At 44.5% G+C, this 71,818-nt stretch overlaps 1 protein-coding gene across 2 annotated transcripts; it reads left to right on the plus strand.

Moving 5' to 3' along the window:
- Positions 1 to 1,344: 1,344 nt before the first annotated feature.
- Positions 1,345 to 31,636, plus strand: SLC34A2 (solute carrier family 34 member 2). Of its 2 annotated transcripts, none has more exons than XM_080797077.1 (13): positions 1,345 to 1,413; positions 16,510 to 16,624; positions 16,726 to 16,860; positions 17,872 to 18,000; positions 19,442 to 19,585; positions 20,859 to 20,970; positions 23,347 to 23,542; positions 24,309 to 24,404; positions 24,826 to 24,946; positions 26,253 to 26,420; positions 27,805 to 27,921; positions 28,016 to 28,140; positions 29,158 to 31,636. In XM_080797077.1, the coding sequence occupies exons 1-13, from the start codon at positions 1,387 to 1,389 to the stop codon at positions 29,782 to 29,784; spliced, it is 2,112 nt and encodes a 703-aa protein (XP_080653203.1). In that variant the 5' UTR covers positions 1,345 to 1,386; the 3' UTR covers positions 29,785 to 31,636. The 2 variants fall into 2 exon arrangements, with proteins under 2 accessions (XP_080653203.1, XP_080653202.1); XM_080797076.1 differs by lacking the exon at positions 1,345 to 1,413 and adding an exon at positions 6,758 to 6,891.
- The last annotated feature ends 40,182 nt before the right edge of the window (positions 31,637 to 71,818 follow it).

The following is a 71,818-nucleotide window of genomic DNA, read 5'->3' on the forward strand; positions in this document are numbered from 1 at the left end:
CTCCTCCAAAGGCAGCAACAATGGGCTAGAGGCGGGTAAACTGGGAGGCAGGGACTCTAGGAGAGGCTCGCTGGATTGCCAGGAAATTGATCTTTCATGAAGGAACCAGTGTGAGAGGACACTATTTTTATGGGCAAGAAATCTGAGTGTCTTTGGTTAGCTGGTAAGGTGTGGGGTGGGTAATAGGGTGGTTTAATGGGGGAAGAAGGAAGGAAGAGAAAGGACCGTCATCCTGGTAGAGGCCAGGCCTCCCCTTCACCTTGCCTCCACTGTCTTCCTTCTAGATTGTTACGTGCATGAGAGTTAGGTACCCAAAGAGCTAGAGTTTGTGTTATTTTAAATTTACCATGTGTTTTGGCAGCTTTTCAGGTAAGGTGAGAGGACATAGAACTGATAAAAATTCCAGTCCTCATCAACGGATGCAGACACATTTGGGGGAAGTTCTGGGGGTTACAGGTAGACTCTCCTATTTCCTACACATTTCACGAAATTAGGATGTGTGTATGCAAGCTCCTTATTTCCATACAGTCCAACTAGCCTACATCTGTGTAATTCTACAGTTACCAAGCCCTTTCCTGATACAATCTTAGCAAATTTTCATTGCAAGTTGGGGAAGGTACGTTGAAAAGTTTTCCCCATTTAATGGGTATGAAAATTCCCAACTCAGAAATAGGCGGCATCTCCTAATGGACGGATGGATAAAAAAATTTTTTTCCTAATTTTTAAATTAGTAGGTATCGTTAGTCCTATCCATAACAAGAAATGATTAGATTTTACCCTGTGATTATCCCTGTTAAGGTTGGTATATACCTTCCAATCTCTTTCTTCCTATAACTATCCTTTGTTTTCAGTGATAACCCATTGGCTCATGGCTGGCCTAACGAGGATTTTGTTATGTATGCATAAAGCAATAAATATATTTTTTGCCTATGTGACAGCATTATAATATATCAATGGGAGAAAGGTGGTTACACATTTATAAGTGGTTTCCAATTGTTTGCCACCATAAGCATTACCTTTTAGGAATACCTAAAAAATACTTCTGGAGGAGGGTCATGAGACCATCTAGGAATAAAGCAGAAAAGAGACCAATTTTAAACACCACTGTCACTGACAGTATCATCTGAGATAATATGCACTGCCCCCCATTTCGTCTTTTCCCCCAAGCCCCTCCCACACTGGGTTCTAGAACTTTCCATTCCCCCCCCCCTTTTTTTTTTGGTAGTCACCTATGGTGGGAATGTGAGATGCCCTAATGGGCTGTGGGAGATCTCTCTGTGTGAGCTGGCACTCAGGAATCACTCACATCTCTTCCTTTGACATCTCTAACCAGGCCTGTGGGATCCAGACCCAACAGAGAGTGGAAAAGAGATTCGAACCTCCAGGATGGCGTTCAGGCTTAAGTTCCGAGCTGTGAGTTCTTCCTTAACTTCAGATTATTTTATTTTTTTAATTGTAATTAACCAAAAACTAACTTTAAGTAATGTGGTCAAATGTTATACATTTGAATTACTTTAAATCCCCTTGGTTTAAAATTTAAGTCAAGTGACATGTTTAGGGAGCCATTTGGATTCCCAATCCCAGTCCCTCAACCCAGGAAGGAGACATTTCTTTGGAGATCTAGTGTTGAAAAAAAGAGGCCCTATGATAATCTGTGAAGGAAACAGAACTGGAGTGACAATAACTGCAGGCAGGGGAAATGTTCAGTGAAAGTCTGACACATGAATGATGAGGGGGAGTGTCCATGTGAAAATTCAGAAAAGTGTTCTGGGCAGAGGGATGGCAAGAGCAAAGGCCCCGTGGTAGGAATAAATGACGGAAACAAAAGGAACCCCAGAATGGCAGGAAAGCCACATTTTTCTCTGCGCTGGACTCCTGGCCACCCCAAAGGCCGTGGGGCCCAGTGTGATGATCCGATCCCCACCGCTTACCCTGGGCCCTCTGTATGGTACTAATGTGTCAGTCTTACTCCCTTATCGTTTGTCCTTGTAAAATGGGATTTTAGTGTCGGTGGCCTCAGTGCTTTAGAATCTAGCTGGGTACTACGTAGTAACATGTTTTCTGATTAGCTAAAGTGGTGTTAAGCCTGGGCAGTAAAAAGATGCACAGAAATAGACCCATTAGACCTTTCAGGCTCACTCCCTCTTGCTTTACACAGTTTTAATGACCATTAATTAAATGGATAAATGAATGATGTGAGCTGTTTTCTTAATCCACAACAGGTTAGAAATAGCAATATAATGATGGCTTCTGATAATGATAATGCAGGCAGTTCCTGCTACGTATACTTAGAGAGACAACTCAGACCTAACTGCTAATACCGTGCAAACAACAAGGACTAAAAAAAATCACCAAAACCCTCCCCAGACACATGCACACACACACGCACGCATGCACACACAGGAAAAATTGAAAGCTTAGTTGTCTGGGCCTGTTTCAGGTAGAAAAACAGCTCTGAGGTGCTTCAGAAATAAAGAGATGGTCACTAGGTTTTGCAAAAGGAGGTCATCGGGAGGCTCTTGGAGTCCAGTTGGTGCTGGCAAAGTCCGTGTGTGTTCTGTTTTAAAAGTGGATCACATAACTGGTTAAACATCTGGGACAGAAGCAGCTATCCTTCTAAGTGTCAGCGATGCGGACGATCATAGTAAATACTTCAGCGACATGGACAGTCAGTGGCTCAAACCTCCGTTCAAAGGATTTCAAAGTCCCTGATAGAACCCAGAGCTCGTTCTCTTCCCTGCACCCCTCCCCAGGACCACCAGGGGTTTTTGTGTGTGTGTGTTTTTAAGCTTTTTAATTGTGAGATATTCACAGGAAAGGAAAAAAACATAGGATTAGTACAGCTCAAGGATTTATCACAAAGCAAATGACCACAATCCATTGTCAACGCCTCAGAAATTCCAGCATCCTCCCTCAGTCTTACCCCCTCCTTCCCAACACAGTGACCCTCACGTGACTTCTATGGTAAGTCCTTGCTTTTTTCCTTAGTTATACCAGTTAAGAATGCATTCCTGAGCACTAAGATTTACGTTTGGGCCGGTTCCGGGAGTTTCATACACGCAGAATGCAGCAGTATGAACCCTTACGTCTGGTTTCTCTAACTTAAGCGGCCACCTTTGTGAGAACACCTATCCATTTTCTTCCACGTAACAAGTGGTTCATTTTCATCCTGGGTTATCTGGCCACTTTTGATGTCCCAAATGGCAATTTCCTAATAGTATTACATTGTAGGTACATTTTTTGGTTAATATTCCATCCTATTAATGGAGGTGGGCTTCTGGGCTGTTTCATGCACTGTGCTGCTGAGGACAAATTTGGGTGACTTTGTCTTTTGGGGAACATATGTGTCCATGTCTCTTGGGCATATGTCTGGGATGGGAGGTGTAGACACTGGGTTTAAATCTAATCGTGGTTTAATTCTCCTGTTTCCTTCAGTTGTGATACAGAGCACCTTTAATGTGTTTATGAATTATCCTCATTTGTGAAGGGCCTGTTCCAGTCCCTGGAACATTTTTTAAATTAGATTTTTTTTTCTTGATATCTGAACACTCTTTACATATTCTGAAATAAGCTCTTGGTCAGTTCTATGTGCTCTAGACCTCTCCCTCTGCTCTGGTTGGCCTTTTCACGGTCATAAAAATATCTTTTCCTTTATGGTTAATGCATCTTGTACACTATTTAAGAAGTCTTTCCCCCACCCCGAGTTCATGAGTATTTGTTGATGTTGTTTTCTAGAAGTCCCAATTATTTTGGCTTTTACATTTAGATAAATGCTTGGGTGTGTAGGGTGTCCGGTAGAGGGTCAGGTCTGATCTGTTGCTGTTTGGGTCCGCATTTATCCTGGGTCATCTTCACCCTGCTGCTCTGCGGAGATATGGCTGCAAATCTAATGTCCCTATGTGTTCCCAAACTCTCTATGCTTTCTGCTCATACCTGTTCTTTGGGCAACCAAACAACCCTATAAGGAAAAGGAGATAGGAAATTAGTGAAAATGCTTGCTGGTTAATGTGGGTGGAATTGGTAACTGGGTTAGGATTTGAACTCTGTCAACTAGGAGCAGTCCTGCCACATGGGGGAGAGTTATTTCCGCTTCTCTGGGGCCCTGTTTCCCAGCCTCAATACCTCGCTCCTCCTATGAGAAGGACTAATGACTTCATATATGTACAGTATTCAGAACAGGACTTGGGTAAGTGCTGAGTGCAGAACAGTCACAATCTTTAGTCAGCAAGGTAAAAACTCCTGTCAAGCCAAACCCTAGCCTGAACGGATAGATCAAAGTCGTGCCGTGTAGTATGCTATTCGGACATCTTTACAGCAAGAAATATCAGTAGGTTTGATCTCAAGGTGCTGCCCAGGCCCCAGAGTGCGTCTCGCATCTTACTTTCCTGAACTGGAAAGTTCTGAATTCTGAAGCACCTCTGCCTGGAGGCTCCGCAAGGATTGTGGGCCTCTATTATTAGCCCAGAGTTTTGTAGCCTCGGGTAAGACTCTGGGTGGGCCTCTATCTTGCATTGATACATTTAATCCAATCAGTGTTACCTTACCCGGCAGCAGCAGGCACAGAAAGCACTGAATCAAAGTACTTTTCGAAGTTTGTGTGTAAATAGGGACCATGCAAAGTATGCGTCGGTTCTTCTTAAGCACGATACTGAGTTGTATCTGAGGTGGGATGAAAATGCGAAAATACCCCATAGCAAACTGTGCTCCCCTAAAGGGAGGGATTCAGGAGTGACATACACACAGCATCTAGATTTCTTCTAGACTTTATGGAAAAATAGGAAAACGACAATCCCGAACTAGAATGAAGTAGATATCATCCCTCATCGATTACCAGGATGCATACACACGAAAAGAAAGCCTCCTGATTGAAACAGCATTTTGCCTTTTCAATTAGAATAGAAAAGGGAAAGCTTTCCCTTTCCAGTGTTGTTTTTTTTTTTCTTTTAATTTTATCTATTCTCTCCTCGTTGGGAGTGACAGAAAGGCAGTATGACCGTGCTTAGCCCTGTGCCCCCAAAGCAAAGCCCACCGTTACTGGTCGCGGGAGGCTTGTCGGGAAGGATGTCCAAGATCGCCCCCGAGAGCCCCTGAGATGGTGTCTGCAGCCTGCCTGGCCAGGGCTGGAGGGGGAGCTGAGCTCAGTGAAGACAGGCCAATGGACTGCCATTGCCAGGAGACTCTGCTTTGGAAGTCACCCGGAGAAGACTTGCTGGTTGGTCACTGCCTCCAAGGACTAGCTTTGAAGTCTGGCACCCACTAGCAAAACCATTATCCCTCTAATAAGAACAGCCCCAGGGCTGATTTGATTTCTCTGCCCACTCTCCAAGCACTGAGTCCTGACCCTGGACTGATGTGCCTAGCTAGCGTCTGAGGCTGCAATGAAGTAACCTCACTCCTGAGGTTCCCAATGAGACTAATCAAAGCTTCCCACTCAGTCTTCTAATACCGGAGGTTCCTAGTGAAAACTACACTAGTTAATATGTACTGAGTGCTTCTCGTGCTCATTGGGGACTATGCTATGTGCTATAAATATTTTAGCTGATTTTATTCTGTTTGGGACATTATTCCCATTCTACACAGCAGTACATGAAGTCAGGGAGAGCAAAGGGTAGAACCGGAAACTGGGCTTAGGCACTTTGACCAACCACAGTTGGTAAATAACCACCGACTTCTCAACCCCGGGGACAGTCCTGGGACAGTCCTGCTCGGTGGGTTCTAGGAAGTACCACTGCTGATTTCCTCCTCCCGAGGGAGGAGAGGGCTCTTGGTTTGGGGATTAAACCCATGGGTCCTTCCACTCTTCCCTGTGCGCAGCAGGGCTACTGGTAAACTGAGCCTCACTTACGTTCACTGTAAAACCAGGATAATGTGGCCGAGGGAAGGGCCCTGGGTTTTGCAATAAGATCGAGGTTTAATCTCTGCTTAGCAAACCTGAGTAATGCTGTGCCATGCCCCCTAACCCTTCCACTAGAAGCCTCCACTAGAAAGGAAGCTACTGTCCCTCCTGAGAAGGGGTTTGTGTGATCATCGGGGGTCAGCCCTCACGTAACTGGGTAGCTCTTAGGGTAAGTGCCATGATAGGCTCTCCCTGGGACAGGTCCTCTCACAGCCAGACAAAGCTGTGGGGCCACATGGGGAGTACACAAGGCAGAAGAGGGTGAAATTAGGGACATGGGTTGCCAAAGCCCAGATGAACTGGCAGGGGCACCCGTCTAGAGCTAAGATCAGCCCCTCTCCCCTTGCTCAGCCTGGCTAATCCAGCCCAGCCCCGTGGCAGATTCAGGGCTCCAGCTGGCCAAGTGTCTTAACTGCAGAGTCCAGGCTAGGAGGGCAGAAAGCACCCCAAAGACTGATAAGGCCGAACAATCCTGGCTTTGTTTTGGAAGGATTTGTCCCTGAGTTTCCAGTTGGCTTTTATCTGTGTCTCAACGTCTCTGACCTCTTCAGCCTCACAGGAGCTAAACTAGAAGATTCAGGGTCTTGTGTTGCAGAGAGCAGGGGTCGGGGTGGGATTGTGGGGCCGCGGCCGGCGGTGGAGGGAGCCCGGCGAGCCCCCACTTGCTGGGCTGTGCGGCCCGCGCTGGGGGCGGGGGCCGGGGGGCAGGGCGCGCGGGACAAGCGCTGCCTTCAGGACGCGGGCAGAGTGAGGTTCTCCCGCAGCCTGGGCGCCTGGCTTTCCTCCGAAGCGGGCGAGGTCACGATGGGCTCATTAAGCCGGCAGGTAGGCAGTGCCCCGGCGGCGGCAGGCGGTCCTGGAATGTGCGAGGGGCGTGATGACAGCCGCTGCCGCCGGCCTCTTTGCGCAACACCTTCGCTATATATACTCGGGCCGCCGCGGCTGAGCTCCGCCTGGGTGCCTCCTTCGGTCCATTACCTGCGCACGGAGCGCTGGTGAGTACCTGCCGGCCCAGGGCGCTTCCTTCTCCCTCCTTGCCCCGGAAAGAACCTTCATTTACGCTTCCCACACTTGATTCTTTCAGATGGCCCTCGATGTTCACCCCTCCAGGAACTTGGCTGGTTTGGGGCTGAAGACAAAATAATGCACCTTCCCTAAATTATCAGATTCTATTTGTGTTCTCAGTGTGACTGCTTTTGCTGTTACAACTCCCACGAGGACGCTGTTAGTGCCGACCCTGTTATTAGTCAACCACGGGTGTGTGTGGGGGTGTCTAAAATTATACACATTCTGGAATTCGTGGCTTGGGGAGGGAGGAAATGGGGGAATGGAAGGGGCCACATAGGAATCAGGATGGCAGGGCTCTCTCTTTTTGGTCATTTACTAGAAGTGTGACCTAAAGCAGGTGGCTATGAACCCCTGGGCCTCAGTGTCCCCCTCTTTGTGAGAAGGGGAAGGGAACCCTCTCCCAGCCTTTCCTGCGCTGAAAATTCTAGGTTTGTGTGGCTGTCCAGTAATGCCATTCCCACCAGTGTGACTTCCATGTGTCACAATTCTTGTTTTTGGAGTTACTGATCTAAAGTGACTGCAGGATACAGTCTAGGTTGCTGGTCCCATCAGGGCAGGCCGGCATTCGCACAGGGTTGGTCTTTTCAGCTTGTGTTGGGAGAACAGAGCCCACAGTTTTTCAGTGTTTGCAAAGTCAGAGGATACCAGGTGAGCAGTCTGGGGGGATGGCTTTCAAGGAAATATGCACAGGTGTGGTTGGCTTGGGAGGGCACCCAGCATCTCTAGGCCAGAAACAGGTGGCACATGGAACGGAATTAATTCAGTCTTCAGATTCCCGGAGGTAGGAGTGTTAGAATCAACTCATTTTCCTTAGGGAGGTGGCAACTTTCTCAAACAATAATTGATTTCATGGAGGCGGCTTGTAGATTTCATCACTCAGAATCCCCTCTCCCTCCCTGTTTCTAGTCACAAGCAATTTCTGGGTTAGCTCTGCTTGCTTGGGACCTGTTTGTCTTCGTCTTGCCCCCATTCCTGAGCTGGAGTTCTCGAAGTTGTTCAGGGTTGGGTATTGAAAAAGTTGTGCCTCAGAGGAGCAACCATTATTTGAGGTTGTTAAGAGTGTTTGAATCTCTCTGCTCCTGCCAGCCAACCTGCTGATAATGATCTCTATTTTTGTAATTTTGGGAACTGGTGGCAGGAAGATCATGCTTGTACAAGGTTTGGATGTTTAACAAATTGCCCCTTCCAAAATCCACCCCAAATCATTCAACCACCTCATGAAAACAAGTCCCTGGTGGTGGGAGGATGGACGTCTGGATTATAGCTGTTAGGCACTAAGCCGACATAAAAATAGCCTGGATTCAGTTTAATGAAGAAAACAGCTTCTTGGGATCAGTGATTTGGAATAAACTTTTAACACCATTTTCAGCCACCTTCCTCCCTGCCTGCCCTCTTCCTCTCCCCTCACCTCCAATGTAGGGACTGCGGAATGGCAGTATCAACAGGAAGTAGTCAGGACATCCCACTGAATTCAGAAATGCCCCAGAGTGCAAAAAGAGGGCTGCAGACAGATTGTAATATGTTTAAAGTGGTTTCGGTCATTAGGGCTTTTAACCTCCACCCCCAACACAATGCACAGGAACTGGTATAGTTAAAAGTGAATGGCAGGATTTATTTTAAAAGTTCATAAAAGTACATTGAAACTGCATCCTGAGGGTGTAGTTTGGTAATATAGCCCAGGTTTAAAGAGATAGAATAAATGTATTTTTAAAACCCCATTTGTGCCTATAGTCAAAAGTCTAAACTAAAGCCATTCGTGAATGCAAAGCCCAGGCCGATTGCTTCCGTCTCCTGTGCCACGCACCTTCCCCCGCTACTACCACGCACCGCCCCCCGCAACTACCATGTCTTTGGGATTATTTTGCCTTGTGATGGCTGAAGGAAGCTGAAAAAAAAAAAAAGTAGTCATTGCCCTCTTGGGAATTTTTGAAGTCTAGGTCATTCTTTCAATGGCTGAAAGGATTTCTGAAGCGTATTGAACATTAGACTCAGACTACCTGAGTTTGAATTGTTCCTGAGGGTGTAGAGTCTGTAGAACATGAAGCAGTTAATTTCTTTGTGTCTTGGTTTTTCTTCCTAGGTAGCATTAGCATGAAAGTACAAATGCTTAGAAGTAAATTTGCAGAGGTGAAGTGCATGTGAGATGGGACGGGTTAGTTTGCATGGGGTGCTCCCTGCGGTGCTGGAGGCCACTACCTGGGAGGAGACAGTGGGCCTGTCTCCTCTCTCTGCAGGACACTGCCCTGCCTCTTCCCCCTCCCACTTGGGATGGTGGCTGCTGTTCTGAGTACAGGCGGCACCAGCACCAGTCCCGGTTGGGGAAGCTCAAACAATGTCTAGTGGAGGGGTTGGGTGACTGCCAGGTGCCCTACATTTTCCTCCTCCTCTGAGAAGTGTCCTCTCCTTGGCCTCCAGGAGTTCCTCTTGGCAGGCGGTACACATGTGGATGTGGAAAGTCAAGCCGAAAGGGTTATTCTGCAGAAGCCAGTGCAGTTGTAGGGATGAGTGGTGGGGAGCAAGAGAGTAAGTGTGTGCTCAGACCCACCAGCCTCGTGCCTAGGGGTTAAAACAAACAAACACAAAATCTTTATGGGTATTAGTACCAAACAGACAAAATGGATGACTTGATGCTTCTCTGCTTTTTCTGGCAGGTAGCAAGAGAGTGCTGGAGTGTGCCCTTGGGAAGGTAGGGAGGTAGGGCGAGGGAACAGCTAGATCAGAGGATACCCTGGGGAGAGAGACTTTGGGGGGGCTCAAAGGTGCCAAAGACCCCAGCGGCTGCTCAGAGCCCCTTCCTAGAGAAGCAGGTTCCAGACAGGCGGGTGTCTGGCACCCCACTGGGAGAGTGGCCTGAGATTCAGGTTGGGGCCTCGTTCCAGCTCATTCAGTTTTCCCGCTTAGCTGAGACTCTTAAAAAGGTTTGGCCTCTGCTGAATCCAGGTCTCCGTTAGGCTAGAAGCCTTTGTGGGAACAGCAGCCTGTCATTCCAGCTTTCTTGGCTGGCATCTCTAGCCCTCTAAAGGATTAAGCAGGAGGGACCCCTGCAAGGGGACGATACCGGCCAGCTCTCCTGCAAGTCCCTGGAGCCTGGAACTTGGTGGCACACGGCTTGGAGGGAGCCCAGAGGATTCCTGGTCCCTCTGTCTCAGCCCGTGGCTGAGAGGTCTTTGGAAGGGGGCCCCCTTTCGGGAACCGGCATTCCTGGGTTCCAGTCCTGACCCCATCTGCAGGTAGCCGTGGGACTTTTTAAATTTCTCCGTGCCTCAGTCTCTCTGTAAACTGGAAAGAACTTGGTTATTGTAAAATTTAATGAGGTCACGGATCACATAGGACACTCCCCCATCACAAAACAACGTTAGTGCCTTTCTCTTGTGCCTTAGGTTCCTTTATTGAACAGATATGAACAGAGGGTTCGCTGCTGTGCTGAGCACTGAGAAGACGAGCTTACGGTCTAGGGCCCAGTGGCGTTTGGCCTGTGCCTTGTCCAAGATGCAATTCATTCCACAGAGTTCTCCATTCTTACTCTGCAAGGCACTCTGCTCAGGGCCTCACGCAGGCCCATTAATCAGTCAATCCTGCAGCAGCTCAGGGAGGGAGATGAGATTGTCCGCATTTTGGAGATGTTGAAACTGAGGCTCAGAGAGGCTCAGGGTCCCACACCATGGCAGGACTCCGCAGACCAGGTCCTCACCCACTGTGGGGTGCTGTCTTGGTGCTGTGTGCCGGGCGCTATCCTGGCAGCAGACCTGGCAGCTCTGGGGGCCTGGAGGAGGGGGCCCTGAGCAGCCACCTCAGGGTCCATCACAGGCAGTTGGCTCCAGGGCCTCCCTTTTCCTCCAGAACCGTGGGGTCAGCCCGCACAAGAGCTGGGGTTTTGCTGCCCGGGAAGGTGAGGTGAGTGGACCCCGTGTGCCCACGCTGCTGAGAAGAGTGATTGCAGTAGGAAAGACAAGAGTTCTAAGAAGGAGGCGTGGAGACCTTCATAGAAGGTTTTTTTGCCTTCTGGTCATACTGGCAAAGAGTAAAACGAGGGCCTGGAGGTGAATGAGGCCAGCAAGGGCCTCCCAGAGTAAGTCGGTATTCGAGGCCCGTCAGCGGGTGGGAGCCCTTGCCGGGAGGTCCTGTTCCTCTCTGCTCCAGCGCAAGTGGGGGGTCTGCTTAACCCACTGTTCACCGCGCTCTAAGAGCCCTGGACGTTGGACTGGGCGAAGTGTCTGTTTCTGTATTTGCTAGATACTTGGTGACCACTCAGAAATCCAGTCCCTGAAAACACAATTTAAATGGGCGAATAATCACCCTTCTGACCTAAGTGGGGACGAGAGTTTCCCAAGTGGGGCTGCCGTGATGTTCAGGCCCCAGTTTCTTGGTGTGGGGCTTCCATCCAGCAGATCTCGTCCAACCCAGCTTATGGTGGGCGGTAAACTCCAGGCTCGATGTGTTTCCCAGTCAGGGACCTGGTGCCTCCCTTCAGCAAACCTGGAATGCGGACTCCTCCATTCCCAAATGTGAGCAGCACCACGATGTGTAGTCTACTGAGCACTGGGAGAAAAAGCGTTAACGTATGGGTCTTACCCTCAAAGCTAAACAGCAGTTGAGAAGGCTGTAGAGATGTGCAAAGAGATAGGAGTATGATTCTAGAGTGAATTAAGATTATAAAAGGAGAGGTTGTAGAAGGTCATAATAGGTTTTCAAATTTTTCCTTCAAGCTACCCTGGAGCAGAATAAGCCAAGTATATAGGAACCCCTAGCAGATCTGTGAGTAGTTCAGAGTCGCCCCTTGCAAGCTCAAAGCAATGCTTTGTATCCCGTCTTCTTAATTTTGAATTCAGAGAAGTCTTGTCCTCTATATTCCAATGTCCCTGATTATTTTACTGCAATAGCTGAAAACCACAGAAGGTTTAACAAGGTGTCAAACACTATTCTGAGAACTTTTAATACATAACACCCTTAAGCATAACAATCCTTCATCAGTCATGTTATCCTAATTTGACGTGGGGAAACAGAGAAGCAAAGGAACTAGTCCAAAGTCACACAGCAAATGGCATTGCTGAGACTTGAAACCAGGTAGCTGGGATGTGAAGTCTGAAGCTCTAGACCAGTTATTCTCAGTCCCCAGGGGACATTTGCCAATGTCTGGAGACCTTTTGGGTTGTCAGCTAAGGGGTATGTCGAGAATAGAGACCAGGAATGCTGCCTCTCCTACGGTAACACAAGACAGCTGGCACAGCAAAGCATCATCGGCCCCTAACGTCAGGAGCGCCGAGGCTGAGCACGGGCTCCATGTAAATATTCTGTGTCCAGTGTAAATCACCCATCAGGCATGCTCTTCAGCCCCACCACACCCCAGTTACGGGAGTAAAACCAGCGCTCCGGAAAAATACCTTTACATTATGGCCAAGGATACCGTAAATCAGGGCCCCAGCCTCACTGACTGTTTAAAAACTGTCCCTCCCCTGCCAGGTGACTTCGATCGAGTGGCGTAATCTCTCTTTGCGCTCCAGGTTTTCTTGTTGCACGTGGGGATGAGCATGACCCCTTTCTCGCATAAAGACTGCAGGAGATAATACGTGTCATGGCCCAGCACAGTGCCTGGCCCCTCACTGGAGCTTGTTAAACGGTAGTTGTTATTAGAAATCAATGACTCTGTGTGTGGCGGGGAGCCCTATGAGTCACACAGGCAGTGCTGCCTGGTACATGGGGGTGGTCAGAGGAGCCCGTGGGACTCAGGCGGGTGTGGAGGGAGGGCTTGGACTGAAAGAGGGGGGAGGGCCTTCAGAAGAGGGGTGCTCCCCAGGCAAGAGCGGAGGGTGGCACCCTACAGAGAGGACTCAGGGCCCCAAACTGAGGCCAGTGTGACCTGAGGAGGGGGTCATTTAGGGAGCAGTGGGCAGTAAAGAAATGGGGAGTCCCTGTGCAATCACAGCTGGGTGCTGGGAAAGTTAACCCCTGGGAGGCACTGGGGCCCAAACCAGTTAAACAGGCTGCTGTGTGTTGGTTGGCGCTGGGGCCCAGCCTGGTGAGGTGGCACCGGGAGCCGGAGACCACAAGCTGTGATGTTCCCAGCTCGAGTCAGCAGGTCCTGGTGCTGGCTGGGTGCGGGGGCTGGCAGAGACGACCTTGCAGTTCTGGAAGGCGTGATAGCAGGGATGGCAAACAGTAAAGCTAATGTTTGGGGTGATGGGGAAGTGCCGAAGGGGAAAGCTCCAAGGGGCCCCAAGGTGGCTGAAGTTTGATGCAGGTGAATGCTTTTGTGCCAAAAACTGGAGTGGCAGGTGCTTTGAGACCCAGTCCATGGAGCTGTTGCTTCCTCCCTGGGCTCTGTATGTGGAAGTGGGGTGCTGACTTCTGCCGCCTGAGCGTTGAGGCATCTTCCGATGAGCCTGGTAATGAGGCGTTAATCAGATACAGTGCACGTTTGGTGCCATGATAGCGTGACTCATCCCTTCCAGGAGCATTCCAGACGTGGAGCTGAGAGGCAGGACCAGCTCTGGAGTCAGACCCTCTCAAATTGTGCTTTGGACCTGGGCCAAGTGGCTCTACTCCTCTGAGTGCTTTGGTTCTCTCATCTGTAAAATGGGAATAACTCTAACCCCTCTCAGGGGCACTAGGAGGAGGAACCTTAACCACTTGATCAGACAGGTTACTGTCCCAAGCACTTTGCAGAAATTAACTCATTGAATCTGTCTAATAACCCAGTGGGTTATGAACTGTTATAAGCCCCATTCTGCATGGGGGAAACTGAGGCATGGAGCAGTCAAGTGACTGCCTTAGTATCCGGGGCAGAGCTGGCGTGGGATTCAGAACATCTGCGCTGTGTAAAGTACCCAGCCTAGCACCTGACTGAAATGAAGAGCCCCAAGATCCCTGTGTTGGGAGAGTCACAGAGGTAGACCCCCTAGCTACACTCCGCTAAGCATGGGGACCTGGCTCCGTCTTTTCTTACCTCTGTGCTATTTCAAACCTGAGCCAGTTCACCTGCAGAGTGGCCTTGAGCTGAGCTTAGAGCTCTCTCCGACCAGCCTTGATTCTCCTCCCCAGCCACCCAGCTCTCACCTCCCCTGCCAGGGCCCCAGCCTCATAGCTGCCTTCCAGCACACTCCAGGAAGCCCACTCCCTGCCCCCACCCTAGCAGGCCTTGAAAACAGCAAGGTTTGCCCCACCTTTGATGGTCAGCTGTAAGAAGGAATTTCATTGAGCCTGAGGGAGGAGTCGGACCTGTGGGAGGCACAGCAACTCCAGACGTTAGAAGCAATGTCTAGCCTAGAAACCAATTGAGTGGCCTGCAGAGAACGCCCCGCCCAGGAGCAGCTGCCAAAAAGGGCTCGGGATTCAAATTGACCCAAGCTCGCAGCTCTACACCCTGAGTCCTTGGATAAGTTACCTAGCCTCCCTGTCCCCCAGTTTCTTCATCTGTCTAATGGGAGAGCAATAACTCCCCGAATGGGTAGCTGCAAGGTTGAGCACAGCCAGGCTTGGTCAGTACAGGCTCTCTCGCCGGCCAGGCAGGTCCCAGCGTCCTATGTGGAAAGCACGTGAGGCCGGTTGTGTGCCAGGCCCTGTGCTGGATGCTCGTTAAGTTGAAATGAAAGGCCTAGTTGTGTATTCATGGAAGCCGATGCCTGCAAGACGTTCTTCCTTGTGATCATGGAAGAAGATGTCATGTCCTGCCGTTCGTGGGAAAAGTTGAAATTCCCTAGGCGGATGAAACCCCCTCCTGATGGGGACACCCCGAATCAGCTGAGGTCTTGGCTTTACCAGGGTGAAAAATAGTGCCACCACGGGTGTCCCGAACCATCGTACTTTGTGGGTCTGGGGTTGGGCTACATCTCTTAAGAGAATTTGATAATTCCATACAGAGGAAGAATAAGTCCCCCACAATCCCATCACCCACTCTGAATCCCGTGCAGCCGTCCCAGAGCCTATGAGAACATGCTGTGAGTAGGACAAAGAGGTACCTTTTATTCACAATTCAGCTAAAGCATTTTCCTGGGCTTTTTCTTTTTATCTTCTTCTGGCTCTTTATCACCTTTTCAGTGGCCTGCTGTTACGCCTCACGGATGGACTGTGGTTAATACAACAATTTCCCTGTTTTTACTTTCATCTCTTTGACAGTGTGGCAATGTCTTTTCCGTCTGCATCCCGTTCATTCGGTCAGTCCCCATTTATTGGGCCTTGCCAATGTGCCAGGCAGAGCTCCAGACCCCCAGGATACAATGAGGATCTAGACAAAGCCTCTATTTGAGGGGTAGAGCTTACATTTTGGTAGGCAGTAAGTAGATCCATTTAAGAAAAACAGGAAAGGAGTCAGACCCAGATTCTGGGAACATCTCTTCAAAGAAGTGATCAGAACAGGGAGGTATTTTGTATTTTCTGGGAGAAAATGTTCCTAGATTCTTAATTCCTAGAAGTGAAATGACTAGATTAGAGATGTATTTAAAAAGGTAAAGCGTTCTAGAGTGGTGCTCCTCTCACTGCCTCTTCTCTAGCATAGCATAGTATACCTAAGAAATAATATTCTGCTGATCTGATGGTCAAAACTTAACTCCCTGTTCCATTTTGCATATCTTGGGTTGTTAATGAGACCAAATTCTTATTTTGTAGTATTTTAGCCACCTGTACTTCCTCTTCTGTGAATTGTTTGTTCCAGTCCTTTGTCCTGCCCTTGTCTAACGTGTGTCAAAGAACAAGGACCACAAGGAGTGGACTTCCAAGTGTGTCAAGAGCCACACTTCCTGTCTGTGTAAGCAAGAAAGGCTTTGTTGAGAAAATGGGTTATGAGGAAGTCTCTATCAAAGGTTGGAAGGAATGTGGTTCTGACAAACGGTCATTAATCCAGCCGCATAACATAGTCCTAATTGCCTGCCTGATGCCAGGCACTTTCTAGGTATCGCCACCAATCTCGTAACCCTGCAAAGTATGAAGAACTATCCACATTTTATAGATGGGGAGACGTTTATGTCTTTATGCTCAGAGATATGAAAGGACATTCCTAAACACACACCCACTGATAAGTGGCACCACTGGGATTCAAACCAGCTCCGGCGGGTCATGCTGCTCACAGAAGACTCGGTGGTGGGTCAGCAGGTAGAACGTATATGAGGATCTACACATACATTATGTCCCCTGGATGAGGTCCAGCGCAGACCTGTAGTTTAAAAAGCAGATGAGGGGACCCATCGTAGGGCTTGAGGACTTGGTGTTGCATGAGTGGAAGATGGATAGGTTTGCATCCCTTTGCTGACTGAAGGAGAGTCAAGACAGATGCTGAGAGAGGGAAGTGAGAGAAACTGAAGCAAGTTCAGCTGACTTGAGGCTAGAATGGAAAAACTCTTAAGACGGGGTCTGATGTAGCGACAGCCGAGGTGAGCAGGTGAGGGAGACCCAGAGGTGGAAATAGGCGTTCAAGAGCCCACACTTGGAAGTTGTCTGAGCACGACACCCCTCATCTCTCCCGAATCTCTGCAGCCACTGGTTCTTCCTGACACAGCACCTGAGAGTGACACCTTTTAGTGGCTGCTTCTATAAGCTCTGTTTTCTGTCCACAGACCATGGCTCCTTGGCCCGAGCTGGAAAATGCCCAGCCCAACCCCAATAAATACCTGGAAGGGGTCACCAGTCAGCAGCCCATCACACCTGGGAAAGGCAAGGAGACCAACAAAAGTAAGTGTTGCCTGTCCTGCCCCAGCCTGGCCGCCTGTGAGGACCCCCGGAGACTCTGGTCTGACCCGTATTCTCATGGCTTCTGTTGCTTGTTTGGATAGATGACACCGGGAGCCCTGTGACCAAGATCGAACTTCTGCCATCCAATTCCACTGTGGCACTGATAGAGGAGCCCACCGAGGTGGCAGACCCCTGGGACCTGCCTGAGCTTCGGGACACCGGGATCAAGTGGTCAGGTAAAAGTAGGCAGGAGGGACTCCCACCAGTGAGGGTTGGGTTCACGGTCTCCACCGTATCGTCTCCTTTGTGTTGTCCTCTTTCTTGCCCTTGCTCTGATGCCCTTCAAAGGTCCTGGCTAGGGATACTACCTGGCAGTCTTGGAGGCTTCAAGTCCAAGCACAGTGTGAGGACTGGGGGGGCCTTTTGTTCTCCCTCATTCAGCGAGTGTCCCAGTGTTGGAACGCTAGGCACTGTGCTGCTCCCCATGATCTACTGTGGGCTGATTGGCTTCCGGGAGCTGTGCTTGGGATTGCAGCAGTGAACAGACAGGGTCCCTCACCGAGAGCTCCTAGATGGGGGGGGGGTCTCCCCACCTAAATGTGGGCATCAAGGAAGGCTTGCAGAAGATAGACTATACAACCAGCAAGGCTGGTATGCAGGCAAATGCTGCATTTCTTTCCCGGGTACAGGGTGTGGGGTCTGTATGCAGCTCAGACAGCTGGGAGAGAGGAGGTGAGGACCGCTGTAAGAAGGGGCAGAGAAAATAGCATCCAAGGACATAGCATTCCAGGATGTGTGCATGCCCCAACCCTCCCCGAGTGGAGCCTGTGCTTGCTACCTTGTGGCCACGTTCTAGAAAGTATCCTGTGCTGTTTTGAAGGTGCTTAGGAGAGCCATTATCTCTGATCCCACACTTAGCAGGTGCCAAGTGCCCTTAACTGCCCCACTCAGCAGCACTGGTTCAGCCGAGCATGGAGTCTGGCTTGCCTATCAGTGCCCCAGACCCCATAGGACCCCTCCTCTCCAAAGCTGATCCTTTAGAGACACCTCACCACAGGCTTCAACTAAATGGACTATAGTGGTCATTGCTTTGAAAACTGCAGTTATGGCTGTGTCCCATCTCTAGGTCTTGCTTATAGCCACCTGGAGGGAGGGGTGTAGAAGGGAGAAGGGGGGACCTCTGAGCTCACTGCCAAACTTCTGAGTTTCAGGCACTAACAGACTTCATCCCTTTTCCCTTACCCCAGAGAGAGACACCAAAGGGAAGATTCTCTGTGTCTTCCAAGGAATTGGGAAATTTATTTTGCTTCTGGGATTTCTCTACTTCTTCGTGTGCTCCTTGGATGTCCTCAGCAGTGCCTTCCAGCTGGTTGGAGGTACGGTTGGAAGGGACAAAGATCTAGGGTGAGGGGATTTTTGTGGTATGGGGTTCACATGGTTACAGTGCAGCAAGCCTTCTCCAGCTGCAGCCTCTCAGCCTGTTTTAGGGCAGGAAGTCACCTGCCATCTTCTGAAGTCATGCCCCTGTTTTACAAAAGAGAAAACTGATGTCTGTAAAGGGGCTGTGGCTGTTGGTGGACGTCGCTTAGGCCAGCAGCCAGGGCTGGAGCCAGTCCCAAGCTGTCGGCCTCCTGTGTTTGCCCACTGACCCTGGACAGGAAACTGTCTGACAGAGAGACTTATCTCAGGGATCCCTGCTGTCTTGGGCCTCCCACCTGAAGAGATCATTAGCTAGGAGTACTCTCAAGCTAAAGCAACTGTGGAAAATCAGGGCTGGGCCTTAGCTGGAGAAGAACAAGGGTCCCAGAGTTGGTGGATCTGTATCCTTGGCAGTTATCAAACCATCTTCCAGGACTGAGGGTGGCTGTGCAGTGTGAGGGGGACCCAGGAGTGAGATCGGCTTGGGCTTGGTCCCCTATGTTCCCCCAACAGGGGGTGACACCGGTAACCGGCACTTGGAATGCCACCTGGGGTCCTGCCCTTTCCTTCCCAAAGCTCTTTTCATTGACGAGGAACATCTGAGGCCGAAAGAGGTCATGCTGCCCAGACCTTCATTTCACAGCCTAGAGCTGGTATAGTGGGTTCCAAACTCAGATCCCAGTCACATGGAAGACCACGGATTTCTATACCCCATGGTGCCTTTTTGGGGAACTCATCTTTTTACCTGAGAGAACTGGGGAAGGGGGCACTTGTGGGGATGGATGAGGGGCAGACCAGCCTCCTGGATGCCACTGGCAAGTCACTGGTCCAAGGCAGCATCAGCAAGTCTGTTTACTCTCTGAGTACCTAACACGTGGCCTCCACCCTCTGGGCCTTGGTCTCCCACAAATGGGTTGGGGAATGCATTGGGGGTCTTGGGCATCTCAGGCTAGGCTGGGGGTAGAGAATGGGGGTTGGATAAGGTGGACAGAGAAGAATGAGAATATCCATTCCTGGGAGATAAATCTGAATGGGGAATTAGGGCATCAGGAAACTCACTGACACGCACTGGGCCAAGTAGAGTCGAGGCCATTGGTGACCAGAGAAGGCTGGAGGAGGGCTTGCTGTGGAAAGGAATGGTAGAAGTGTGGGAGGCTACGGGGTGAAGGGATATACTGGGTGGTGGGGGTATACTGGGAGCTCAGTCACAGAAGGGGAGACATGGTGCCAGGGCAGCACTGGGAAGAAGCCCATGGAAGTAAAGAGTCCGGAGGTACCAGCTGGGCTGGAGGCTGGCCTCGCCTTCCCACCCCCCACCCAGCCCACTGGCTGTGTCTAGAGACTACAGTATACCCAGTGCCCACCTAACATTTCAAACCGTGCACTTGTTTTCTTCAGGAAAGGTGGCTGGACAGTTCTTCAGTAATAACTCCATTATGTCCAACCCCGTGGCTGGGCTGGTGATTGGCGTGCTGGTGACTGTCCTGGTGCAGAGCTCCAGCACTTCCTCGTCCATCGTCGTCAGCATGGTGGCCTCCTCACGTGAGTCCAGGCACCTGTGGGCCCAGACGCACTGCAGGCATTTCCCTGTCCTGCTGGGGAGCCTGGAATTTGTTCTGAATACATCCAGGCCAGTCACTGGTGTCTTCCTTTCTTGCACAACTATGACGTGTCCTGCCTTATCCTGGGCAGCCTCCTGTTTCCATCCCTGTGGTTGGGTCTGAAAATATAGTCCCCGAGGCTTGAAGACTCAGCTCTGAATTCTCTGGAACTGTATTGTCCAGTCCAGCAGCCACTAGCCACACATGGCCATTTAATTTTATTTAAGCTTAAGTTACTTTAAATATAAAAATTAGTTGCTGGGTTGTACTAACCATGTTTTAGGGGCTCGATAGTCACGTGTGGCCAGTGGCTGCCATATCGGGCCATTTAGATGAGGAACATTTCCATCACTGCTCTGTGCTAAGAAAAAAGACATGTAATCCCATCACATGTTGGCTTGGGGACCACTGAGCTTGGGAAACCGGCATTCCAAACTTGAACCTGTTGATCCTTCTCTGGCTAAGCTGGGACAGAGTCTTGAGGGGGGGAGAGCAGTTTGAACCAGTTAATTTTCAGCCCAAACCAGCATTTTTAGCAAAATTAACTAGAACTTTTCTGGGATAAACCAGAAAAAAGTTATTCTTCAAAATAACTTTACCTTTGGGGCACCTGGGTGCCTCAGTTAAGCTTCTGACTCTTGATTTCAACTCAGGTCATGGTCTCAGGGGTGGGATTGAGCCCTGTGTTAGGCTCTGTGCTCAGTGCGGAGTCTGCTCCTCCCCTGGCTCATGCTATCTTTAAAATAAATATATAAAAATCTTAAAAATATATAGCTTTGCTTTCATATGTTAGAACATTGTGGTAGTGTACTAAATTGTCTTAATAAAAGAAATTTCCCATAGTAAATACACAAGTCCTTAAACATTGTTTCCTGTTCTCGCCTGAGCTGGCCTTGTACCTGTAATAGGGAGGATAGAGAAATTGAGAAAGGCACTTGTAAACTGGGCTCCACAGAAGGGCTTCTTTGTGGAGTCTGCGGAGTCCCTGAAATTATGTGCTGCAAATTTTTTTGGGTACACGTGCATATTTCTGTGAGCCATCCTAGCTTGCATCAGATTCGTAGCCTGGTGCTGACCCCAAAATCATTAGGAAAGGCTGCTTTGGCAATTACCAGCTTCACTGAGGTCAGCCTGCCTTGGGCCACATCGGGAATGTGGCCAGGCTGCCTTTCTAAGCTTGCTAACTCCCTAACCTTCTCTCTCCCGTTTTCCAGTGCTGAGTGTGCGTGCAGCCATCCCCATTATCATGGGGGCCAACATTGGGACCTCAATCACCAACACCATTGTGGCGCTCATGCAGGCGGGAGACCGGAATGAGTTCAGAAGGTAGGAGGCTCAGAATCAGCTTTTGCTGGGCCAGGTCCTCATAACTACCTTTAATCAGCCAATGCGAATATGCTGGTCATTGCTAGAGCTCCTAGAAGTAGCTGTAGTGGAGTGCAGCTGGGGGTTGGGAATCACATACTTACCAGCTGATGAAACTCAGCTCTGTGGTCGGCATCGCCAGGATCACTGGCTCTCACCTTTGTTGTCCAAAGGACTAAACCTAGTCCTACAGGTAAATGCTTAGCCAGGTACTTGGAAAGCATTCAAGAGCTCCCTAAAGGCAAGCCCTAGCTAGAAGCTTCCCTGCCGTGTGGTGTAGTTAAAACAAGGCCAGTTAGGATAGGATTTACTATCCCGCTGAGTCAGAAATAATTATAACCTCTTAAAGCTTCCTCTTTTGGCTGAGCTCAACCCCTGTCACCTTCCCTTTGTACTTTACCTGCATGCCAATAAAAGGCAAAATGTAGTTTTTATGGGTGCAGAAGATCGGAAAACGGGGCGGGTTGAAACAGGCAGAGGGTACCCCTTCCTTCCAAAAGGTTAATGGGAAAATGAAGCACATTCTCAGCCTGCCTTCTGACAGATGAGCTTTTTCCAGAAGTTCCTAAAACAGAAGTACTTTGTCTACGTGACGCAGTCTCCACACAGGTCGGGCAGACAGCAGTAAGCAGGCTGGCTGGGTCGTCAGCAGAGGTCATCCCTCATCAGCTGATGAACTGGCAGGTGGCAGAGGTCCCAGGAGCTGCTCATTTCTGCTCAGACATGGCTAACCTTCTTTGGTCCCTGATGAATGTCCCGAGGTTCGCAAGAACGGATACAACATTATCCAGGGCCGGCTGTTAATTTGATCTTCTCAAGAAACTGAATAGACTTCTTTGCCCCATTTCATTAATACAGAAACACAAAGAGGTTAAATAACTTCCCTAAGGGGCATGGCTGGGACTCAGTCTAGGTTTTCTTCCAGATTCTGGGCTCTTCACTGCTACATACGAAATATAAACTTGCCAAATATAAACATGATCTATGAAAGTGGCTGCACATAGGAATAAAATTGAACTAGCCCAGCCCTCGTTTGGATTATTTTAATAGATTGCTTTCAGTAATGTCTTTGGAGACATGCATCATTCTTTCCTGGTGGTTTGGAATACCTCGTGGGTTTTCAGAAAAGTAATGATTACATCCGACCCCTATAAGGCTCTTAAAACATTTTGCCAAACAACTAAGAAATATTTGCATCACTTTATGAAGATGTCTTAAATCACCTTCTCTTGGAAGAATAGGTTACTTTTTAAAAATATTAGCTGATATGGAAGGTAAAGATTTGTACTTACAAGTAAATAAATGTAAATAAATTTTACTACTAGTGAAGTTAAGCATTTCCCACACAGGTTTATTAGCTTCTGTCTGTTCAAGTCTTTTTTTTTTTTTTTTTTGGTTTGGGGTGGTTTTTTGCACATGCAGATGTGTATTTTGTTCTTAAAAAATTTTACTTACTTTTAGAGAGCATGAGTGGGGGGTGAGGGTGGGAAAAGGGCGGAGGGAGAGGGAGAGGGAGAAGAAGTCTCCCTGTCCAGATCCATGAGCTCTGTCCAATCCCAGGGGCCCGTCTGAGGGGCTTGATCTGATCCCAGGACCCTGGGATCATGACCTGATCTGAAGGCACATGTTCAACCAACTGAGCCACCCAGGGACCCCAACATGCAGATACTTTTTAAAGGAAAGCTTTTTTATTGAGGAAAAACATCTCACTTCTTAGTCTGAAGATAGGATGGAATTCAGGGGACCGTGCAAACCTTCTCAGATATAAATTGTGGTGTATATTGTGGTGTATAAAACAGGTGTATACCTGTTTTCTATACGGGCCATTGAAACGATTCATCAGAGTCTCAAGATTTTAACAAAGTTAAGAATTCAGTTGATGACTTTGGTCACCACCATACCACCGGCCCCCAGCTTTCCAAAGGAAGATTGTCTTCAATGGGCGTGATTCAGAAGTGGTCTGGATGAAGCATGGAGCTCCTTGTTATGGCCATAACCTGTCTAATTCCCTTCCCCCCACCCCCAGCAGAGAGAACTGAGTGCTATCTGGCTTGGTGGGGAAGCCTCTGCTGGGCAGTGGGAGTCCAGGGGTCTTGGACCCAGCACCCAGGCAGTGGTCATCTATTCCCCTATGCTTGCTAGCCCTCAGTTTCCTCATCTGCCAAATGGGGATATTGATATCAACCCCTTGGGAACTGCTGTGAGAATGTGAATATAGACAGAGAGGTGACCCCCCCCACCACCACTGGCAGATAATGCCATCCATGACCTGCCTAGACTGGTACCCACTTGCTTGTTAACTAATCCAAGTGTTGGCTTGGGGTGGGATTCTTATAGGGCTTTTGCGGGAGCTACTGTCCATGACTTCTTCAACTGGCTGTCCGTGTTGGTGCTCTTGCCCCTGGAGGCGGCAACCCATTACCTGGAGATCCTGACCGACCTGGTGGTGGAGACCTTTCACTTCAAGAATGGAGAAGATGCCCCAGCACTTCTGAAAGTCATCACAGACCCCTTCACCAAGCTCATAATCCAGGTAACCCAGCTTCCTTCAGAGGGAAAGGAAGGAACTAACTTCCTCCCTTCCCCCTAACTCCCCTCCTCTCCTAACTGGGCAGGGATAGTGGAGAAGGATGAAGGTCTATAAATGCCTCTGAAAAAGGCCATGGGAGGCGAGACTTTGGGGACACCGGGTATCGTGACTGGCCTTTTTGTTTTCCTTGACTTCCAACACGTGTCATCTTTATTGGGGTGGGTGCGTGTGACAAGCACTTCTCGAAACTCAAAAGACTCCATTGGACACTTGGGGCCATTTTAGTCCCCCTACTGACTTCAGCACCCATGGGCTCACAGGAAAAGTATTATCCTGCTCCTATCCCAAGAGAAAGGTTGCTGTCCTTCCCTTCCATCTCGCCCCTCTGCTCCCTAGGTCATTGAAATATTACTAAAATAAATTTTAAAAAGTTTTTTTGTGGTTGTTGCCTTGGAAAACGGGTCAGCTTTGACCTTGCCCCTTACCACCCTTACCTTCTGGGTTTTGCTGTCATCCAACGACCATCTATTGTGTGTTTCCCAGCTGCCAGCCCATTGTTGATACGATCATTCCTTTGTCCAGCACCTGCTGCCATCCAGGTGCGGTGCTCCATCCTGGGGGTGCAGATGGAGTGAGTCCTGACACGCTCCGGCAGGGGCTCTCAGTCGGGCTTATGTTGTTGAAGCCCCTTTAGTAGAACCTTCTCCATGTGGGTCCCTCCCCAGTGCTGAAAACTTGCTGACTGTCTCCCACCTGTTGCCTTCCTCAGCTGGATAAGAAGGTTATCAATGAAATCGCAATGAATGATGAAGCCGCCAAAAACAAGAGTTTGATCAAGATTTGGTGCAAAACTTTGACTAACGTGGTGAGTTTCTAAGAATATATTGCTGGGTGGGCAAACTCTTGGACCTGTACTTTAAACAAAAGTTTTAATTCAGTGTGGGCAAATGAGAGGTAGGAGGAAGTAAAAACTGGCCTGTGAGAATCCTTAAGGAAACGAGTTTTTGAATGCTGGATAGACAGACAATGCAGTAGGACAGACCAAGCCCATTCTGCCACACCCCGCACTGCAGATACATTATTCCTGGCTTGTAACTTTCACGTCTCCTGGCTTACCTTTGGCCACCTGTGTTCCCATTGATGGAGGGACCCGTGGAAACAGTGCATCACACGTAAAAACACACACTGACGTGTGTCTCCCTCCTACTTGCCACGTTGCCTGCTAGTCCCCATCAAAAGTGAGTAGTGTGGACTATACATACCATTTCTCAATGTTTGTCATTCAGACTCAAATGAATGTCACTGTCCCTTCGCCTGAGAACTGCACCTCGCCTTCCCTTTGTTGGTCGGATGGTTTGTACACCTGGACTATCAAGAATGTGACCTCCAAGGAGAACATTGCCAAGTGTGAGTGGGTGCTGGGGGCTGCTGACAGTGTTCTTTCTCTGTGTGAAGCCGAGTAAGTGAAGGCACACTAGGATTCACTGAACACCAGCATTATTCCAAGTCACAAACTATGCGCTTTCACAGCAGCGGGAACTAAGGCTCAAGGACAGGTCCAAGGTCCCACAGTAGGGGGCGGAACTAGGACTTGATGCCCAGTTCCTCTGATGGTCCCATAATGCACCAGAACTCAGCAATAGATTCCAGAGTCCTCCCTCAGGATGCATTGGTATCCCCTGTGCTCTAGGGAGGCACCCACCAGATTTGTAGGAGATGTGGGGCCCGCATGGAACAGAACAGATACATTGACCCTAAAGTTATGAGTCCCTGCTAACCAGTAGGCCCCGTTCACAAGACCCTGGAGCCAAAGCCCTGATCAAGGCAGTGAACCTACGTGATGCTCCAATTCTTTAAGAAGCTAGACTGTTGCCCCGGGAATGTTGGCCCAGACATCTTGAATTCTTTTTTTTTTTTTTTTAAGATTTATTTATTTATTTGACAGAGATCATAAGTAGGCAGAGAAGCGGGCAGAGAGAGAGAGAGGAGAAAGCAGGCTCCCTGCTGAGCAGAGAGCCCGATGCGGGGCTCAATCCCAGGACCCTGGGATCACAACCTGAGCCGAAGGCAGAAGTTTTAACCCACTGAGTCACCCAGGCGTCCTGACATCTTTAATTCTTATCATGTCTTATCTTCCCATGTGTGTGTCTCTGCTTCTCTTCCTCATCTCCCCACCATCCACATTCATTCTGAGCAGCAAATATTTTAAGTGTGGTTAACCTCACAGCATCCGTGAGTTCATCACCTCCCATGTTCTGGGTGCTAGCCATCCATCAGTAAAACCATATAATCATGGGGCCATGAAAAATGAGGGCTTCCAGTTAGCAATAGCTCCTACTCTGACTTGTCCACCCTAACCCACTTTGCTCCTCAGACTCTTCGTTGTAAGTATTCTCAGTTTCATGAGTAGAACGTTGTGTGGGAGTTAGAGGTAGAAGAATGGCCAGACTAGCTCTGTGGGTACAAGGATTTCACCTCATGTTCTGGCCTCACGAGGCTCCCACTGGCCTGAACAGAGCCTCAGGGTCACACCTCGCTGTAGAAGGCGGCTGGGAAGTGTGGTCTTTGTTCTGGGTTGCCATAGGTCAAGCTAACAATCAAGATTATGTTACTGTTGTACAGAAAGATGTTGGGGGAATGAATACCAACCTGTGGCCTTGGCAGGGGCAGGGGGAATGGCCCTTCTGACAAGGGCTTTCCATGGTCTTTTCAGGCCAGCACATCTTTGTGAATTCCAACCTTCCGGACCTTGTCGTTGGCACCATCCTGCTGTTAGTCTCCCTGCTGGTCCTCTGTGGCTGCCTGATCATGATCGTCAAGCTCCTGGGCTCTGTGCTCCGGGGACAGGTGGCTGTTGTCATCAAGAAGACTCTCAACACTGGTAGATACCCTCACCCCCACTCCTGCCAACTCTGGGCTCTCTAGGGCATGCCATCACTATGGCTACTCCTGGTGTGGGGAGACTCCTTTAGATTTTTATCTAGCAATGGCCTCTGCATGGAGTTTCTCTCTTGGATCTGATAAGCTGAAGAAGTTGAGATCCCATTTGCCCTTGAAATCTTCCTTGGTGTCTTGGGTAGAGTCTGGGGAAGTAGGCACTAGCTTTTGTCATGTTCAAAAGGTCCTGGGGAAGAGGGGGCTCAAATCCAGAGATCTGTGAGACAAGCCTTCCTTCCAGCAGGTTTTCCCATGCCCGGGGCTTTGGGGTTTGTCAGGAGCCCTTAGGAAAAGGGTAATAGTTGTCCACCCTGTTCCTCACTTCCCTTCAACTCCTGGGAAGCAAATGTGATTGTGGATAATACGTCAGCATCTCGAGGCAGCCAGTGCAGCCCCACTGGCCAGGAGAAGCTGCTGATGAGTATGGCATCCTGGCCGATGAGAGACTGCCAGGCCAAGGACATCACCTCCCCATGAAACCTCAGTGAAATGGGGCCAAGAATATCTGCCTCCCAGGGTTGTCCCAGGGTGGCCATGTGGCTGAGCTGGGTCACTCTGGGCACCTGCTGGGTGGGCAGGGTCTGATCCATATGGGCAGTCCTGAGAGCTCCGTATGTGGGACTTTGAGCTGCCTGTCCTGCCTCCATGCTCCTTCACAAAGATGGAGGATCTATGGCACTGGGAGACCAGGCCAGGCAGAAGAACAGAGGTCCCAGTGCTCCAAGTGCTTTGTGGTAGGAAGGTGGTTATTTGGGTGGCATGTTAGTTCTGCGACTGTAACAAATTATCCTAGGCTCAGTAGCTTGAACAGAAATGTATTTCTCAGAGTCCTGAGTCCTGGGAAGTCTGGCCTTGGTATCAGCATGGTCAGGTTCTGGTGAGGTCCCACTTCCTGATTTACAGATGGTTGCCTCCTCACTGTGTCCTCCCATGGCATGAGTAGAGAAAAAGCAAGATCTCTGTTCTATAAGGGCACTAACCTATTCATAGAACTCCACCCTCATGAACTAATTACCTCCCAAAGGCTCCACTTCCTGATACAATCACACTGGGAGTTAGGGTTTCAACTTAGGAATTTTGGGGTGTGCGTATTTGCCTTCATAACACACATATACATTCTTGGCTCTACCATCTGAATATGCAAGGCGAAAGGATTCTAAAAATCCCATTTGTTAATTTCCAGCCATGGCGTTGGGGAGGCTGCCATACAACCTGACCTTCTGGCCCAGCCCTTGTCCCCCCCCAGGTCCTCTGGAGGTGCCAGCTGGGCCCCCAATCCAGGCCTCCTTAGGAAACCTGTGACAGCTTTCTCTACCTCTGTCTCCTAGATTTTCCATTTCCCTTTGCCTGGGTGACTGGCTACCTGGCCATCCTTGTGGGGGCAGGCATGACCTTCGTCGTGCAGAGCAGCTCCGTGTTCACATCCGCTATGACCCCACTGATCGGTGAGTTTCTCCTTGGCTTCCCCCTCTTGATGCCATTTACTATCTCCCATCATCGCTGGAGGCTGATACTCTAGTTTCTGTATCTTCCCACCAGGTATTGGTGTGATCAGCATCGAGAGGGCATACCCGCTCACGCTGGGCTCCAACATCGGCACCACCACCACCGCCATTCTGGCTGCCTTGGCCAGCCCTGGCAATACCCTGAGGAGCTCACTGCAGGTTAGGAAAGGCTGTGCAGCCTGGGGGCTCTGGGGGAGCTAAGCACCATTTGTGGGCTTGCAAGCAGATGGTTTTGAACAAGAGACAAGTTTTTCTGTGTTCAAAACCATGAGACCGCTTCCATCCCTGGTGGTGGTTTAAACAGGTGGGGCGGCCACTACTTGGTAGCGGTGGGAAGAGTATTCAAGAGGCATAAACACCACTACCCATCTCCTTGCTCCCCTCTTGGGGAACTCTGCTTGGACACTGGGAGGTCACTTGTGCTCTGGGCTTATTAGAATGAGGGGGACCTGCTCGGATCAGCTCGATTACTTGGACAAGACGTTTGACATTGGCATTCTTTCTTGTCCTGCCTTTCCACACTAAGTGACCTTAGACAGGTGACCTGACCTTGGGCATCAGTTCCCGTCATCAGAAACCTGGGAGCCGTATCTCATTAGGATTATTCTAAGGATCTGATGAGACTCTGTTCGGACAGAAACCTGAGTGTAGAGTGTAAATTTGAGCCACCCACGTAACTGGAAATTTTCAGTAGCCACATTTTAAAAAACTATAACAGGGACATCAGTTTTAATAACGTATCTGATTTAACTCATTATCCTTTTAACATGTAATCAATTTAAAAGCTGGTGAGGTGTTTTACCTTCTTTTTCGGACTAAGTCTTGGAAACCAAGTGTGTGTTCTGGACTCGCAGCCCATCTCATGTGGGCTAGCCACGTGGTCATGTGCTCAGTGGCCACACACAGCTAGTGTTTAATGTATCGGACAGGTCCTAAGCCCCTCGTGTGATGCCTGGCACCTAATGAGCACATGGGGAAGGAGCAGAGTGTGGCCTCTGGAGCCAGGCTACTTGGGCAGAGAGCCTCTCTTCCTCCTCATCAGGCCCATTCTGAACTGTGCTCTGAAGACCAGGAAGACCCCTGCCTCTGCTCAGGACGCCTTGTAGACCACCCTTCCATCACCCCGACTCCCCCAGGCACCAGACCCACTCACCTGTCCCCTGTCTTGTGTTGTAGATCGCCCTGTGCCACTTCTTCTTCAACATCTCGGGCATCCTGCTATGGTACCCGATCCCCTTCACCCGCCTGCCCATCCGCCTGGCCAAGGGCCTGGGCATTGTCTCCGCCAAGTACCGCTGGTTTGCCGTCTTCTACCTGATTTTCTTCTTCTTCCTGACCCCGCTGGCCGTATTTGGCCTCTCGCTGGCCGGCTGGCCGGTGCTGGTGGGCGTGGGCGTGCCGATCATCTTTGTGATCCTCCTGGTGGTGGTCCTCACTCTCCTGCAGTCGCGCTGCCCGCGCATCTTGCCCAGAAAGCTCCAGAACTGGAACTTCCTGCCGCTGTGGATGCACTCGCTGAAGCCCTGGGACGACCTGATCTCGCTGTTCGCTGGCTGTTGCCAGAACCGCTGCTGCCTCTGCTGCCGGCTCTGCTGCCGTACGTGCTGCCTGCTGTGCGGCTGTCCCCCGTGCTGCCGCTGCAGCGGCTGCTGCCAGAACCTCGAGGAGGAGCCTGAGCTGCCCATCAAGGTCCCCGAGGCCTTTGATAACGTGGCCATGAGCCGGGAGGCCCCGGATGGGCCCCCACAGGCTCAGGGGGAGGCCGGGGGCACAAGAAGCACCGCTAGCAGCACCGCCTTGTAGGGGTGGCCCGGAGGCGCCCCCCCACCCCCAGCCCACCGGTCTCCGTGGGCCCTCCTCTGCCTGGCGGGGAGCTGTTCCTCCTCAGAAAGCTGTTCACATCAGCACCCCGCTTTCATGGCCCTTGGCCCGGTAGCCTGCACGGTGGCTCCTTCTTGGCGCCGACTCTCGAGCTTCCGCCTGCAAGACGTGCCCAGTGATCCTGAAAGACTGGGACAGAGAATGGCTCCAGATGATCACACTGCCCAGCCCTGCCCCGCTGGCTGGCTCCACAGGACCCGTTTTCAGACTCCAGCAGTCCTCTTCCAAAAAACACCCCGAGGGAGGGATTTATGGAGGGTCCTCCAAGACGCTCATGTTATGTGCGTATGTGATGGTGAGAACGCTCCACCATCTCTCTTATTTACCAAAGATTTGCTTCAGCCAAGAGCAGTTGCCCCCAGGAGTCCTTGCCCCAGACCAGACCCCTTGGGTGGGGAGGAGTGGGAATAGTGTAATTGTGTGGAGACTTGGTGAGGACCACAGGGTGGGCCTTTACCCTTTGCCAGAGCTCCCTAAGTCCCTTGTTGGGTGTCTTCACCTAGACAGGTGTGGCTCACCTAAGCTTCCCTGCTGTGTCCTTGCCCAGGTTTTTAGGGCAGGAGCTGCATCTGAGCTACCAAGAGGTTCAGGGTACACTTTGGCTCCCCTGTTGGCTCCATCTTTCTGAGAAGTGAATGGTCCAAGTCCTGATCTGGGCAATTGGGAGGATGAGAGCTAGGGAATGGGGAGCACTGGGGTAGAGATGGTTTATCTGGTACAAGAGCCTAGAGCTCTTCTTGACTTGGCTACTCTAAAAGCCAAATTGACCATCATGGCTAGAACCCAGTGCTACCCTCTTGATCAGATAAAATCGTCCTTGTTGAGTCTTTTGGAAGATCCCCTCCACTGCTGCCACTTTGAATCCCAGGAAAGACATAGGACAATTGTAGCTTGTCTGCCTGCTCACTCACTGTGCAGGATAGATGTCTGGGTCAGCTTTTTGGTGGGCAGCTTCCATTCATCCATCCAAGCCAGAAACTCTTCCAAACATTCTCTCGTGTTCCCATAGATAGGCAAGCTCCAATTTCCTGCCGTCTCTTCATGCCTGCGGAGATCCAACCTTTTTCTCAAAGGGCAGACAGCCCCCAGAACGGTGATCATCAAGCAGCATAGAGGTCCGTGTGTGGCTGTGGGTCCTAGGGCTGTGCTCCTCCTTGCTCCTGATGCCTTCTCTGTGCCTTCAAGAGTGGCCTGCTGTCTTTACACCTACTCCCTCCACCGCTTCTCACGCTGAACACTCCCAGTCTGCCCCCCGGAAAGGGAGGGAGCCTCAAAGAGGTCTGGGGAAGGGAGTTCAGTGCAGCTGCGCTCCCAAGACCCCTTTCTCCCCCATCCTGGCTTGTGTGTCACCTTAGCAGGTTGGGATGCCAAACTGAGCCGCCCTCTAACCCTTAACTCCTGTAGATACCAGTTCCCAAACAGAGCCATTTATACTCGTATATTTATAGTCGCACATCTGTACAGCATTTTTCGTAAGTTATATAGTAAGTAGTAGCGTGATTGTGTTTTGTAGTGCTCTCATTTGGAAATGAGGCCGGGTTCTACTATGAAATAGAAAGAAAGCACCTTTGTATATTTCATAATACCGCCTTTTCAATGTGCCTCTGTAGCTGCACCCAGGGCCACACACCCTGTAAATATGTACGTTAAGCCTGGGCAGGGCTGTGGCCCTCTTTGCACACTGATTGTTTTTTTTTTTTTTTAAATTGGATCCTTGTACCCATGTTGATTGTAATTTTTTTTTTTTTTTTTTACTGGTTGTGGGAAGGGAGAAATAAAAAAAGACAATCAAATCCAAAACACTGTATTGCTTTCCATTCCAGAGAAATAGGGGCTTCCTGGGTCTTTTTCCTAAAAACATGGGGTCTCTTCAATATCACGACCCACCTCTCCATCACCAGGGTCAGCTGCATCGTTTGTGGGCCCCCTGGTTCAGAAGCAGAGGGAAAGTACCATTATAGGCACTAAATATAAAAGCTCTCCTTCCTTCAGTGATCTCTCTCTTGACATAGGGCTTTTAAAGTGTTGTTGGATAGTGCTACTCCAAGATTTAAATTTAAATTATTAGCATATATGTTATGGTTCATTTTTTATATTATGCAATGTTCATTTTAAATGTAAACATGAGAGCTTCCAACTCACACATGGGATTGCTGAAATCACACAACTCCTTTTGTAGCTCATACATGTATCTTGTTCCTGCCAGAACCGCAGGTATGCTGCCTAAAACTCCACATTTTTATTTCTCCTCTTGATTTGTGCGTGTCCATCCATACCCTACCTTGCTGATGAGTAAGGACAATGAAAAGAAGCACCAGAGGCTGACCTTTCCTTCTATGTCATCATTCCAGCCTAGATGAGGGGCTAACAGAGAAGGAAACATGAGTGAGAAAGGGGTAAGATAGACTTCCTCAGTCATTTCTCTTGCGGTGCTTGAGGAAGGTGCTGGTTTGAATGGGAAGTGTATCCTCCTGTGACTGTCAGTATCCCGGGATACTCGGTTGCAGACTTAACACTTGTACTTGACTTGGAGTCTTGCTGCACTTAGGCTCGTTGTGGGTCTACTTGAATTCTGTGCTCAGGGGCATTGCCAATGGGCTGTATGAGTGGAGTGGCAAGGGACTGTGGGTATACAGATTGCCCATTATGCTCCCACACATGCTCCGTTGTCCCATTGGACTTCACTGACAAGCCTAAGTTAAAAGATTCGGATTTTCAGGATGCTGATGGCAGAGCATTTGAGGCAAAGATGAAGTCCCTCTTCACGCGAGGTCCTGTGAGACTGCAAGCTCAGGAAGATGGCCAAGCCCCCTCCCTCCATGCCAGTCAGTGCTAAGGAAGAGTCGACTGAAATAAATGTGTGTATAAGGAGGATACATCAGTAGAACCTCTCTAGAACAGTGGAAGCAGGTGCAGAGGGCTGAGTTGGCACTGTAGGGTAGTCATACGCTCAGGGTTGGGATTGCCTGGAGAGCTGGGTCCCACTCCTGGCTATGTCATTTATTAGCAGAACTGTTAACCTTCCTCAATGTCAATTTCCTCATCTGAACTACAGGACAGTAGTGCATGGCTCCTTAAGATAATGAAAACTAGGTAATAAATCTAACTATTCAGCCCAGGGTTGGTTTACTCTAAGTGTTTGGTATACAGTCATGCCTCAAGCCATAGGACACCTGACATGCCAAGTACTGGATGTACTTGTCCTTGCTTGTGTGCATTTTTCTTCTTTACATATTTCCATGGTAAAATGGCAAGTCAGAAGAGCTCTCAACCCAAGACCCAGTGGCCAGACTGACCTCGGATTCATTATCAGGACAACGTGGATGAGCAGCTTGTGATTCACTTCCAAATGGACTTGGACAATTGGAGGGTTGGGGTAAGAAGCAGCCGGGAGACAGGATGCAAACAGGCACTTAGCACTTTGGAAACTGTCCTCTGAGGGGAGGCTCCCTCTCTAATCCCAACCTAGGATGCAGAGGGAGGCATTGTTTTAAAAAGGTTTTGACATTATTTTTGTCAAGCCTGAAAATCTAATGGTTTATTATAGAGTTTACAAGTTGCTGTTGTCATTTGCCCCATCCCTCCTCATACTCCTGTCTGTTTTCCAGAAGCAAACTTTCCAACTCTTGGGCTGCTGTCTTCTGGTATTTTGCTCCATAATCATCATATGACCATCATGGGTTTTCCTTATGCATCTATTCACCTGATTTTTGGTAAATGAGGTTTATCTGACACATGTCCCCACTGCCACCAACTTCCTAAATCAGTAGTCAATATTTATATCATTATGAGTAATATGATTTAAATTATTATGTTGATGCAGAACATTCTTTCTTTAATTTTTTTCATCAGTGTTGTCATATAGCTATAAATATTTTTTCTCTAATTGCTCCACAAAATGTCTGACAACCTTTTGGTTTCTTTCTTTTCTTTCATTTTTTTTTCTTTTGTTTTTTAAACCCTTATCCTCTTAATCCCATATAGACTCATGTTATGTCTGCCTTTTGAGCAGCTGTCCATCATCTTGGGCTTTGCCACTCTGCTAGGATGGATACCGTATTTTTTTCAAGTTCCTATTTTATTTTGCTCTCCAGTTTGGTTGCATTACCTGAGAGCGTTTACAAAAGAAATGAAATTTTTGAGCCCAGACACATGTGGAAGTTTATCCACCCACCCCACCCCACCCCCCCCAGCCCAAAAAGCCCATCCCGAATTGCTGAGCAACTTATAAGCTAATAAAACGGTGGCCATTTCTAAGGCATGGAGTTCCGAGGTTGTTTGTTACACAGCATTGGATAGCTGATATGGAACCAAGTGTTCAAAGCACAGAATTTTACTTTAGTCTAATGTTTCTTATCACCTGTCCTGCCTATCGTGGCTTCTTGGGCTTAGTTCCTCGAGAAAATAAATCTCCCCTCACCTGGAGTGATTGGAGCAGATCTACAGGTCCAGCACGATGTTTTACTTTATTTTTAGTTTCAGCTTAACGTCCTTGGTGTGTGATATTAGCAGAAAAACATCATCCTCAGGTACTGGCTAATGGATGGCCTGTGAGTAGAGTGTGAATTATGCTGTCAGTTGGTAAAATTGTTCCTTCGTGTTTGGCTCAGTGTGGTTACATAGGATCCACACCGGGATCTGGGATCTGCTTCTGGGGTTGAGGTAGTGGTCCTACATTCTAGAGAAGGCTTCACTGGGGTCCTAGGGAATCAGTAAATAACAGCTCTTTCTTCTCTTCCAGAATTTGGAATCAATGAAAAATAAGACATAGAAGATGGACGGATAGAGATGAAAATATCTGTTTTACTACTAAGGGGGATGATTGTAAGATGTGGCTTATATATCTTCAGGGGTGGGAAAAAGCTTCTTAACATTCCGCTGTTGAATGAACCAATTTACTTCGCCAGTCACAGGCAAACATGAATGCTGCAGGCCTCCCCCATGGGGTAGAGCCCTGAGAGACCTACCACAGCTGATTGAAATAAAATGGGACACTGGGCGTTCCAAAGCTGAGCATGCTCCATCTTCCCCCAGACTTACTCATCAGATAACCGGGAGGCCCACACTGTGACTGCTGTGGACATTCCAGAGCACTTGAGGACCCCCACTAACACCACAGATAGGCCTGGGAGGCCACCTTCCACAACCAACAGCACTTGAGAGCCCTAGGTAGCTGTTTTCCATGCAGCACCTCATGGACTGGCACTAGAGCCTTAAAAAGACAGGAGTTTCTTATTCCCATTTAAATGAAGGAGATTCAGAAAACTGATGGTCCCAGGTGGTAGGATTCAAATAGAGCCCAGTGTCCTACCCGGTGAATCATGCTGCCTTGTTACTCACTGACCTCTTATTATTATAGGGCAGGTTCTAAATATATCAGAGTTGAAGTGTCAAGGCATTCTGGAAGAAGAAGCTTAGAAGAAAGGAGGTGGGACAGTCCAGGAATAAGGAATCAAGAGTATGGAACTCAAGATTATCCAATGTGACAGACATGTGCTGAATATCTGTCACTTCCTGTATCAGCCTCCCAAATCCAACTCCCTTGTCCTCACAGGTGCCCTGGTTTTTCCTCCTCACCACCCAGTGAAGAATGTGTGGGACACATCACAAATCAAAGCAAGCAAGTCACTCCCCAAACATTCAGGACAGAGGTGAAAAGAGCACCACAGTCTCACCACACATCACTTCAGAACCAGATGAGAACCTTGAGACTTGCTGGTGGAGGGAGAAAACTTTCATCTTTCTTCCCCCTGAAGTTTTAGTTCCAAGTACCCAAGAGGGAAGATTTACTCAGGGAACTGTTTGCATCCCTTGCCTTGATCTTACCTCTGGCCCCCACCATTCTGGCTGGAAACAGTAAGGGAATCTTGTTCCTTCCTTCTTCTTCCCATCACTTTCACTTTTCGCTCCTCAAGAAAAAAAGGAGATATTAAGAATCTAGATGTGGTGGAAAGAAGACATCTTTTTTTTTTTTTTTTTAAACAGAGCAGGAAGTTTAGGCAGGAACAGATGCAGCCAGTGGTAGGCCAGGCCGATGGCACGGAATGCTGGCTGTGACTATTACCTCCCTTTCCCCACCACTTCACATCTTTCTGTCTCAGCACCAATCCAAGATGGCCATGCTTCCTTCCTTACTCAAGTCTAGGGAGGTGGCTTCAGGGAACCCTCAGAGGGTGAGGTTGGAGTGCTCTGCAGCAACTGAGGACACGAGATGGTGCTACCCAACTTGTGTCTGAGAAAAAGGGGCTGGTGGCAGCAGAGAAAAAGGCTGTGTTTAAGAAACAACTGCACTCTGTTGGCCAGTTGAATGTTGTCCAAGATGGCTCACTCACACAGCTGCTGGCAGGGAGCTCAGCCAGGGCTGTCAACCAGGTGCCTTGATTCTCTTTCATGTGGTCTCTCCATGCAGCTTAGGCTTCACAGAACATGGTGACTGGATTAAAGAAGGGAGTGTACCAAGAGTGGGAAAGAAGCTGTGAGGCTCTGAAGGCCTCGCTTCAGAAGTTATACAAGATCCCTTCTGCCACATTCCATTGGTCAAAGCAAGCACAGCCCCAACTCAAGGGGAGAGGAGTGGACCCCAGCATTCCTTAGGAAGAACGGCGAAGAATCTGTAGCCACCTCTAACCACCACACTAAATTTGTGACTTAAATTGATCCTAACCTCACTAGAAGTGACTAGAAAAATTGTGAGTTTTTATGAGGAAGGCAAGAACTTCCCATTGAAAAAGATTTATTAGAGATCAGCAGGAAAAAAAATGAAGTTACGTTCTGATTATATATAAGTAGTTATATTTACTTTATTTTTCAGTTATGATTATAAAAATAACAAAATAACCTAGCATTGAAATACATAAAGCAATGTGCTGGAGATTTTTTTTGAAGATTTATTTATTCATTTGAGAGCGTGAGAGCACAAGCTGGAGGGGCAAAGGGAGAGGAAGAGAGAATCTTAAACAGACTCTAATGTATGGAGCCTGACTCAGGGTTCCATCTCACTATCCTGAGATCATGGCCTGAGCAGAAACCAAGAATCAGACAGATGCACTAACCACGCATCCTTGTACAGGAACATTTTTTTTTTTAAGATTTTGTTTATTCACTGGGTGGGGGAGGTTTATAAGCAGGGGAGGGTAGAGAAAGAAGGAGAGAGAGAATCTTAAGCAGAGTCCACACTAAGCAGGGAGCTCAACCTGAGGCTCTATCCCTCGACCCCAAGATCATTCCCGGAGCCGGGATCAAAAGTCAACATTTAACCGACTAAGCCACCCAGATGCCCCTGTACTGGAAATTTTGATAGAATTCATAAATGAAAAAATTTCATCTAAATTTTTAAAAATTTTATCTTTGTATTATGAAAAATTTCAAATATATTTAAAAAGTAAACTGAAAAGTGTCATGAATTCCTATGTACCTGTGGACCTAAGCTTCAGTAATTATCAACTCAGAGTCATTGTATTTTCACTTATACTCAAGCCTACTTTCTCCTTTCCCGTATTGGTGGGAAACCCTTTTCAAAGATCACATAATTTTATTCGTAAATATTTCAACATGTATTTGTAAAAAATAGGAATGTTTTAAAAAACACGAGGGATCAGTTTTCACAGACATATTATGATCATTTCACAATATGTACATTAACGAATCAGGAAGTTGCACAACTGAAACGAATTAATGTTATATGTCAACTACACCTCAATTAAAAATCAAAAAAATATGCAAATACCATTATCACATGTAAATAACATTAACAATTCCTCAAAAAGTAGTTGGGCATTTTAGTACAGCTTTATTTGGCAGATCTAGCAGGCAAAAATAGTAAGGACAGAGAGCTGCGCTGCCCAGCTCATCAGAGAGTAGTCACATGTGGCTGCTGAGCACTTGAAATGTGGCTAGTGGGACTGGGAAATTGAATTTTTAATTGTATTTAATTTTAATATAATTCTTAAAAAGGATACTTGATTCAGTATTGACAAATTTTTAAGACTACTGAGAACAACAGAGGCATGTGAATCTACCTTTTCAACTGTAGATTTTATGGAATCTAAATATAGATCAAGGATTCCTGATGACAATTTAGTGTCTGAATCTAGAAGTGCTATAAATGTAAAAGATACATTAATAGTAGACAAAAATGTAAAACATTTCATTAGTATATTTTATTTTTTTTTAAAAGATTTTATGTATTTGACAGAGAATGATCACAAGTAGGCAGAGAGGCAGGCAGAGAGAGAGGGGGAAGTAGGCTCCCTGCTGAGCAGAGAGCCCGATGTGGGGCTCGATCTCAGGACTCTGAGACCATGACCTGAGCTGAAAGCAGAGGCTTAACCTACTAAGCCACCCAGGCACCCTCATTAGTATATTTTATTTTGACTACTTATTGAAATGATAGTGTTTTAGATATAGGGTATTATATAAATATGCTAATTAAAATTAATTTCACCTATTTCTTTTTACTTTTCAACACGGCTACTAGAAAATTTTCAATCATGTTGTCTATAGTATATACAGATGGCATTGGGATAGAAAGAAAGTCTGAATGATGTAATCAAGAAAGTCAATTTAGTACATAAATATCATGTTCCCTTTTCTTATAAACATAACAGTTCTCTAGGACTTATAGATCACTTTGATACTGATTATATATTACTCAACAAAGAAAATTTCAGTAAATTCCCCAAAGCATGAATTATTCACAGCATCCTCTAACCAATATTAATAACACAACTACAATCAACAAAAAGACTCAACCCTATGAAAATACAGGGATTCTCTCCTAAAAACCTCTTCTGTCAAAAATGAAACCAAAATGTAACTGTTGGATATTTCAAACATAGCAGTAATTAGCATACTGCATAGCAATGCTGTAAGGCCTGACAAAGCTGTAATGAGAAGCAAATTCAAAGCAACAAATGCTTTTGCCATTAAATAAGCAAGAAGGAAAGTAACAGAATTAAGCAGTAAGTTTCAAAAGTTAGAAAGCAAAGTAGTCTGAAGGAAATCCAGAGAAAGGAAAGACAAAGGTAAAACAGAAAAAAATACACTAGTAATTTTGTAGAAGTAGACAGTCTTAGATCAAAAACAACAACAAAAACAAACTAGGTAATGTTTTGCTTATATAATAAAGGAAAAAATGTGGGAAAAATGCAAATACCCAATATTAGGTACATAAAAACAGCCCACATTTACTAAATATTTCCATGTTCTAGGCATTGCGCTAAGCACTCTACCTACCCTCCTTCCCCTCCTAGCATCCTTATAAAGTGCAAAATCCTATTATATCTATTTTTCATTTTTGCATTTCAGAAGCTAGTAACTTATCTAATCTCATCATAAGAGGAAGTAAGAAAATGGAGATTTGAATACAGGGCCTCTGAACCTGAGGTCTGGTCATTTTTTAATTTAATTTATTTTATTTTATTTTATTTTTTCTTTTTTAGGGAGAGAGAGAGACAGAGTGTAGAAGCAGGGGGAGAAGGGGCAGAGGCAGAGGGAGGGAGACTCTTAAGCAGGCTCCATGCCCAGCCCTGGGCTGGATCCATGACCTGAGATCATGACCTGAGTGAAAAGAAGAGTCAGACACTTAACCAACTGTACCACTGATGTGCCCCATGGTCCTGCCATTTTAAATCTCTACACTGTACTGAGTAATGAAAATTATAGACACAGAAATTTTTTAAATTATGTAAAACTCAGCAATACACTTGAAAACCCATATAAAACGTATGATTCTCCAGTAAAATGTGAAGTACCAAACTTGGATCAAGACATGGCTAATAGGGATGCCTGGATGGCTCAGTTGGTTGGGCATTTGCCTTCAGCTCAGGTCATGATCCCAGAATTCTGGGATGAAGCCCGGCATCAGGTTCCCTGCTCAGCAGAGAGCCTGCTTCCCCCTCTCCCTCTGCCTGCTGCTCTTTCTACTTGTGCTCTCTCTCTCTCTCTGTCAAAGAAATAAATAAAATCTTTAAAAAAAAAATCCGAAATGGATAATAATCTAAACAAAGCAATAACCATGAAAGAGAAGTTGATTGCCTTCACAAAAGATGATGGGCTAAGTGATTACAAGAGAAAACTCTTAAAAAGACATTGAAGGAGTAGATAATTCTCATGATAAAGAACTTGTTCTTGGACAAGGGACAGGGAAAACAATGGATTGCATCACAATTCAGTTTATGAGGCTAATTCAGAACAAAGTTAAAATAAAAAGTATAGATGATGTTCATTTATGTATAACGAAACAAAAATTTTAAATAAAATTCCAGCAAATAAACCCTGTATGCATGAAATGCCAAGTGATGTTATATTAGTCATATAATGATAGTTTAATATGAAAAATCTTCTCATAAAATTCATCAATACCTGTCTTCTTGACAGATATTTTTGAAAAATTTGATAAATTTCAATATCCATTTCTCACTTATTTTAATTTTTAAATTATTTTTAATTTATTTTTAAATAGTGAACTTTGATTTTAGACATATACTTTCTTTTTCTTGGTAAAGAACCTCTGTCTCAATGTCCAAAATCTAACTGGTATAAATAATAATCAATATCATAGGGGTGCCTGGGTGTCTCAGTGGGTTAAAGCCTCTGCCTTCAGCTCAGGTCATGATCTCAGGGTCCTGGGATCGAGCCCTGCATCGGCTTTCTGCTCAGCAGGGAGCCTGCTTCCTCCTCTCTCCCTCTCTGCCTGCCTCTCTGCCTACTTGTGATCTCTGTCTGTCAAATAAATAAATAAAATCTTTTTAAAAAATCGTAATTAAAAGGGGCACAGCAGGGGCACCTCAGGGGCTCAGTCCATTAAGCTTAAGCATCTGACTCTTGATTTTGGCCCAGGTCATGATCTCAGGGTCATGAGCTTGTGCCCAAGGTTGGGCACTGTGCTCATTGGGGAGTCTGCTTGAGATGCTCTCTCTCCTTCTGCCCCTCCCTCCCTACATGCTCTTTCCTGCACTCTCTGTCTCTAAAAGTAAATCTTTTAAAAAAACAACAAAAATAAAGTGACACAGCAAAGTCATGCCCATTAAAATCAGGAACAAAACAAAGATTCAGGTGTCACCACAACGATTTACCATTATTCCAGAAATTAAAGCCGTTCCTAAATAATGCAAGGGAAAAAAAAAAAACAACCCACTACAGTCATACCAATGCTGTTCATCCTCCAGGAATAAACCTCTCCAGGAAGAAATGTGAAAAGAGAAGGAATCAAAATTATATATATAATCTGATCTTTGCAACATTTTAGTGGAGACAGTGAGCAACTTTTTCAATACTTTCCTAAACCTTCAATTTAGCATAAGCTAAATTTTACGATCAGGAAAAGATCGGTAACAACCACAAAGGAAAAGACTCCCTAGGGAGCAAGAGAAGGAGGAGGAGCTGGGGTGAGTTTCAGTGGTAGGTGTGGGTCCTTAGGAAAGGGAATGGCTTGAAACCAAGGTGCACATCCCTCCACCCCTGGTGCCAAGGACTTCTTATGAAATCCTGCTTCCTGGACTACGTCTCTGTGCATCCAGAGACGAAGGTGACTGTCTCTTAGAACACTGCAGTCCAAATTCCTCAGTGAGTCAAGCAGCAACTTTCCAGCAACCAGAGGCTACAAAAGACAGCAGAGGCCAAGCATGGGGTGTGATAGTGTTTCTGTGACTGGTTAAAGTCCTCAGTCCCAGACAGCCTGACAGTGGGCTTTGGGGCCCAGGCGCAGCTTTTCTCAAGGACACATGGTCCCAGTCCAGGGTGAGCAGGAGTCTTTTCTGGCTAACTTTATTTTTTACTTCTGGTTTCCTGGCATCAACCTGGAGAGGGGAAAAAAAGAGATTGTGTCTGTGTTGTCTGTGTGCATACAAAAGTGTCTATATTCTCCAGACATTTCCTTTATTTATTTATTTATTTCTTTTTTAAACATATTCATTTATTTTTGAGAGAGAGCGCTCAGAGAGAGCAAGAGTATGAGGAGAGGAGGGGAAGGGACAAAAGGAAGGGGAGGGGTAGAGGGAGAGGGAGAGGGAGAGAGAGAATCCCAAGTGGACTCCCAGCTGAGCGCAGAGCAGGAGGCAGGACTCCATCGCAGGACCCAGGGATCACAACCCGAGCCAAAACCAAGAGTCTAATGCTTAAGGGACCGAGCCATCCAGGTGTCCCCAGACATTTCCTTTAAAACTTACCCTTTGGAGGTGCCTGTGTGGCTCAGTCAGTTAAAACGTCTACCTTTTCAGGACGCCTGGGTGGCTCAGTGGGTTAAAGCCTCTTCCTTCAGCTCAGGTCATGATCCCAGAGTCCTGGGATCGAGCCCCACGTCAGGCTCTCTGCTCAGCAGGGCCTGCTTCCTCCCCTCTCTCTCTACCTGACTCTCTGCCTACTTGTGATCTCTGTCTGTCAAATAAATAAATAAAATCTTAAAAAAAAAAAGTCTGCTTCTCCCTCTTCCTCTCCTCCCCCACCCAAATAAATAAGCAAAATCTTTTTATGAGAGAGCACCCACAAGTGGGGGGAGGGGCAGAGAGAGAAGCAGGCTCCCTGCTGAGCAGGGTGCCCAACATGGGGCTCTATCCCCGGATCCTGGGATCATGACCTGAGTGGAAAACAGACACTTAACTGGCTGAGCCACCCAGGTGCCCTAAATAAATAAAATCTTAACAAAACAAAACAAACAAAAACAACAAGTCCCCCTCTGAGGGTTGCTGGTGAGGAGGTAGGTGGGCTAGATGGGGGATGGGTATGAAGGAGGGAACCTACTGTGAGGAGCACTAGGTGTTACATGTAAGCAATGAATCAGTAAATCCTACTCCTGAAACTAATATTATACTCTATGTTAACTAACCAGAATTTAAGTAAATATTTGGGGAAAAAAACAAAACAAAACCCAAACCCAAAAATTCACCCCCCTTTGTCTGGGGTAACAGGAACACTGGTTTGCTCTGATTAACTCCTGCGGCTCTCTCTCGGAGTACTTGCCCCTGTGGGTGGTGATGGGTCACCTTCCTCAAGCACTAAGCTGTGCCTTCTGTCTCCTGCCCTTAGCTCCTGGTCCATACACGGCTACTTACTTATTCGATGTCACTTCACCCTTTCCTTCATGTCCCCAAAGCACCAAGACTAGCTGTTTAAAGTCACAGGCTTTCCTAAAACTTTGAAAATGTCATTGAGTGGGCACCGCAGGAAAGACGACTTTCCTCGAAACTCAGTCTGCGGGCCACCTGGGATCACCTGGCGTGCCTTCTTGTCCGGCTTTCTCCTTGGCCTACCTCTGTGGTAGGCAGCCAGCCGCTGCTTCTCAGATCTCAGCCCCTATTCCCGTCTCCCTCTCTCAAGGTCCAGGGACCTCCAAACTCCATCCCAGGTGTCTACAGAGGAAGCCCCCAGTCAAGGAATGGCAACAGGTAAGAAAGACCCTTTTAAACCCAGCTTGCCTGTCAAGGAACAGCCTCCCGCCCTTCCTCTCCTCTTCCTCCTCCTCCTTCTGTCTACCCACACAAATGTTAGTCATTTCTGGGTGGTAAGAAATATTGATAAAGAAAATTATATACAATTAGATATGTTATATATTTATTTATATTATATATTTAGGGGCGCCTGGGTGGCTCAGTGGGTTATAGCCTCTGCCTTCGGCTCAGGTCATGATCCCAGGGTCCTGGGATCGAGCCCCGCATTGGGCTCTCTGCTCAGCGGGGAGCCTGCTTCCCTTCTTCTCTCTCTCTTTCCCTGCCTCTCTGTCTACTTGTGATCTCTGTCAAATGAATAAATAAAATCTTTAAAAAAAAAGAAGTGTTTATATTATATATTTATAATCATGTAGACACATATAAGAATATATCAAAAGTATAAATACTTATCTATTTTTCCCTCCTCCCAATTGTTTGACCAAGAACTTACATTATATTGCCACAAGTAAGAAAATGTAATAAAGAAAAGAAAAACGCAAATGACCCTCAGGAAGTGTGTCAGTTGGGAAACTGGATTTGACCCACAGAGCGTCTGCTTCCTCAAGGACAAAGCTTCAGCTCTTAATATCTTATCTAAGTCCCAAGTGACTGTCAGTGCTTGTGGAGGACAGGATGTTCTTGTGACTTTGGCCCCCTGAGCTCTGAGCTGGAAAAGGAGAAAAGTGCTCAAGGTTAAAGATTCCCTGCCTAGGGTCTACAGAGGAGGACCTGATCAGTTTTCTCTTCCTCCTTTCTCTAACCCCTAAACTCCTGCCCCACCAGACTCCCAGCTCCCGGGCCTCTGTGGCATCAGGGGAGTTTGGTCCCTCTCTGATGCTCCTGGCTTGAAGGCGAGACTTTGATCCCAGTGCCCTCCCCTGGGAAGCAGAAAAGGGGATTAAAAAACCTTTCTCCAGAGTGAGTGAAAATGCTGGTGAGTGCCTTGCAAACCATGCACCAGGCTCTCGGGCAGTCAGTTCTTTGCACAGAACCTTAGTAAATTCTACTGTGTCGGGACAAGCCCTGGGCACAAGACGCACAGATGATAAAGGCATGTTCCTGTTTTCCAGGACCACCAGCCATGCAGAGAGGGAGACAGAGTCCAGGCAGGGGCTTTGCTAGGGCGGGAGGACCCAGTCCAGAAGGAGAGCCAACCCTATGCCCTTCTTGAGAGTGCGGTGACCAGAGGCAAGTTATTTAACCTCTGGGACCCACCAGCTTCTACCTCAGCAACATGAAGATACCATTTTCACAAGGTTGTTGTAAGGATTAAATTCGATTTCCCCGAACCTCAGGTATCAGCCCCTCCTCCTTTAAAACGTTCGCTCGCTCTCCCTGCCAGGTTCGTCCACTCACATTGCCACGCATTTTTGCTTTGTCCTAATCAGCAATGTTTGTGACATCTTGGGTTTAGTGTGTGAGTCCTATCTTTTTTTTTTTCTAAAGAACACTAAAGCAAATGCACAGCTATTCAAACTTTTAAAGTTCATCTGAGTCAGAAACATTTCATGTGTCCCGGGGTGGAAATAGTATACTCAGGAAAATACTGAGATTCATAATTAGAGCACCTAGCATGTTGCTTGGTGCATCATAAGGCCTATAAGCACACAGTTCTGTTGATTCTGAGGAGGTGAGAGGGAGGACCCAGTGCCTTGGGAGTGGGGCGGGGGGGGGGGGGGAGAAAGAGTTCCCAGAGGGGGTGATCTCTGAACACAGCCCGGAAGCCTGAGCTGTCCTCACTGTCACCAGATTCCTGAAAGGGCTTGAGGACCCGTTGTGGGGGAGGGGAAATGGGAGGTGCTTTCCAAGAAAAGGGAACAAAGGCCAGGTTCAGGAGGGGACCTTAGAACTTCGAGGAATTGTTGCAGGCCGGCCTGTGAGCAAGGAGCCTGCAGAGAGATAAGGCGGCTTAGGTAGAGATAACGGGAGTCTGCGGAGTTTGGACTTGATCCTGACGGATACGTAGAAACCTGCTGAGAAATCACATGTTCCCACAGACAGAGAACGTTTAGAGGGGCTCCAAGTGGAAGGTTCCAAGGCTGTGTGCACCAAGGCTGCCTGATAAATCTGTGAAAATCTCTCTCTCACTCACTGGGACTTCCAAACAACGCAGGAAGGAGCACCTTGTCTCTGATACCAGCTTCTACCGTCCGGAAGAGCTAAGGCTGTTCAGTCATCGTTCCCCCACCAGGTGGTGGAAGCTGGAAAGCCGGAAAACCGGCTGTCTTCGCTAATTCCTTCCTCCGAGCATCGCCCACAGCCAGGGGCTGCTGGCCTGACCATTTGGCCTTTTTTTTTTTTTTTTAAGATTTTTATTTATTTATTTGACAGAGAGAGATCACAAGTAGGCAGAGAGGCAGGCAGAGAGAGAGGAGGAAGCAGGCTCCCTGCGGAGCAGAGAGCCTGATGCGGGGCTCGATCCCAGGACCCTGGGACCATGACCTGAGCTGAAGGCAGAGGCTTTAACCCACGGAGTCACCCAGGCGCCCCTGGCCTTTTTGATACGGAGCCGGTCTTACCCCTCTTCTGCTGCTTCTGCCTCTCCAGTTCAGACTGTTCTCATCTCCCGGGTGGGCTCCTCACCAGGCTCACCGCTGCTCACACTTGGATTCCTACAAGGTCCCAAGTAAATCCCTTATTCTTACGAAGTCCCTGTTTCCTCTCTGTCACATGGGAATAACATAGCCATGCCCCTGTCTCATCGGGTTGTTGCGGGGATTCCATGAGATACCGAGTCGATGGCATTTTGCTGTGCTACGTGGCACGTGGTAGAAGTTTGGTGAGGGTTTGGTATCATTGTAATAGCTTCCTCCCCGCCTCTGCTGTGTAATCAGTGGCTGCCTAAAATAACCAAGCTCTATAAATGAATAAATCGACCTTCCGGTGCTAGTCATCAGCCTCTTGGACTGATAAGTTGGTGGGAATCTGTCTGAGTGTCATCGAATCTGATCTCTGTGTGAAGATTACTGAACCAGAGTATCAACAGGGGAGAGGGTGGGGTGAGGCAAGAGAGGCACCAAGGGCACAAAATTTAAGGAGGCGCTCGTTCTTGAGGTCGTACAAGTGCTTCCTTAAATTTTGTGCTCTAGTTCCCAAAGTGGGATTATAACCTGCTGTTTCCCTCTAACCGAGTGGTCCTTTACACAGAGAGTTAGACTTTCTGGCTGTTGGTAAAACAGCAAGCAAGCGCCTTGTGCATCCTTCCAGGCACCATCAGACCCAGGGGGGCAAGAGGAAGAGGGGAGGCGAGGGGAGGTTTAGAGTTCCAGTGACATCATGTGATGGGGGTATTCTTGGGGGAAGACATGAGCATCGGTGTCCCAGGCACCCAGACCGTTCCGGGACAGAGATCTGCCTTCCACCCTGAGTAGACACAGGCTGGCTAATAGGCTGGTACCTTCAGGATTCAAGTGTGGGTCTCTGCTTTCTCTCACCCCCAGCTCAACCTTCCAACAAGGGAAAGATCCCCCCTTCTCACCTCTTGCTTGGCCCTGGCCCTAAACTATCAAAGCATCGGCTGATTAACTGAGGTCTTCCACGCCCTGGCCAGCTTTAGATCACTGATTACCCGGGCAACTCTGGAGCCTCTGAGTGGGATACTGGGGCTTTGGAGGCTGGAGGATAAGGCATTATCCTATCAGGGACATGCTCGGGGCCGACCCATCTGCCATGAAACCCCCACATTCAGCACGAGGAGAGGCTTATCTTGCAGCACTGAGGGATGTGGCAGGAATGGGGTGTGGTGAGGTGGAAGCTGAGGACAGAGAGGGGGCTCTGATTTCCCATGCATCTTTCCTGGCCAGTTTTTTAGAACTCCCTTCGAATCAGTGGGTTAATGTAGCACAGCAAGGCCACATCAGGCTGGTCCCAGTCTGGTGCTTGGGATTAATGTCTCATGAAAGAAATCAAGACTGTGGCTGAGACCAATTAGAAAGTCAGTGGTGTTGGGGATCACAGTCAGCAAGAGTTTCATACCCCTGCAGGGCTTTCCCTCTGCCCTGGGGCTCTTCCCCTCCCCTCCTACCCAACCAACCAACTCATTTCCTCTCTCCCCTTTGTACCCCTCAAAAGCCTGGTCCAGAGAGTGGCTTTGAGCAGAGAAAGCAATGTAGTGGACCAGGATCTTATGAATTTGGGTGCATGCTAGCCTGGCTTCAAATTCTGGGTGGAATGGGTTTGGTCCTGCCATGATTTTTTTAAATTAATTTATTAAGGTGAAATTCCTGTCATGTAAAATTAACCATTTTAAAGTGAACAATTCAGTGGCATTCAGATTCATGATGTTGTGTGCTCCCCACCTCTCTCTAGTTCCAGAACATTCCCATCACTCCAAAGTCAAACCCCTTTCCCATTAAACAGTTCCTCCATTATACCTTCCCCAGCCCCTAAAACCATCTATGTCTTCTCTCTCTATTGATTTTTCCATTCTGAATATTTCATGTAAATGGAATCATACAATATGTGACTCTTTGCTTCTGACTTTTTTATACTTAGCATAATGTTTTCAAGGTTCATCCACATTGTAGTATGTATTTTTATTTTTATTTTAACCTTTTTGTGCCTGAATGATACTCCATTGTATGTCTATACCACAAATTGCTTATCTGTTGATCTGTTAATGGAGATTTGGACTGTTTCTGCTTCTTCGTTATTGTAAGTGAATGGCTCCACTGATAGAAGACCTCCTGCTGATTTGAGATAGCCAATGAACCTGAAATTGTAAATAAAGCAGTTGGGAAAGACTCTACATTTATAATGTATATGCCACACCAGATTCGCTGATGAACTAAGGGAACAGGAAAAGAGGATTCATGTTTTCTAAGTATTTACTGGTTGCTAGGCCCTCAGGTGCACAACCTTTGCTTTCTCATTTAATCCTTGCAACATGAAGTAGGTATCCTGATGCCCATTTTACCAATGTGAAAACTGAGGCACAAAGAAATTAGTCACTCCCTCAAGGTAGATCTCTAAGAAGTGTAAAAACCAGGATTTTAGCCCAGATCCACACCCTCTCTTGTAAAGAGTGGAAACAAAGTTAAGTTCACTTGCAGTGGAAAATTAAAATGAACTAAGAGTGACCCAATTCATTCAAACTGGAACTTCTCTTGCCTATATATATTTAAGTCACTTGGGCTGGAATACCACACGGGCCTTTAGTAAACTAGAACAGTACTTGTATTTTGTAGAATGTCAGTACCTGTTGGAGAGACCTTTGACTCCTTTATCTAAAATCGATGATTTCAAGAGGTAGCTTTTTGTTCTGCCTTCCCCCAAACAGACCCCCAATAGATTTTCAGAGCTGGTTCTAACCTGGATCTGTCAGTTCTCACTCCTGGTTCTAGAAGTTCTAGATTCTAGCTAGTTTTAGGTTCTGAACCTCTGGAGTTCAGAGGACCACCCCCCAAAAATCTATCCACCAGACCGTGAATGCTCCTGATTTTAATCCTTCAGGGTAAGAACCAGAGCTGGAGGAGCATCTTGTAACCATGGGTTCTAATGCAGCAGGCCAGCAGGGGGAAGGCAGCTTCTGAGTTCTGGAATGCAGCTCCACCCCTCGAAGCCAGAGTTTGCTGTGACTGCTGCTGGAAACCCAAACATCTTAAACTGAGTGGTCATGCCAGCTCCAACCTGAGATTTCAAGCCAATCCAGCCACATACAACAAGACTTAAACTGTACACCCTCATTAATCCAGAAAGTCTACTTCCATGAATTTATCCCAAGGAAATTAGTATGGAAATTATGGATTTAACTACAAGGACTTTTTATTTATTTATTTATTTATTTATTTATTTATTTATTTATTTGAGAGAGAGAGATGACAAGTAGGCAGAGAGGCAGGCAGAGAGAGAGGGGGAAGCAGGCTCCCCGCTGAGCAGAGAGCCCAATGCGGGGCTCGATCCCAGGACCCCGAGACCATGACCTGGGCCGAAGGCAGAGGCTTAACCCACTGAGCCACCCAGGTGCCCCTACAAGGACTTTTTTTGTCAGAATTTTTTATAATAACCAAAAATCAGAGATAACATAAACATGCCATCTGGGAAGATTGGATAAACCAAATATAAATACATCCATATAATGTAATATAATTCAGCCATTAGAAGTATGGTAAAGAAAAAGAAATCTTTTGACCTAAAAAGTTGTTCTGTTAGGTGAAAACAAGAATTAAGTTGGAATGTTTACAAAGCAATACTGACTGCTAATCTAGCTATCAACTATCTATCTCCAGAGCCTGGATGCGTAAACCCTATTAGCAATGAGCATCCTCAGCAAGGGAAATTATGAGATTTTGTGTTTACTCATATTATTCAGATTTAGCTGTAATTCACATGTTACTTTAGTGATTGGCCATATATATATATATATTTTTTTTTAAACAAAAATTAAAATAGATCCAGAATACCTCATGACTCTGGAGAAGAATTTAAGATCTCATTGCTTTAATAGAATTTGCTTTCCAGAGGATGAGACCTGTGATTTTAAACATATATTTAGTCTATTTTGTTGCTTAGTCTGCATAGCTGAGGACAGATCGTATTACGGCTGTGGTACTCCTTTTTCCAAGACCTCTACCCCCTATGGAATCAGGCCTCTGTGATTGGGATGTCTCCTGAGTAGTTGATGTCCCTTGGGTAGTTAAAAAAGAGCAGGTATCAGCCAGCTCAGTGAGTGTAGAAGGACCTAGAGCCTGCACATGATTCCCATTCATTACATGTTTGTTAACTGATTGCTAGAGCATCTTGACCCACTTTAGAAGTCCCTTCAAGAACCAGGAGGGAGATCTAGCTATAACCTCCCCACATTTTAGTAACTGTTTCTGATAGTGAAGATCTAACAATACTTTGACAATACTCATAAAGATGAGGCATTTTCCTTTTTTTTTTTTTAATTTTTTGCTTCATTTGTATTCATATTTGGCATTAGGTTTATTTCTGGGTATGGTGTAAGAAAATGGTCCCTGTTCATTCTTCTGCATGTGGCTGTCCAATTTTCCCAACACCATTTGTTGAAGAGACTGTCTTTTATCCATTGGACACTCATTCCTGCTTTGTAGAAGATTAGTTGACCACAGAGTTGAGGGTCCATTTCTGGGCTCTCTATTCTGTTCCATCGATCTAAATGTCTGTTTTTGAGCCAGTACCACACTGTCTTGATGATTACAGCTTTGTAATAGAGCATGAAGTCCAGAATTGTGATGCCACCAGCTTTGGTTTTCTTTTTCAACATTCCTTTGGCTATTTGGGGCCTTTTCTTGTTCCATAGAATTTTTAGGATTAGTTGTTCCAGCTCTGTGAAAAAGTTGATGATATTTTGATAGGAATTGCATTGAATGTATAGATTGCTCTAAGTAGCACAGACATTTTCACAATATTTGTTTTTCTAATCCATGAGCATGGAACATTTTTCCATTTCTTTGTGTCTACCTCAGTTTCTTTCATGAGTGAGTGTTTCTGAGTTTTCTGAGTGCAGATCCTTTGCCTCTTTGGTTAGGTTTATTCCTAGATATCTTATGGTCTTTTGTGCAATTGTAAATAGGATTGACTCCTTAATTTCTCTCTTCTGTCTCACTGTTTGTGTATAGAAATGCAACTGATTTCTATGCATTGATTTTATATCCTGCCACATTGCTGCTGAATTCCTGTATGAGTTCTAGCAATGTTGGGGTGGAGCCCTTTGGGTTTTCCATATAGAGTATCACATCCTCTGTGAAGAGTGAGAGTTCGACTTCTTCTTTGCCAATTTGGATGCCTTTTATTTCTTTTTGTTGTCTGATTGCTAAGGCTAAGACCTGTAGTACTATGTTGAACAAGAGTGGTGAGAGTGGACATCCCTGCCATGTTCCTGACCTTTGGAGAAAGCACTCAGTTTTTCCCCATTAAGAATGATATTCTCTGTGGACTTTTCATATATGGCTTTTATGAAATTGAGGTACGTTCCCTCTATCCCTACACCTTGAAGAGTTCTAATCAAGAAAGGATGTTATATTTTGTGAAATGCTTTTTCTATATCTATTGAGAGCATCATATGTTCCCTGTCCTTTCTTTTATTAATGTAGTGTATCATGTTGATTGGTTTGTGGATGTTGAACCACGCTTCAGCCTAGGAACAAATTCCACTTGGTAGTGGTGAATCATCCTTTTAATGTACTGTTGTATCCTATTGGCTGGTATCTTGGTGAGAATTTTGGCATCCATGTTCATCAGAGATACTGGTCTATAATTTTCCTTTTTGGTGGGTCTTTGTCTGGTTTTGGGATCAAGGTAACGCTGGCCTTATAGGAAGAGTTTGGAAGTTTCCCCTCCATTTCTATTTTTGAAACAGCTCCAGAAGAATAGTTATTTTTCTTTAATATTTAGTAGAATGACCCTGGAAAGCCAGCCAGCCTTGGACTCTAGTTTGTTGGCAAACATTTGATTACTGCTTCAATTTCCTTACTGGTTATTGGTCTGTTTGGGTTTTCTATTTCTTCCCATTTCAGTTTTGGTAGTTTATACATCTCTAGGAATACATCCATTTCTTCCAGATTGCCCAATTTTTTGGCATATAGTTTCTCATAATATGTTCTTATAATTATTTGTATTTCTTCAGTGTTGGTTGTGATCTCTCCTCTTTCCTTCATGATTTTGTTTTAGGTCCTTTCTCTTTCCTTTTCGATAAGTCTGGCCAGGGGTTTATCACTCTTACTAATTCTTTCAAAGAACCCTAGTTTCATTGAACTGTTCCACTGTTCTTTTGGTTTCTGTTTCATTGATTTCTGCTCTAATCTTTATTAATTCTCTTTTCCTGCTGGATTTAGGCTTTTTAAATGTTTTTTCTCCAGCTCCTTTAGGTGTAAGGTTAGCTTGTATATTAGAGACCTTTCTTGTTTCTTGAGAAATGTTTGTGTTGCTATGTACTTCCCTCTTAGGACTGTCTCTGCTTCATCCCAAAGGTTTTGAACAGTTGTGTTTTCATTTTCATTTGTTTCCTTGAGTTTTTAAAAATTATTCTTTAATTTCCTGGTTGATCCATTTATTCTTTAGTAGGATGCTCTTTAGCCTCCATGTATTTGAATTCTTTCCAAATTTACTGTTATGATTGAGTTCAAGTTTCAAAGTGTTGTGGCCTGAAAATATGCCAGGAATAATCCCAATCTTTTGGTACTGGTTGAGACCTGATTTATGAGCCAATATGTGACCTACTCTGGAGAATGTTCCATGTACACTTGAGAAGAATGTGTATTCTGTTGCTTTAGGATGGAATGCTCTGTATATATCTGTGAAGTCCATCTGGCCCAGTGTGTTATTCAAAGTCCTTGTTTCCTTGTTGATCTTTTGCTTAGATGACCTGTCCATTGCAGTGAGGGGGCGTGTTAAAGTCCCCTACTATCATTGTATTATTATCAATGTGTTTCTTTAATTTTGTTACTACTTGGTTTATATAATTGGTTGTTCCCATGTTAGGGGCATAAATATTTATAATTGTTAGATCTTTCTGTTGAATAGACCCTTTAGTTATGGTATAGTGTCCTTCCTCATCTTTTATTACAGTCTTTGGTTTAAAATCTAATTTGTCTGATATAAGGATTGCTAGCTACCTTAGCTTTCTTCTGATGTCCATTGGCATGATAAATGGTTCTCCACCCCCTCACTTTCACTCTGGTGGTGTCTATGGGTCTAAAATGAATCTCTTGAGGACAACATATTGACGGATCTTGTTTTTTTTTTTTTTTTTTTTTTTTTAATCCAATCAGATACCATGTGTCTTTTGATCCGGGGTATTTAGCCCATTTACATTCAGAGTAACTATTGAAAGATATGAATTTAGTGCCATTGTATTACCTGTAATGTCACTCTTTCTGTATATTGTCTGTTCCTTTCTGGTCTATGTTACTTTTGGGGTCTCTTTGCTTAAAGTATCCCCTTTAATATTTCTAGCAGGGCTGGTTTAGTAATCACACATTCTTTTAGTTTCTGTTTCTCCTGGAAGCTTTTTATCTCTCCTTCTATTTTAAATGACAGCCTTGCTGGATAAAGTATTCTTGGCTGCATATTTTCTCATTTGGCACCCTGAATATATCATGCCAGTCCTTTCTGGCCTGCCAGATCTCTGTGGATAGGTCTGCTGCCAGTCTAATGTTTCTACCCATGTGGGTTACAGACCTCTTGTCCTGAGCTGCTTTCAGGATTTTCTCTGTCTCTGAGATATGCAAGGTTTACTAGATGTCAAGGTGTTGACCTATTTTTTTATTGATTTTGAGGGGGGGTTCTCTGTGCCTCTTGAACTTGAATACTTGTCTCCTTCTCCAGATTAGGTAAGTTCTCTGCTATAATTTGCTCCAGTATATCTTCTGCTCCCCACCCCATTCTTTCCTCTTCTTCTGGGATCCCAATGATTCTGATAATTGTTTTGCTTTATGGTATCACTTATTTCTCAAATTCTCCCCTAGTGATCCAGTAGTTGTTTAGCTCTCTTTTTCTCAGCTTCTTTAGTCTATCATTTGGTCTTCTATATTACTAATTCTCTCTTCTGCCTCATTTATCCTATAAGTTGGAGTCTCCATTTTTTATTGCATCTATTAATAATAGCCTTTTGTTTGTTTGTTTCAACTTGATTAGATTTTAGTTCTTTTATTTCTCCAGAAAGGAATTCTCTAGTGTCTTCGTGCTTTTTTCAAGCCCAGCTAGTATCTTTATAATCATTATTCTGAATTCTATTTCCAACATCTTACTTATATCCATAGTGATTAGGTCCCTGGGAGTCAGTACTACCTCTTGTTCTCTTTTTAGGGGTGAAATTTTCTGTCTTGTCACTCTTGCAGGAGGTGGTTACTTTTCTCTTTGTAGAGTTGCAGCTATTATTTTCATAGATCTCCGGTTAAGTTTGCAGGTATTCAGAATGATTTGATAGTTATCTAGCTGAATTCCTGGGACCAGACAAAACTAAGGTCTCCTACTCCTCTGCCATCTTGGATTCCTCCTCTGGTGTCCTTAAATTTATAAAAATTCATTCTCCAGAGCAACACTGTCATCCACCAACTGGACAACATTGGGCAAGTTGAAAAATTTGTCTCATCTGTAAAATGGGAATAATGGTAAAACTACTAAATAAGGTTTTTCTGAAGATCAAGTAAGTTAAAATATGTAAAGTCCTTAGAATAATGCTTTCTATATAGGGGATAAATATTTGCTATTGTACTAGCAGTAGCAGTGTTAATATTATTGTCATTATCATGTTCTTCTCATTCTTTAAACAAGAGAGAAAGGAATGATTTATACACAATATCCACAAAACAATAATATACCAAAGAATAGGTCTAACAAAAGACTTGTCACACCTTTAGAATAAAAATTATAAAACTTCACTGAAAGATTTTTAAAGCTTTAGGAAGATGATAATGACTAAATGATGTGTACCATGTTCATAGATAAGGAGACTGAATATTTCAAGTCTCCAAATATTAATCTGTAGGTTACCTGATTTTAAAATTCTTCTAGAAAAGCAAAGGGACAGAAAAGAATTAGCAAAAACAATCTTGAAGAAAAAATAGAGGAGTGATTTGCTTTACCAGACAAATACCAAGATTTATTATTACAGGCACCATCCCCTACCCCCACCCTGTGTAGTTGAAACTTTGCATGTAACTTTTGACTTCCCTAAAACTTAACTACTAGGAGCTACTGTTGACCAGAAGCCTTGCTGATAACATAAACAATTGATTAATACATAATTTGTATGTTATATATATTATGTACAGTATTTTTACAATAAGTTAAGTTATAGAAAAGAAAATATTATTAAGAAAATCATAAGGGAAACAAAATACATTTGCAATACTGCACTGTATCCAAAAACTCCATGTGTAAGTGAACCTGTACAGTTCTAACCTGTTTTGTTTAGGAGTCAACTGTAATTATAGAAATAAAGCAGTTTGTTATTAAGATAAATAGACATGATGTTTCTTTATTGTGTTAAAAATGTACTGAGATATTGATCCAGTCAGCCCCTAGGGTGGTTAGGGGAGGCCTGGGGTGGCCTGAAGTAGCTGAAACCCCAGGAGGGACCATCAGCCTCTTCTGTTTACTCCAATGTGCAATTTGAAGATGATATTTTTCTATGTGTTCAGATTATAAAAACGTTACAAAGTGCTGGAATAGATAAGCAAACTAGAATAGAGAACTCAGATAGATCCTCATATTCATGAAAATTTTATTATCTTCAAGAGTACCAGTACTAATCTATTGGGACAGAAAGGAGTTTTCTTTTTCTTTTCTTTTTTTTTTTTTTAAGATTTTATTTATTTATTTGAGAGAGAGAGTGAGAGTGTGAGAAAGAATGAGCTGGGGGGTGGCTGGCAGTGGGAGAGGGAGAAGCAGACTCCCTGCTGAGCAGGGAGCATAACATAGGGCTCCATCCCAGGACCCTGAGATCATGGCCTGAGCTGAAGGCAGAAACTTAACCAACTGAGTCACCCAGATATCCCAGAAAGGATTTTTCAATAAGTGATACATATTATATATATATAATATATATAAGTGATACAGATTATATATACACATATATATGTATATATACACATATATATTCTTTTTTAATATATATACACATATATATTCTAATATAGTTATAATATAACTAAATATATTACATAAAACTAATAACTAATTATAATATAATATAACTAATATAATATAATACAACTAATTATAATATATTAATATACGGAAATGAACTAAAATTAGTTTTTTACCTAACAACATAAACAATAACTAATTTCAGATGAATTGAAAAACTAAATGTAAAAAAGCAAAATACTACAAATTTTAAGAAGAAAACCCAGGAGAAATATTTTGATGACAACAGATCAGAGAAGAATGAAACAAAAGTAGAGAAACACGGTGGGGGGGACACCTGACTGGCTCAGCTGGTAGAGCAGGCAACTCTTGATCTCAGCATTGTAAAGTCAAGCCCCATGTTGGGTGTCGAAATTACTAAAACAACAACAACAACACCTAAGTATAGTCAAAAACCTAAGGAACCATCTGGGAAAAAATTTACAACTTACATCACAAAGAGCTGATTTCACTAAAAAATAAAATCTTTTCTGGGGGCTCCTGGGTGGCTCAGTCATTAAGCACTTGCCTTTGGCTCAGGTCATGATCCCAGAATTCTGGGATTGAGCCCTACATTGGGCTCCCTGGTCAGTGAGAAGCCTGCTTCTCCCTCTCCCACTCACCCTGCTTGTGTTCCCTCTCTTGCTGTATCTCTCTCTGTCAAATAAATAAATAAAATCTTAAAAAAAAAAGAAAATCCTTTTTGCAAATCAATAAAGCACCAATAATTTGATATGAACAAATATATCACAGAAAAATACATACAAGCTGTCTTCAAAAAATCTAAAAATATTTTATTTATTTCAATTTCACTGATAGTAACAGAAACACAAATTACAACCACACTGAGATACTATTTTTTACCTCTCATGTTGGTATAAATCCAGAAATCTGATTTATAGTATCACCCATGGTATAGAAAACAGAACTTTTTCCAGTGCTGTGGAGAGGAAATTTTTATAACCCCTACAGAAGGAATTTGGTAATATCTATCAAAAATACATTTGCACCTACCCTTTGACCATACATTTCCATATCTAAGAATTTGTTCCCTAGACATATGCACACATGTGTATAATGATAAAAGAACATTTTTTTCTCTATAGGGGATATATATATACACACACACACACACACACATATAAAAAAAAATATATATATATATATTCTATAGGTTAAATACGTTGCTCAGTGCAACTTTGTTTCTATTCCTCAAAAGCTGGCCAACTATCAAGTATTAATCAGTAACTGGTAAAATATTAATTATAATACATTCATACTATGGGATACTGGAGCTGTAAAATGTAAACTCTTTAGTACTGATATGGAATCATCTTCAAGGTTTAGATAAAGGGTGAAAAAACCCTAAGACACACTATACACAACAGTGTACACAGTATGTTCATATTGGGGTTCAAAGGTGAATATATTTATAGTTTGTTTTTATGTGCATAAAATAATTTTGGAAGGATGCCAAGGGTAACTGGGTGACTGAGGAAGAGCAAGAGAAAACTTGTCACTATATGCTCTTTGTACCTCTTGAGTTTTAAGCTGTATGTATTGCCTTTCAAATAGAAGATTAACATATTTAAAATTGAGCAAATTAATGACATTGAAATTTAAAATTTCTATATGATTAAAGACGTCATTAAAAAGATGAAAAGATAAGTCATATACCAGGGGAATTAATATATTTTCAGCACATGTAACTGACTAATGAGTAGTATCCAGAGTTCCAAATCAATAAGAAAAAGACAGTTCTATAGGAAAATGGACAGATAATAAGATCAAAACATTCACAGAAGAAGAAACATGACTGGGCAATGGAGTATTAAGACGCACTTCTTCTGACTCTCAAAGACAATAAATTAAAATGAGCTGCCTTTTACTGCCATTAGATTGGAAAATATTTAAAATTCTAACAATCATAAGTGTGGGTGAGGATATAAGCTACATGGGGCTCCCAGGTCCTGCTGGTGGCAGTGGAAACTAGTACGACCTCATTGGAGACCCACACAGGAATCAGGTGCAAAATATACCCTTCAACATAAGAGTATCACTTTTTGGTACTTTTCACAGAAACTTTTGGCAAATGTGCATGAAGAAACTCAGACGGGAAATATCCACTGATGTATATTTTGTACTAAAAAAAACCAAGAGGAGAATGAGTAACCAATGATATAATTACAAAATAAAGTATATAGCAATATTCTTGATGCATCAACATGGAGAAATCCCAAACACATCAGGTGGGATGAAAAACACATTTTAGAAGGATATTAAGTAAATAGAATTTTGAAACATTCAAAATAATTCTATACAATGTTTGTCTTTATTTACATATGTAGGAAACATTAAAAAATATGCTGGAATTAAAAATATTAAATTCAAGTGGTTACCCCAAATAGAGAGGAGAGATGGCTGTGGGTCATGTTCTGTGTCTGTAGTATTTTGGCGTTTTAAAACCAATCACCAAAAGACAAAAGAAAAAGGTAACATTTTACAAAACTGATCAGTGATACACAAATATTATTTGCTGTACTTTGTAGCACTTGAAATCATTTCAATAAAATAAACAAGAATGCAATAGGGATTGAGCAGTGAGTATGACAGAGCACAGCATTTTTTTTTAGTTTTTAGTTTTTGTCAGGGTTTTACTTCCCAGAGCATTTGTATTTGTGAGCATTTGTATGAGCATTTGTAAGCATTGGGGCACTGGGCAAGTCCCTTTACTTCTTCAAAACTCATTTTCTCCAGTTGCCAAGTGGGTAATAATTATAATATTACACAGTTGTAATAACTATAAGATTAAGGAAGATGAAGATTGAGCAAGGTGGTGAATGCATGATCCTTGTACGCTAAGTGAGTGCTTAGCTAAGTATTAACCTGCATTATCATCATCTCAGTTGACTAGGGGAAGGACATTCTGGAATCACTCTGACTCTCATTTCTTGACTCTTTTTAGAAAATGAGATTTTATGCATTAGATCCCCAGAATTTATGTATTTTTAAAGATATTATTTGTTTATTTGTCAGGGAGAGCCCAAGCAGGGGGAGAGGCAGACGGAGAAGCAAACTCTCCACTGAGCAAGAAGCCTGATGCCGGACTTGATCCCAGGACCATGGGATCATTACCCAAGCTGAAGGCAGGTGCTTAACCAACTGAACCACCCAGGCATCCCAAATTTATACATTTTATAACTGCAAATTTCTACCCTTTGACCCACATGCCAAATTCCCCCACCCCCATGGCCCTGGTAACCACTAGTCTACTCTTTGTTTCTAGGAGTTCTGCCTTTTTAGATTCCACATATAAGTGATATCATATTTATTTTTGTCTGTCTGACTTATCTCACTCAGCATAATGCCCTCAAGCTTCTTTCATATTAATGCAAATGGAAGGATGTCCTTCTTTCTCATGGCTGAATAATATTCCATTATATATGCGCACGCGCGCACGCGCACACACACACACACACACACACACACACACACACACCATGTCTTCTTCATCCATTTATTCATTGATGGCACATATTATTTCTTTATCTTGGCTATTGTGAATAATGGTGCAATAAACATGGGAGTTCAGATATCTTTTCTGAATCCTATTTCCACTTCTTTTGATTATATACTAAGAAGTGAGATTGCTGGATCATATGGTAGTTCTATTTTTAATTTTTAACAATACTGCATTATATACTTGAAAGTTACTCAGAGACTAGATCTTAAATGTTCTCACCACAAAAAAAGAAATGGTAATTATGTGATGTGATGGAAGTGTTAGCTAAGTCTACAGGAGCTATCATATAGCAATGTATAAGTGTGTCAAATCAACACATTGTATACTTTAAACTTCACAAATGCTATATGTCAATTACAACTCAATTTAAAACAGTGAGATTTTGTCTCATATCTGGATGACATGGAACTGAGAGTTAGGATATAAGCTTGGAACAGTGTCTTTTTTAAGTCTGGTTTTAACAAGGAGCTGAGTTTCACCTAGAGCTGCTAATTAAGTCTGCAAGGAGGACACAGTGCTGATTAATCCAGCTGTACCTGCTGGTGACAGATCCTCAGAAATAACAAAGAGTTGTCATCTTCCTCCAGTATTGGGGGGTGGGGCACAGCTACACACTCAGCTCTTTTGGGCTTGTTTTCACATAACCTGCCAGAATACTCAAAGTGGCACTTACTGCAGGCTTCTTGGTATGATGATACACCTGACCAGTCCTTCTGTAATTACTTACTGTGGTCCTTCTCTGTGTCAGCATTGTGCAGGGTGGGGGGTGACCCAGAAGTGTCCTTGCTTTAATACTCAACAATCCCACTGCAGAGACAAAGCAAATGCCAAAGCACAAAGACCTGGACAACAGGGTGAAAGTATGAAATTGATTGCTTCATTCAGTGGTAAAGACAACAAACCAGAGAATTTTTAGAGGGGACAGTGAGCAGAGGCTGCAAGAAAGCATCTCTAGCTTTGGCCTCAGACAAGTAGGAGCTGCAAGCAACCCCCCTCCCTCTTCCACAGGAAGCATCTGCTTCCCTGCCCACATGGCTTACCCACGTGACTTGCTTTAACCAATGGGGTGTTAGGAGAAGCGATGTGAATGAAGATTTTATTTAAAAAAACTTTTTAAAAAGATATATTTTGGGGGGATGTCTGGGTGGCCTAGTTAAGCATCTGCTTTCCCTCAGGTTATTATCCCAGGGTCCTGGGATGGAGAGCCCCCCATGGGGAGGGGGGCTCCCTCCTCAGCAGGAAGCCCGCTATTCCTTGCACTCCCCTGCTTGTGTTCCCTCTCTCACTATATCTTTCTGTCAAATAAATAAATAAAACCTTAAAAAATAATAAATAAATAAATGCATAAATAAATAGATATAATTATTTACTTGAGAGAGAGTGGGGGGAGAGGCAGAGGGAGAGGGAAAGAGAGAATCTCAAGCAGACTCCCTGCTGAGCATGGAGTGCTCAAGTGCTCAAGTGCTCAAGCCCAATGCCAGGCTTGAAGCCACCACCTGGGAGATCGTGACCTAAAAATCACCAGTGGAACGTTCAACAATTGAGCTACCCAGGCAGCCCAGAATAAAGGCTTTAAATGCACTTGTGCTGTTGGATTTTTGAGCCTTTGTCATGGGATTGACATGTTGAGCATGCCTGGATGTACCCCACAGCCTGGAAACAAGCCCAGCTGAGTCCCACCTAGATCAGCCAAACCACAGCCAACCCACAGGTGCCTGAGTGAGGAACAGCTGCTTATGGCTGCATCCCAGTGAGCTCTACAGTGGCTTGCTCCTCAGCAACATAGTGTCTACATCTGTAAAATGGGGAAAATATGTGTCTGACTTCCAGTGGTACTGTGAGCATTAAGTGGAATATAAACCAAAAGTCTCAGATTTCAACCCCCTGAGGATACAACTGAGGTGCATTCATACTGATCCCTGATTTACAATAGCTCCTTTACTCAAGATGAAATTCCCTCCTCAAAAACAGATTATCAATAATCTTGATGTTTCTCAGTGTGTGTGTGGGTACCCCCTTCCCCGACCAGCCCCTGGTCCCCAGAACTCTGCCAGGGTACCACTCGAAGCTTGAGTTCTGCTTTGGCTGAGCAGTTCAGAGTGGCTGTTTGGTGGGGCTGCAATAGAGATTCACTGAGAAATAGGAGAGGACACAAATTTTATGGTGTGGGACAGCTTGACTCACAAACTTAACAACTCTCTATTGCCTGCTGAGTGGTGTACTACAGTGGGACACTGTGCTAGATTCATGACTTAGGGTAATTGCTTTGATAAGGATAGAAAATACTCTGTCCCTCATTTATACTCAATTAGTGAACTCCACAGCCTGGTCAGAAGTTTGTCAGAATTTAGCGAAACAGCACTTTCAAGTGTGGAATGTTCTAGAATTGCAGAGCTAAGGAGAGGCCCTCTGATAGCTACCGCAGCAAACCCAGTTTAGTTCTCCTGCACAGCCCTTTGGGCCTTTTGCTGACTGAGTCTGAATCCATAGGATCAATTTCTTTCCTGCCTTCTGTAAGATCTGGCCAATCCACGGCCCTCAAGTCTGTCAGGCTTGTCTGAACCCCAGCCGTGAACAGCAATCAAGATACATTCCCAGAAGACATTCTAGCTTCCATGCAAATCCAAGTCTCCAAACAGTGTTTTGTGAGGTGGGATATCCTTCGACCACTCACAAGGGTAGATGGGGTCCTGCTAGGATCCCTGCTTACAGAGACAAAATAATGTACAGAAAGTACCAAGTAAATGGCAAATAGTGAAGAGTGTCAAATCTCTTCCAGTTTCTGGAGGCTGAGAAATTTGAGCTGGATTCTGGAATAGTTGAAATGAGAAAAGAAGGGGGTCTGAAGTCTCTGTGTCTGGTGTGAGTGAAAAAAAAACAATGCTTGTATATCAGACCTTGACAACAGCTCAGAGATGACAGAATGAGACCAGTGAACTGAGCCCAGATGGTCTGCTGGTTGCTCAGGGTTCCTTGAAAGTCATGTACAGCAGGTGGGCCTGCTGTGGGTGACTGGAGACCTGTGGGTCTCACACACCCTTTTGGTGATAAAATTATTATAAGGCCTCCTAGAATTCCTATAAATGTTTCCTAAAGTCCTAATGAGTACTGTTTTTCTTATACTGTGACTGTTCTTCAAAAGTGAACATTATTCACTTAAACTGTTATTAACCCCCTATTAGCTTAATCATATTTTTAAAAATTAAGACTAGTTTTTCTTTTAAGGTTTATTTATTTATTTTAAAGAAGGGGAGGGATAGTGCAAGTGGGGGATGGTGCAGAGGGAGAGGGAGAGAGATCATCTCAAGCAGACTCCACACTGAGCACAGAGCTTGATGCAGGGCTTGATCTCAGGGTCATGATATCATCACCTGAGCAGAAATGAAGAGTCAGATCTTAACCGACTGAACCCCCCAGGTGCCTCAAGACTAGATTTTAGAGCAATTTCAGGCTCACAGTAAAATTCAAACAAAGAAACAGAGATTTCCCATTTACCACTTGTCCCCATACTGTATAGCCTCTCCCATAACCAACTTCCCCCTCCCCGAGTGATATATTTGTTATAGTTGATGAACCTACAGTGACACGTCATTGTCACTCTAAGACCGTAGTGTACATTAGGGTTTACTCATGGTATTATATGGTCTCTGGGTTTGGACAAAGGTATAGACATGGATCCATCCTGATAGTATCATATGGAGCATTTTCAGGGCCCTAAAAATCCTCTAAGCTCCACCTATTTATCCCTGTCCTTCCCTGTCACACATCTCTGGCAACCACTAAATTTGACTATCTCCATAGTTCTGCCCCTTCCAGAATGTCATATAGTTCCAATCATACAGTATGTAACCTCTACAGATTGGTTTCCTTCACTTAGTTCTATGCATTTAAGTTTCTTCCATGTCTTCTCAAGGCTTGACAGTGCATTTCTTTCTAGCTCTGCATATAATTCCACTCTCTGGACTTACCAAAGTTTCTTTATCCATTCACCTACTGAGGGACTTCTTGGATACTTCCACATTTTGGCAATTATCCATAAAGCTGTCAATGTGGCCAAACGGCCATGTGCGGGTTTTTGTGCAAAGGGAAGTTCTCAATTTGTCCGGTAAATACCAAATGCAGTTGCTGGATTGTATGTTAAGAGTACGTTCAGCTGTGTAAGAAGCCACCACACTGTCCTCCAGAGGGCTGCACCATTTCACGTTTCCATCAGCAATGAATGAGAGTGCCTGTTGCTCTGCCTCTTTGCTGGTGTTTGGTGTTGTCAGTGTTCCAAATTTGGGCTGTTCTAATGGGTATAAGCTTTTTGTTGCTTTATTTTATTTTGGGGTCAAAGTGGGACTCTTCCATATGACCAGTTTGGGCACCACTTGACCTGGCCTGGGGTCCTGGCCAAACAACTCTGTTCTTCCTCTCCACAGAGGTGAGCCCTTCTGGATGCAATCCAGCTTCATGTCACATGGGGGGAAGCTGTAGGGCTTCTCAGCCCAGCACTCACCTGAGCTATATGGGACTCCAGGTGCAGACAGGAGGCCTGCTGTCTGTCCCATGGCTATGTGGCCTGCTGCAGGAGGCCCAGGTCAGAGAGGCAGAGGGAGAAGTGTGCCTGAAAGTGACGACCAATTAAAAACACATGAGGCAGGATGTGGGAGGGAGAGGTGGGGGCAGGCCATGTCCAGGCATCAGAGCTGCAAGGAGCAACCCTATTCCTATTCCACGACCTCTCAGCAAGTCCTGCCTGGATGAGCAGCCCAGCCTCAGGAAGGGACATGAAATATGAGTCAGGCCAGTTCTCGAGGATCCAGCCAGCTTACATTCTTTATGGACTGAATAGAAGCAAGAAGATAAGAGCTCTCTTTTCTGGGTCCCAGCCAGCCTTCATGCTGAGTCCCTGGTTTCCGTAGATTGACTTCCTATGAGAATGACCCTTGGTGTTTCTAGTGCCTTAGACTTGCACTCTAAAGAATCGTCCCAGTCCCTCTCAGCACCATGTTGAAACTATTTGCCACTCTGTAAGCCCCAGGAGCCATCACATGACCACATTCAGCTTCTTGACCTATTGAGAGACCTAGTGACATTCAGGTGGGCACGTTCTCTGGCTTTTCTTTTTGCAAACTTTTCAGAAGGCAGGTCCATGCCTGTTCAGAACCAGCCTTTTCTGAGCTCACTCACTGATGAGTTCCTGGTCATGCTAACCAAGTGGGGCACCAGAGACCCTCCGGTCAACGTGAGCTCTCTGCTCCCTTCTCCCCCACATTCACCTACATTCACCATTCACCTACTGAGGTGAATGTGCCTGTTCTCACCTGCAGACCCTCGTTCAGGCAGCTCTCCCCACCTGACATGCTCCTCCTCTCTGCCTAAAACCTTAAGCAGGCTATAGGACTGAGTCCCCACCTCTGTGACTGTCCCTCACTTTCTGGCTACCACTCTTTCTCTCCATCAATGAATGCCTTGAAACATATCTTGTATTATCTTGGTAATGGGTTGCAAAGGTATGTACATCACACAAAGATGTGCAGTGGAAATAAATTTTCTTTAGTTTGTCTATAGTCTAGACTTATATTGGAGTGCACATCCTCTGGGTATTATTGATGGGGATGGGTGGGGGAGCAGGGTGAGGGAACTATTTACTCCAAAGTAATAAACTAATAGAGTATCTTTGGGGGATGTTCAGTTTCTTTCGTTAAAATGCTTCCTCTTTCAGAATCATCCCCCACCCCCCAAATTCCCTTGTCAGGTGGTAGAATGGTAGAACCTGTAGGATACTTACGGTGGTGTGTGAAGTCTTCATACTATCTAGTCATTGGGCCAGCCTCTGAAGCAAACATCTGCTATCAGCACACCTGTGGTCCCTTCCCTTGGCCTGGGCAGTGCTTCAGAGCCATCTTCTCCAACTGCTGCTCACCAGTGGCCTCCACTCTGGCTTTCACGGATGTTTAAAGATTTCCATAACTAGGGCACTTGGGTGGCTCAGTCAGTTAAGCATCTGAATCTTGATCTCAGCTCAGGTCTTGAACTCAGGGTCATGAGTTCAAACCTACTATGTGGGAGCCCCCTTAACAAAATAAATAAAGATTCCCATAGCTGCAGCCCCTCTTAGAGAAGACAGCCAGCAATTTCAGCTACCTTCTCCATTTCTCCCTCAGGGCACACATAGGTTTCTGCTCTTCTTCAAATCACACAAAAAGCCAAGAAGCCTCAGGGAAGCCTCAGGCTCTTGCCATTTGCTACAGCAAACAAAGGCACTGGTTGAACCTTAGGTACGGGCAAGAGGGTCAGCAAGACTGGTGGGACACAGAGGATGTTGAGAGGTTGTAGAAAAGGAGGACCATGGCATCTACTTTCAAACTCTGTTTCTCTCTTCTTTTCCCCATCATTGGCGATAAAGCGTGATTTTCTTCTCTCATTATACTCTTTCAATCATAGTATCTAGTTGTCGCAAGTGGAAGGAATATTGGCTCTCCACTATTTTTTTTTAAATATTTTATTTATTTACTTGACAGACAGAGATCACAAATAGGCAGAAAGGCAGGCAGAAAGAGAGAGGAAGAAGCAGGATCCCTGCTGAGCAGAGAGCCTGATGCGGGGCTTGATCCCAGGACGCTGAGATCATGACCTGAGCTGAAGGCAGAGGCTTTAACCCACTGAGCCACCCAGGGTCCCCGTGGCTCTCCACTATTGATAGAAAAATCCTTGAGCTAATTCTCCAAATCTACCCTTTGATATAACTCAAGAAATGTAAGAAACCCATTCTTTCCCCAGGCTTAGTTGGCAAGCCCCTTATCCTATTAATGAAGTCAAATACCTGTTTTCTTCCGCTCTCTGGTTATAAGATTTAGGTCCCTCTCTGAGGAAGAAAGTTTCAAAGGAACATGAATTGGGGGATAAATTAAAATACATCGGTTTAATATTTGCAAATATTGTCCCAAATTACATCTTGTTTAATGCTTGTGCTTTTATTTAACTTTTTATATTTGTCAGTCTTCTCTCTCCAAGTAAGTAAAATGTTTGTTTTATCCACCAGAGAGTTTAACACACTTTATACACAGAGTAAATTCACACAGGAAAATTCAAAACAAATTTTATAGCTTCATCAAAGTGTCATTGACACACAACATACTGCATATATTTAAAGAATATACAATCTGATAGATTTTGACATATGTAAACACCCATGAAACCATCATCAAAATCTAGATAATGGCGGTGCCTGGGTGGCTCAGCGGGTTAAAGCCTCTGCCGTCGGCTCAGGTCATGATCCCAGGGTCCTGGGATGGAGCCCTCATCGGGCTCTCTGCTCAGCAGGGAGCCTGCTTCCCCCTCACTCTCTGCCTACTTGTGATCTCTCTCTGTCAAATAAATAAATAAAATAAAATAAAAATCTAGATAATGAACATATCTATCACTCCTAGAAGTTTCAAAAGCATCTTCCCTGCCTCTGCATCTCACTTCAACCATTGCCTGCCCTAGGCCATCACTGATCAGCTTTCTGACATTATAGATAAGTTGGTATTTTCTAGAATTTCATGTAAATGGAACAATTTGGTCTGTACTCTTTATTGTCTGCTTTCTCTCACTCAGCATAATTAATTTGATATTCATCCATAGCTTATGTGTATCCATAGTTCATTCCCTTTTATTTTATATTGGGTAGTAATGTGTTATATGGATATACCATATTTGTTTATCCCTTCGTTTGTTTATGGACATTTGAGTTGTTTCCAGTTTAGGGCTATTACAAAGGAAGCTTCTATGAACACTATATATATAAGTGGACATACCTTTTTATTTTTCTTGGGTAAATGCCTAGGAATGGAATGACTGGGCTGTATAGGAAGTAGAATTGCCAGATTTAGTAAACAAAAATACAAAGTACCCAATTAAATTGAATTTCAGATAAACAGCAAGTAACTTTTTTAATATATATGTCTTGTTAAATTTTTAGGCCATACCTGTATTAAAAATTATTTATTATTTGTGTGAAGTTCCAATTTAACTTCCTCTATTTTATCTGAAAACACTAAATTAACTAAATGAACACTTAATACTGTTAACTTCTTAAGAAACTGCCAGACTTTTTTTCTGAATTTGCATTCCCACAAGCAGTAAATGAGAGTTCTAGTTCCTTCATGTCCTCATCAACACTTAGTACGATAAAAGTTTTTAATTTTAGCCATGCTGGTAAGTATGCAGTGGTATCTACTGTGATTTTTACTTGCATTTCCATAATGACTATTGATACTGAGTATATATATATATATATATATATATATATATATATATATATATATTTTAAGATTTTATGTATTTATTTGAGAGAGAGAGAGATCACAAGTAGGCAGAGAGGCAGAGAGAGGGGGAAGCAGGCTCCCTGCTGAGCAGAGAGCCCAATGCAGGGCTCAATCCCAGGACCCTGGGATAATGACCTGAGCTTAAGGCAGAGGTTTTAACATGCTGAGCCACCCAGGTGGCCCCAGTACTGAGTGTATTTTTAATGTTCTTATTTGGCATTCCTATAGCTAGCTTGATGAAGAGTCTCTTCAGTTCATCTACCCCCCCACCTTTTTTTTTGTATTGAACTTCTCATGTCTTATTATTGAGTTGTAAGAGTTCTTTACATATGCTACATGCAAGTCCTTTGTCATGTACACTTTTTGCAGATATGTTCTCCCAGTTTGTGGCTTGTTTTTTTCATTTGTGTTAACAGTGTCTTCTGAAGAGCAAGAATTTTTCATTTTCATCAAATCTGATTTATTGATATTTTTCTTTTATAGTTCATGTTTTTGTGTCCTTTATAAAAATCTTTGACAGTTCAATATTACTATTATTTTCTTTTAGAAGTTTTATAGTTTTAGCCTGTACATTTAGATCTATGATCCACTTTGAGTTAATTTTTATCTATGGTGGAAGGTAAGGTACAGGTTTAATTTTTTGCTTATGACTATCAAGTGTTGTTTTTAAGAAAAGATTATTCTTTCTCCAAGGAAGTTGAATGTCTTGCCCAATTTGTTGAAAACCAATTGACCATATATGTGTGGGAATTTCTAAAATCTCTATTCTGTGCCACTTATCTATATGTCTATCTTTATGGCATTACTATGCTGTCTTAATAACTGTAGCTTTATCATAAGTCTTAAAATCAAGTAGCGTCAGTCCTTTAGGTTTTCTTTTTTTTTTTTTTTAGTATTGCCTCGGTTGTTCTAGGTCCTTTGTATTTCTATATAAATTTTAGAATCAGCTTGACAATTTCTACCAAAAAAAAAAAAAATCTTGCAGAGATTTTGATTGCTATTGCATTGAATCTATAAATCAATTTGGAGAAGGTTGACATCTTGAAAATATTAAATCTTTTGATCCGTGAACATGATCTAGCTCTTCATTTTATTTAGCTTTTCTTTAAGTTTTTCAGAAATGTTCTTAGTTTCAGAATACTGATCGTATAAATTTTTTATTAAATTTATCCCTAGATGTTTCATATTATCAGATGCTCTTGGAAATAGCTTTTTTCTTTTTTTTTTTTTTTTTAATTTCACATTTTGGAGCATCTGGGTGGATTAGTGGTTAAGCATCTGTCTTTGGCTCAGGTCATGATTCCAGGATCCTGGGATTGAGCCCTGCATCAGGCTCCCTGCTCAGAGGGAAGCTTGCTTCTCTCTTCCACTCCCCCTGCATGTGTTCCCTCTCTTGCCATCTCTCTCTCTGACAAATAAATAAATAAAATCTTAAAAAAAAAACAACAAAACTTCACATTTCATTTGTTTTTTGGTAATACGTTAAAATATACTCTGGTTTTGTATGTTGACTTTGGGTCCTACAGGCTTACTGAAGTCACTTAGTTTTTATGGTATCTTTTTTGTGTATTTCTTAGAAATTTTACAGAGGACTTTCAGTACAATACTAACAGAATGGAGAGAGCAGACATTTTTGCTTTGTTTCTGGGAAGCATTCAGCATTAAGGGAAATGTAGCTGTAGCTATAGCTTTTGCTGTAGATACCCTTCATACAATTGAGGTATTTCCCTTCTCTTCTTAATTTGATGCCTGTTTTTATCATAAAGGAATGTTGGATTTTGTCAAATGTCTTTTCTGCATCTATTGAGATGATCTTATTTTATATTTTTTGTCTTTTAATATGGTGAATTACATTGATTGGTTTCAATCATTAAATCGACCTTGAATTCCTGGGATAAACCACATTTGGTCATGATGTATTATCTTTTTTATTTATTACAAGTTTCAGTTTGCTAATATTTGGTTAGAGATTTTTGTATCTGTGTTTATGAGAGTTACTGATCTGTGGTTTAGTTTCCTTTTCTTGGGTTACTTTGGCTGATTTTATGTCAAAGTAATGCTGGCCTCATAAAATAAATTCTGAATTATTTCCTTTGCTTAATTTTTATGAAAGTGCTTGTCTAGAGTTGGCATTATATTTTTCTTAAAATTTTTTAAAGAAAAAAATTTCAAAAGTAATCTCTACAAACAACATGGGGCTCAAACTCACAACCCCAAGATCAAGAGTTGCATGCTTAGCTAACTGAGCCAGCCAGGCTCCCCATTTCTTAAATTTTTGATAGAACTCACCACTACAGTCATCTGGGCATGGAAATTTCTTTCTGAAAATGTTTTTAAACTATGAATTCAATTTCCTTAAAAGCTGTGGACTGTTCACATTATCTATTCTTACAGTAGCCTTGGCAGTCAGTTCATGTCTTTTAGGGAATTTTCCATTTTGTGTATGATGTCAAATTTATTAGTGTAAAGTTTTCATGATATTCCCTTATTATTTTTATGTCTGTTAGATCTGTAGTGATATTATTCATATATTCCTGATATTGGCAATTTTTTGTCTTTTCTACGGAGGCTTATGAATTTCATTGATTTTTTTTCCTCAAATAACCAGCTTTGATTTCATTGATTCTCTTTACTTTTCTGGTTTCAATTTCATTAATATCTTCTCCTTTCTTTATTATTTTTTCTTCTGTTTACTTTGAGTTTATGTTGCTCTTATTTTTCCTTATGGTAGAAATCTAGATCATTGATTTGAGAACTACCTCCTTTTTTTTTAAAGATTTATTTATTTAGTTGAGAGAGAGAGACAGCATGAGAGAACATGAGCAGGGGGAGGGGCAGAGGCAGAGGGAGAGAGAGATTCCTCAAGCAGACTCCCTGCTGAGTGCAGAGCCCAACTTGGGGCTCAATTCCAGGTCCCTGAGATCATGACCTGAGTCCAAATCAAGAGGCGGCCATTTAACCAACTAAGTCACCCAGGTGCCCCAAGATCTACCTCTTCTCTTACAAACAGTTAATGCCATACAGTCCCACAAATTTTGATGTTATGTGCTTATTATTATTCAGTTCAAAATATTTTCTAATTTCCTTTGAGATTTCTTCATTGATCAATGGTTTGTTTAACAATGTATTGTTTCTTTTCCAGCTATTCTAGTTGCTTTATTTTTGTTAACTTCTAATTTATTTCCACTGTGGTCAGATAATATATTCTGTAGGATTTCTGTTTTGAATTCTATTGAGACTTGTTTTATAACTCAGGATATAGTTTATCTTCATAAACATTCCATGCATCTTTCAAAGGAATGTGTATTTTGTGATTTGGGGGTATAGTGTTTTATGTTAAAACATTTATAAAGTGTTTTGTTATTCAGGTCTTCTGTATACTTACTGATTTTATTTTTAGTTGTTTCATTACTGAAAGAAGTATGTTAATGTTCACATTTTGTAGGTTTGTTTATTTCTCCTTATTTCTATTTATTCTATCTTTCTGATTTATTGTCCCTTTAAATGTAATGAAATGTCCTTTTTTTGTCTCTTGTAACACTCTTTTTCTTAAAGTCTGTTTTGCCTGATATTAATAAAGCTACTCTAGCTTTTTTATTCCTCATTTGTATCTTTTGGTAATGTGCTACTTTTAGAAAATATTTTTTATTTTTAAAGGTTTCTTTCTAGCTTTTTCTAATTTTAAAATCCAGGCAGTTTCATCAGGGCTGAATTTTTCTCACCAGTGTCTGATTCTCTGCTTTGCTGATCACAGCATGTGCTTTGCCTGTCCATTGGTTAATCCAACACTGTCTTCATAACACTAGAGCTTTTGCAAAATATGCATTAGCACAGACTTTACAGTAAAGGAAAGCCAAGGCTAGAATCACAGTGAAAGCCAAAATATTATAGTGTCTACTCACTTTTTTCCCCTTCACGGATTTTTACATGGTAACAGACTGAACTCCAACTAACACCTGCCAATCCTGAGCACTAAGGCCAATTTTAGTTTGTTTTGTGTTTCTTCATTGCTTGTATTTGGACCTCAGGTATCCAAAGTTGAATTATTTGTTCTCTTCAGTTCATGGCACACCACCACTGCTATTTTTTTATTGTAATACTTTTCCTTTGCCCACACAGTCTTT

Source organism: Martes martes (genome assembly GCF_963455335.1).
Source record: "Martes martes genome assembly, chromosome: 2".
Lineage (NCBI taxonomy): Eukaryota > Metazoa > Chordata > Mammalia > Carnivora > Mustelidae > Martes > Martes martes.

Excerpts from the sequence above, each read along its gene's own strand:
- SLC34A2 (XM_080797077.1), top strand. The coding sequence starts at position 1,387 with ATGGCGTTCAGGCTTAAGTTCCGAGCT. Across the intron at positions 24,405-24,825 it reads GCAAAACTTTGACTAACGTG|ACTCAAATGAATGTCACTGT; the intron begins GTGAGTTTCTAA and ends TTTGTCATTCAG. Across the intron at positions 26,421-27,804 it reads CAAGAAGACTCTCAACACTG|ATTTTCCATTTCCCTTTGCC; the intron begins GTAGATACCCTC and ends TCTGTCTCCTAG.